Source organism: Triticum urartu, unplaced genomic scaffold (assembly GCF_003073215.2).
Source record: "Triticum urartu cultivar G1812 unplaced genomic scaffold, Tu2.1 TuUngrouped_contig_537, whole genome shotgun sequence".
Taxonomy (NCBI): domain Eukaryota; kingdom Viridiplantae; phylum Streptophyta; class Magnoliopsida; order Poales; family Poaceae; genus Triticum; species Triticum urartu.
Window position 1 is genome coordinate 33,478 of NW_024116040.1, and position 72,089 is coordinate 105,566.

The 72,089-nt window shown below is 46.6% G+C and overlaps 2 protein-coding genes and 1 long non-coding RNA gene across 4 annotated transcripts; 1 reads left to right on the top strand and 2 right to left on the bottom strand.

Moving 5' to 3' along the window:
* Nucleotides 1–8,839: 8,839 nt before the first annotated feature.
* LOC125529138 lies at nucleotides 8,840–9,376 on the bottom strand. The gene has a single exon (XM_048693548.1). It carries the CDS (start codon nucleotides 9,357–9,359, stop codon nucleotides 9,027–9,029), a length of 333 nt encoding a protein of 110 aa, XP_048549505.1. The 5' UTR covers nucleotides 9,360–9,376; the 3' UTR covers nucleotides 8,840–9,026.
* Nucleotides 9,377–38,984: 29,608 nt separating this feature from the next.
* LOC125529136 lies at nucleotides 38,985–42,694 on the top strand. 2 transcript variants are annotated; one of them, XR_007292565.1, is made up of 5 exons: nucleotides 38,985–39,297; nucleotides 39,373–39,533; nucleotides 40,647–40,744; nucleotides 41,556–41,663; nucleotides 42,506–42,694. It is a non-coding gene; the product is annotated as an uncharacterized LOC125529136 (long non-coding RNA). The 2 variants fall into 2 exon arrangements; XR_007292566.1 differs by having other exon boundaries at nucleotides 41,556–42,694.
* Nucleotides 42,695–54,111: 11,417 nt separating this feature from the next.
* On the bottom strand, nucleotides 54,112–54,830 carry LOC125529137. Its single transcript, XM_048693547.1, has one exon. It carries the CDS (start codon nucleotides 54,788–54,790, stop codon nucleotides 54,458–54,460), a length of 333 nt encoding a protein of 110 aa, XP_048549504.1. The 5' UTR covers nucleotides 54,791–54,830; the 3' UTR covers nucleotides 54,112–54,457.
* Nucleotides 54,831–72,089: the final 17,259 nt, after the last annotated feature.

Genomic DNA, 72,089 nt, shown 5'->3' on the forward strand with positions numbered 1-72,089 from the left:
TCCTAACCATGGACAAAGAGTTGTTATTTGATTAATGGGATCACATCATTAGTTGAATGATCTGATTGACATGACCCATTCCATTAGCTTAGCACCCGATCGTTTAGTATGTTGCTATTGCTTTCTTCATGACTTATACATGTTCCTATGACTATGAGATTATGCAACTCCCGTTTGCCGGAGGAACACTTTGTGTGCTACCAAACGTCACAACGTAACTGGGTGATTATAAAGGAGCTCTACAGGTGTCTCCAAAGGTACATGTTGGGTTGGCGTATTTCGAGATTAGGATTTGTCACTCCGATTGTCGGAGAGGTATCTCTGGGCCCTCTCGGTAATGCACATCACTTAAGCCTTGCAAGCATTGCAACTAATGATTTAGTTGCGGGATGATGTATTACGGAACGAGTAAAGAGACTTGCCGGTAACGAGATTGAACTAGGTATGGGATACCGACGATCGAATCTTGGGCAAGTAACATACCGATGACAAAGGGAACAACGTATGTTGTTATGCGGTCTGACCAATAAAGATCTTCGTAGAATATGTAGGAGCCAATATGGGCATCCAGGTCCCGCTATTGGTTATTGACAGGAGACGTGTCTCGGTCATGTCTACATTGTTCTCGAACCCGTAGGGTCCGCACGCTTAAGGTTATGATGACAGTTATATTATGAGTTTATGCATTTTGATGTACCGAAGGTTGTTCGGAGTCCCGGATGTGATCACGGACATGACGAGGAGTCTCGAAATGGTCGAGACATAAATATTGATATATTGGAAGCCTATGTTTGGATATCGGAAGTGTTCCGGGTGAAATCGGGATTTTACCGGAGTACCGGGAGGTTAGCGGAACCCCCCGGGAGCTATATGGGCCATGATGGGCCTTAGTGGAAAAGAGAAGAGGCAGCCCCTCATGGGCCGCGCGCCCCTCCCCTCCCTTGGTCCGAATAGGACAAGGAGAGGGGGCCGGCCCCTCTCTCTCTTTTCCCCCCTCCGTGAATCCTATTCCAACTAGGATTGGGGGGGAATCCTACTCCCAGAGGGAGTAGGACTCTCCTGGCGCGCCCTCCTTGGCCGGCCAGCCTCCCCCCTTTAGTCCTTTATATACAGAGGCAGGGGCACCCCAGAAACACACAAGTTGATCCACGTGATCTTTTCCTTAGCCGTGTGCGGCGCCCCCAGCCACCATAGTCCTCGATAATATTGTAGCAGAGTTTAGGCGAAGCCCTGCTGCAGTGGTACATCAAGATCGTCACCACGCCGTCGTGCTGACGGAACTCTTCCCCGACACTTTGCTGGATCGGAGTCCGGGGATCATCATCGAGCTGAACGTGTGCTAAAACTCGGAGGTGCCGTAGTTTCGGTGCTTGATCGGTCGGGTCGTGAAGACGTACGACTACATCAACCAAACGCTTCCGTTGTCGATCTACTAGGTATGTAGATCACACTCTCCTCTCTCGTTGCTATGCATCACCATGATCTTGTGTGTGCGTAGGAAATTTTTTGAAATTACTACGAAACCCAACAGTGGCATCTGAGCCTAGGTTTTTATGGTTTGATGTTATATGCACGAGTAGAACACAAGTGAGTTGTGGGCGATATAAGTCATACTGCTTACCAGCATGTCATACTTTGGTTCGGCGGTATTGTTGAATGAAGCGGCCCGGACCGACATTACGCGTACACTTACGCGAGACCGGTTCTCCCGACGTGCTCTGCACATAGGTGGCTTGCGGGTGACAGTTTCTCCAACTTTAGTTGAACCAAGTGTGGCTACGCCCGGTCCTTGCGAAGGTTAAAACAGCACCAACTTGACAAACTATCGTTGTGGTTTTGATGCGTAGGTAAGATTGGTTCTTGCTTAAGCCCGTAGCAGCCACGTAAAACTTGCAACAACAAAGTAGAGGACGTCTAACTTGTTTTTGCAGGGCATGTTGTGATGTCATATGGTCAAAACGTGATGAGATATAAGTTGTTGTATGAGATGATCATGTTTTGTTAAAGTTATCGGCAACTGGCAAAAGCCTTATGGTTGTCTCTTTATTGCATAAGATGCAAGTGCCTAATAATTGCTTTACTTTATCGCTATGCGATAGCAATAGTTGCAAGAGCAATAGTTGGCGAGACGACCGTGTGACGACACATTGATATAGATCAAGATGATGGAGATCATGCTGTCATGCCGGTAAAGATAGAGATCATGACAGTACTTTGGAGATGGAGATCAAACGCGCAAGATGATGATGGCCATATCATGTCACATATTTTGATTGCATATGATGTTTATCTTTTATACATCTTATTTTGCTTAGTTTGACGGTAGCATTTTAAGATGATCTCTCACTAATTATCAAGATGTGTTCTCCCTGAGTATGCACCGTTGCGAAAGTTCTTCGTGTTGAGACACCACGTGATGATCGGGTGTGATAGGCTCTACGTTCAAATACAACGGGTGCAAAACAGTTGCACACGCGGAATACTCAGGTTATACTTGACGAGCCAAGCATATACAGATATGGCCTCGGAACACGGAGACCGAAAGGTCGAGCGTGAATCATATAGTAGATATGATCAACATAGTGATGTTCACCAATGAAACTACTCCATCTCACGTGATGATCGGACATGGTTTAGTTGATTTGGATCACGTGATCACTTAGAGGATTAGAGGGATGTCTATCTAAGTGGGAGTTCTTAAGTAATATGATTAATTGAACTTAAATTTATCATGAACTTAGTCCTGGTAGTATTTGGCAAATTATGTTGTAGATCAATAGCTCGCGTTGTTGCTTCCCTGTGTTTATTTTGATATGTTCCTAGAGAAAATTGTGTTGAAAGATGTTAGTAGCAATGATGCGGATTGGATCCGTGATCTGAGGTTTATCCTCATTGTTGCACAGAAGAATTATGTCCTTGATGCACCGCTAGGTGACATACCTATTGCAGGAGCAGATGCAGACGTTATGAACGTTTGGCTAGCTCAATATGATGACTACTTGATAGTTTAGTGCACCATGCTTAATGGCTTTGAATCGGGACTTCAAAGACGTTTTGAACGTCATGGACCATATGAGATGTTCCAGGAGTTGAAGTTAATATTTCAAGCAAATACCCGAGTTGAGAGATATGAAGTTTCCAACAAGTTCTATAGCTAAAAGATGGAGGAGAATCGCTCAACTAGTGAGCACGTGCCCAGATTGTCTGGGTACTACAATCGCTTGAATCAAGTGGGAGTTAATCTTCCTGATAAGATAGTGATTGACAGAATTCTCTAGTCACCATCACCAAGTTAATAGAACTTCGTGATGAACTATAGTATGCAAGGGATGACGAAAACGACTCCCGAGCTTTTCATGATGATGAAATCAATGAAGGTAGAAATCAAGAAAGAGCATCAAGTGTTGATGGTAGACAAGACCACTAGTTTCAATAAAAGGGCAAAGGGAAGAAGGGGAACTTCAAGAAGAACGGCAAGCAAGTTGCTGCTCAAGTGAAGAAGCCCAAGTCTGGTCCTAAGCCTGAGACTAAGTGTTTCTACTGCAAAGGGACTGGTCACTGGAAGCGGAACTACCCCAAGTGATTGGCAGATAAGAAGGATGGCAAAGTGAACATAAGTATATTTGATATACATGTTATTGATGTGTACTTTACTAGTGTTTATAGAAACCCCTCAATATTTGATACTAGTTCAGTTGCTAAGATTAGTAACTCGAAACGGGAGTTGCAGAATAAACAAAGACTAGTTAAGGGTGAAGTGATGATGTGTGTTGGAAGTGGTTCCAAGATTGATATGATCATCACCGCAGACTCCCTATACTTTCGAGATTAGTGTTGAACCTAAATAAGTGTTATTTGGTGTTTGCGTTGAGCATGAATATGATTTGATCATGTTTATTGCAATACGGTTATTCATTTAAGTTAGAGAACAATTGTTGTTCTGTTTACATGAATAAAACCTTCTATGGTCATACACACCAACGAAAATGGTTTGTTGGATCTCGATTGTAGTCATACACATATTCATAATATTGAAACCAAAAGATGCAAAGTTAATAATGATAGTGCAACTTATTTGTAGCACTGCCGTTTAGGTCATATTGGTGTAAAGCGCATGAAGAAACTCCATGCTGATGGGATTTTGGAATCACTTGATTATGAATCACTTGATGCTTGCGAACCATGCCTCATGGGCAAGATGACTAATACTCCATTCTCCGGAGCGAGCAACTGACTTATTGGAAATAATACATACTGATGTATGCGGTCCGATGAGTGTTAAGGCTCACGGCAAGTATCGTTATTTTCTGAACTTCACAGATGATTTGAGTAGATATGGGTATATCTACTTGATGAAACATAAGTCTGAAACATTTGAAAAGTTCAAAGAATTTCAGAGTGAAGTGGAAAATCATCGTAACAAGAAAATAAAGTTTCTACGATCTGATCGCGGAGACAAATATTTGAGTTACGAGTTTGGTCTTCAATTAAAACAATGTGGAATAGTTTCACAAACTCATGCCACATGGAACACCACAGCATAATGGTGTGTCCGAACGTCATAACCGTACTTTGTTGGATATAGTGCAATCTATGATGTCTCTTACCGATCTACCACTATCGTTTTGGGGTTATGCATTAGAGATAGCTGCATTCACGTTAAAAGGGCACCATCTAAATCTGTTGAGACGGCACCATATGAACTGTGGTTTGGCAAGAAACCAAAGTTGTCGTTTCTTAAAGTTTGGGATTGTGATGCTTATATGAAAAAGTTTCATCCTGATAAGCTCAAACCCAAATCGGAGAAATATGTCTTCATAGGATACCCAAAGAAGACTATTGGGTACACCTTCTATCACAAATCCGAAGGCAAGACTTTTATTGCTAAATTCGGAGTTTTTCTAGAGAAGGAGTTTCTCTCGAAAGAAGTGAGTGGGAGGAAAGTAGAACTTGATGAGGTAACTGTACCTGCTCCCTTATTGGAAAGTAGTTCATCACAGAAATCTGTTCCTGTGACTACTACACCAATTAGTGAGGAAGCTAATGATGATGATCATGTAACTTCAGATCAAGTTACTACCGAATCTCGTAGGTAAACCAGAGTGAGATCCGCACCAGAGTGGTACAGTAATCCTTTTCTGGAAGTCATGTTACTAGACCATGACGAACTTGCGAACTATGAGGAAGCGATGATGAGCCCAGATTCCATGAAATGGTTTGAGGCCATAAAATCTGAGATATGATCCATGTATGAGAACAAAGTATGGACTTTGATGGATTTGCCCGATGATCGGCAAACCATAGAAAATAAATGGATCTTCAAGAGGAAGACGGACGCTGATAGTAGTGTTACTATCTACAAAGCTAGAATTGTCGCAAAAGGTTTTCGACAAGTTCAAGGTGTTGATTACGATGAGATTTTCTCACTCGTATATATGCTTAAGTCTGTCCGAATCATGTTAGCAATTGCCGCATTTTATGAAATCTGGCAAATGGATAAACAAAACTGCATTCCTTAATGGATTTCTTAAAAGAAGAGTTGTGTATGATGCAACCAGAAGGTTTTGTCAATCCTAAAGGTGTTAACAAAATATGCAAGCTCCAACGATCCAACTATGGACTGGTGCAAGCATCTCGGAGTTGGAATATACGCTTTGATAAGTTGATCAAAGCATATAGTTTTATACAGACTTACGGTGAAGCCTGTATTTACAAGAAAGTGAGTGGGAGCACTACAACATTTCTGATAATTATATGTGAACAACATATTGTTGATCGGAAATAATGTATAATTTTCTAGAAAGCATAAAGGAATGTTTGAAAGGAGTTTTTCAAAGAAAGACCTCGGTAAAGCTGCTTACATATTGAGCATCAAGATTTATAGAGATAGATCAAGACGCTTGATAAGTTTTTCAATGAGTACATACCTTGACAAGATTTTGAAGTAGTTCAAAATGGAACAGTCAAAGAAAGAGTTCTTGCCTGTGTCATAAGGTGTGAAATTGAGTAAGACTCAAAACCCGACCACGGCAGAAGATAGAAAGAGAATGAAAGTCATTCCCTATGCCTCAGCCATAGGTTCTATAAAGTATGCCATGTTGTGTACCAGATCTATTGTATACCCTACACTGATTGGCATGGGAGTACAATAGTGATCTAGGAGTAGATCACTGGATAGCGGTCAAAATTATCCTTACTGGAATAAGGATATGTTTCTCAATTATGGAGGTGACAAAAAGGTTCGTCGTAAAAAGTTACGTCGATGCAAGTTTTGACACAGATCTGGATGACTCTAAGTCTCGATCTAGATACATATTGAAAGTGGGAGCAATAAGCTAGAGTAGCTCCGTGCAGAGCATTGTTGACATAGAAATTCGCAAAATACTTACAGATCTGAATGTGACAGACCCGTTGACTAAAATTATCTCACAAGCAAAACATGATCACACCTTAGTACTCTTTGGGTGTTTATCACATAGCGATGTGAACTAGATTACTGAATCTAGTAAACCCTTTGGGTGTTGGTCACATATCGATGTGGACTATGGGTGTTAATCACATGGTGATGTGAACTATTGCTGTTAAATCACATGGCAATGTGAACTAGATTATTGACTCTAGTGCAAGTGGGAGACTGAAGGAAATATGCCCTAGAGGCAATAATAAAGTTATTATTTATTTCCTTATATCATGATAAATGTTTATTATTCATGCTAGAATTGTATTAATCGGAAACATAATACATGTGTGAATACATAGACAAACAGAGTGTCACTAGTATGCCTCTACTTGACTAGCTCGTTAATCAAAGATGGTTATGTTTCCTAACCATGGACAAAGAGTTGTTATTTGATTAACGGGGTCACATCATTATTTAATGATCTGATTGACATGACCCATTCCATTAGCTTAGCACCCGATCGTTTAGTATGTTGCTATTGCTTTCTTCATGACTTATACATGTTCCTATGACTATGAGATTATGCAACTCCCGTTTGCCGGAGGAACACTTTGTGTGCTACCAAACGTCACAACGTAACTGGGTGATTATAAAGGAGCTCTACAGGTGTCTCCAAAGGTACATGTTGGGTTGGCGTATTTCGAGATTAGGATTTGTCACTCCGATTGTCGGAGAGGTATCTCTGGGCCCTCTCGGTAATGCACATCACATAAGCCTTGCAAGCATTGCAACTAATGAGTTAGTTGCGGGATGATGTATTACGGAACGAGTAAAGAGACTTGCCGGTAACGAGATTGAACTAGGTATGGGATACCGACGATCGAATCTCGGGCAAGTAACATACCGATGACAAAGGGAACAACGTATGTTGTTATGCGGTCTGGCCGATAAAGATCTTCGTAGAATATGTAGGAGCCAATATGGGCATCCAGGTCCCGCTATTGGTTATTGACAGGAGACGTGTCTCGGTCATGTCTACATTGTTCTCGAACCCGTAGGGTCCGCATGCTTAAGGTTACGATGACAGTTATATTATGAGTTTATGCATTTTGATGTACCGAAGGTTGTTCGGAGTCCCGGATGTGATCACGGACATGACGAGGAGTCTCGAAATGGTCGAGACATAAAGATTGATATATTGGATGCCTATGTTTGGATATCGGAAGTGTTCCGGGTGAAATCGGGATTTTACCGGAGTACCGGGAGGTTACCGGAACCCCCCGGGAGCTATATGGGCCATGATGGGCCTTAGTGGAAAAGAGAAGAGGCAGCCCCTCATGGGCCGCGCGCCCCTCCCCTCCCTTGGTCCGAATAGGACAAGGAGAGGGGGCCGGCCCCTCTCTCTCTTTTCCCCCCTCCGCGAATCCTATTCCAACTAGGATTGGGGGGGGGGGAATCCTACTCCCAGAGGGAGTAGGACTCTCCTGGCGCGCCCTCCTTGGCCGGCCAGCCTCCCCCCCTTTAGTCCTTTATATACGGAGGCAGGGGCACCCCAGAAACACACAAGTTGATCCACGTGATCTTTTCCTTAGCCGTGTGCGGCGCCCCCAGCCACCATAGTCCTCGATAATATTGTAGCGGAGTTTAGGCGAAGCCCTGCTGCAGCGGTACATCAAGATCGTCACCACGCCGTCGTGCTGACGGAACTCTTCCCCGACACTTTGCTGGATCAGAGTCCGGGGATCGTCATCGAGCTGAACATGTGCTAAAACTCGGAGGTGCCGTAGTTTCGGTGCTTGATCGGTCGGGTCATGAAGACGTACGACTACATCAACCAAACGCTTCCGTTGTCGATCTACTAGGTATGTAGATCACACTCTCCTCTCTCGTTGCTATGCATCACCATGATCTTGCGTGTGCGTAGGAATTTTTTTGAAATTACTACGAAACCCAACAGATAGATCCGCCGGATACACACCTCCACACGCCCATCAATGATGCTAGACTCATCACCGGAACGAGGGCTAGGCGAGGAGACCTTTATTCCATCTTCAGGGAGCCGCCGCTATCTCGCCTTTCTAAGCAGGACACAAACCCTAACAAAACTCAAAAAAACGACTATCAACGGAGCCCTCCCGCCGGCCGTTGCCAGGACCCACCGTATCCCATGGCCCTAGGGCCACTGGAGATGAGACGGACCTACGGTGGTGCCGGCGAGAAGCACGGACCCTAGCTTTTTTTGGAAGAGGAGGAGGCAGCGGCTACGTAGCTTTATCTAAAGCAGGACGAGAGCCTAATTCGAAAGTAACACAAATAGTTCACATGTGTTACTACAAATTAGATGTAAGCCAACCTTGACTGTCGATCAGTAGTCGGATGGTACAATCACTGGCCCACTGCCAGCCTACCACTTTACGGTCGTACCAACAAACCTACTGCCAAGTTATATTTCAAGATATATGGCGCTTCCGGTAGCAACGACATCGTATTGAAATGCTCGCAAAACGGAAATGGAAATGAAAATGAAACATGGATCAATGGAACGCGCGAGTGCACCCATGGACTGACGCTGTGCAGTGCAGGAGGTTGCAGGTTACATTGACGCTCGTACGTAGTGCCGTTCCACTCAGTGGCGGCACTGGTAATGTGGGCTGCAGCCCCGGCCGCCGCCACTGGACGGCCCTCCGGCGGCGCACGGAGTAACAAGGCAGACAGGCCTGTTGGGATCCAGGGACCTCGGGGCGACATTATTGCCGCCGAGGAGGCGGCTGTGCACGTCCAGGTTCACCACCGTCATCACCCCGAGCTCGGGCGCCACGCCGTCCTCCAGCTTCATGGAGGAAGACGACGAGGGCATCAGCGCCTCGCCTTTGCTGTAGCCCGCCGCGGCCCTCGTGTTCGAGCCAGCGAGCAGTACAAGCGCGAGGATTACAAGCGAGATGCACACCTTTCTGCCCATGGTAATCCAGCTAGCTACTCCTTATGTGCTGGGCTAAGGCAACCACAAAAGGAGTGCACAATCTTTATAGACGGAGGTTAATTTGGTGTTGGGCAGCTCTCATGGCCTAATCTAGCTATCTAGCTATAACTTATAATTCTTGTTTGATGTTGCTTCCAGTTACCCTTAAGCTGGTTGCTGCCATAGGAGGTTTTGGTCTCATCTTCCAGTAGGTACCTATTGCAAAAATTTAATGCACTTCGTGTACTTTTTGAATATTCTCCGGTCAAGTGTAGGGTTTCAAAGGGAAACCGACTCCTTTCACACCCAACTCCATTTTTTTACATCATTTGAACTTCAAACTTATTCTAAGATTAACACACATAACTGAAAGTCACATGTTCAAAATTTACAGCATTTGAGTTGGTTTTCTATTTTCGAAGCATTAACTGATATTTTGGCCACTAAAAGAGAAAACCCTCTTCAATTCAACATAGCATGCAAATGAGCTCGGAAATCGATGTTAATTTGCATCATGTCTTTATAGAACCCTATACGGTGTGGTAAAAATTTGAGAACGTTACGACAAAAACTTGATGCACTTCATTGACAAATCAAACACTCTCCAGCTAAGTGTCACTAGTAGAAAAACAACTTTAAGTGAGCCCAATTAGTACTGGTTTGATAACGGCCCGGTACTAATGTGACCATTAGTCCCGGTTCCAATGGCTAGGGGGCGTGCATCATTAGTCCCGGTCGTGGCATGCCTCTAATCCCGGTTCGCATCACAAAACGGTACTAAAGGGGTGGTGGCAGGCTAGTGTTAGGCTGGGACCCCACGAACCCTTTAGTCCCGGTTCGTGTCACAAACCGGGACTAGAGGTAGACCTTTAGTCCCGGTTTGTATAACCAACCAGGACTAAAGAGATCACTATATATAGTGCTTCGTCCAGCCCGAGCCGAAGCTCTCTATTTTCTTCCCCTCTTGCTCGAGCTCACCTTCATTTTTGCCAAAATTTATCAAGATTTGAAGGCACCCCATCCATCCAAGTGTTCACAAGGGTTAGCAACTTTGTCCTTTCATCTCTCATTGCTAGATTAGCTCTTGCAATGCTCTATAAGTATAGTGATTTGTGGGTTTTAGTTTGGGAGCTTCTATACACATTTTGGTTAAAATTATGGGTATAGTGATTTCGCCCGCCATTGGTGCATGACAAAATAATGGCGGGTACTTGTTGGATGCCCGCCACTACTGCTTTTATCCAATGGGTCAATTTGTAAAACTTTACAAGTGGCGGGTGGTTATTTTTGCCCGCCACTTCTATCACTAGTAGAAAAGGGGGCAACGGTCCAGGCCGGGTCAGCCCATTAGTCCCGGTTCAGTCCAGAACCGGGACCAATGGGGGCATTGGACCCGGTTCGTGAGCCCAGGGGGGCGGCCGGGCCACGTGGGCCATTGGTCCCGGTTCGTCTGGACCTTTTGGTCCCGGTTGGTGGGACGAAGCGGGACCAATGGGCCTCGCTCCTGGCCCACCACCATTGGTCCCAGTTGGTGGCATGAACCGGGACCAAAGGCTCCCCTTTAGTCCCGGTTCATGCCACCAACCGGGACCAATGAGGTGCCTATATATACCCCCTCGCGTAAGAGCAGAGCACACTGCTCTATTTTTTCTGGCCGAGGGGGAGAGGACTTGGTGGTGCTCTAGCTCACCTCCTATGCACACAAGGTGTTCAATGGAATGCCCGAGCCACACTACTTACAGTTTCTCCTCTCCAAGCTCGACCTCCAAGCTCCATTTTCCTCAATATTTGTCTAGGTTTAGCGGTCCATCACGCCCCGTCCCCGTCTTCACCGCCGTCGATCACCCGCGCCGAGCTCATCGCCGGCACCACCGTGGTGAGCCTCTTGTTCTTATCTTCTTTCTGAAAGGAAAAAATAATCTTACTTGTATGTTTACATAGATACTTGTATTATTTTCTTACTTTTATTATTGCATCTTATATAGTGCGATGGTTTTGGTATCCGCCCCCGTCAGCCCTCGTCCTGTCTATGATTCGGATGTGGTATATATATTATCTTTATAACTATTGGATCACAAGATCAAGATCAAGATGTCGTCGATAATCACAAGATCAAGATGGATGCAATGCGCTTGAATATTGGAAAGATTAGAAAATATGCCATTCATACCGAGGCTTGGTATCATTATGCCGTTGGATCAATTGTTACCTTGGTTGCGATTATGATCGCATTTGTTTTCGCATTGAAATGTTTTACATAGTTTCATTGTATGGTTTAATTAATTAGATGCTCTGGAGAGCTATATGTTGTTAGATGAGAACTATGTATGTACTTTGGTTTTAATGTGATGATGAACTTCTATTAATTTGGACACTTAATTATATATAACACACGCAGATGAACCGGCAATGGATGTACGGTGACAGACACACCTCCGAGTACATTAAGGGTGTGCATGAGTTTCTCGATGCGGCTGAGGCAAACAAGCAGAATGGTTTTATGTGTTGTCCATGCACTGAATGTGGGAATAAGAGGTCTTACTCTAACCGGAAAATCCTTCACTCCCACCTGCTTTACAAGGGTTTCATGCCACACTATAATGTTTGGACGAGGCACGAAGAAATAGGGGTTATGATGGAAGACGGCGAAGAAGAAGAGTACGATGACAACTATGTGCCCCCTGAATACGGTGATGCTGCAACGGGGGGGAGCTGGTGGAATCAAGAGGAACCAGACGATGTGGCCCAATGATGCTGCAACGGGTGAAGCTGCTGGAAGATCAAGAAGGAACCAGGACGATGTGCCTGATGATGATGATCGCCGGTCATTGGTCGATGCAAGGACGCAAGGCGAAAGTCAAAAGGAGAAGCTGAAGTTCGATCACATGTTAGAGGATCACAAAAAAGGGTTGTACCCCAATTGCGAAGAATGGCAACACAAAGCTTCGATACCTGTACTGAATTGCTGCAGTGAAAGGCAGAGAATGCTGTGCCTGACAAAGGATGAGAGCTACTGAAAATATTGAAGAAGAAGCTTCCAAAGGATAACGAATTGCCCGACAGTACATACGCAGTAAAGAGAGGTCGTATGCCCTCTAGGAATTGGAAGGTGGAGAAGATACATGCATGCCCTAATGACTGCATCCTCTACCGCGGTGCATACAAGGATCTGAACGCATGCCCGGTATGCGGTGCATTGCGGTATAAGATCAGACGAGATGACCCTGGTGATGTTGACGGCGAGCCCCCCAGGAAGAGGGTTCCTGTGAAGGTGATGTGGTATGCTCCTATAATACCACGGTTGAAACGTCTGTTCAGAAACGAAGAGCATGCCAAGTTGATGCGATGGCACAGTGAGGACCGTAAGAAAGACGGGAAGTTGAGAGCACCCGCTGACGGGTCGCAGTGGAGAAAAATCGAGAGAAAGTACTGGGATGAGTTTGCAAAGGACCCAAGGAACGTATGGTTTGCTTTAAGCGCGGATGGCATTAATCCTTTCGGGGAGCAGAGCAGCAATCACAGCACCTGGCCCGTGACTCTATGTATGTATAACCTTCCTCCTTGGATGTGCATGAAGCGGAAGTTCATTATGATGCCAGTTCTCATCCAAGGCCCTAAGCAACCCGGCAACGAACATTGATGTGTACCTAAGGCCATTAGTTGAAGAACTTTTACAGCCGTGGAATGGAAACGGTGTACGTACGTGGGATGAGCACAGACAGGAGGAATTTAACCTAAAGGCGTTGTTGTTCGTGACCATCAACGATTGGCCCGGCTCTCAGTAACCTTTCAGGACAGACAAACAAAGGATACCACGCATGCATGCACTGTTTAGATGACACTGAAAGTATATACCTGGACAAATGCAGGAAGACTGTGTACCTGGGCCATCGTCGATTTCTTCCGACCAACCATCAATGTCGAAAGATAGGCAAGCATTTCAAAGGCGAGGCAGATCACCGGAAGAAGCCCGCCATGCGTACCGGTGATCATGTACTTGCTATGGTCAATGATTTACACGTAATCTTTGGAAAGGGTCCCGGCGGACTAGCTGTTCCGAATGACGCTGAGGGACACGCACCCATGTGGAAGAAGAAATCTATATTTTGGGACCTACCCTACTGGAAAGACCTAGAGGTCCGCTCTTCAATCGACGTGATGCACATGACGAAGAACCTTTGCGTGAACCTACTAGGCTTCTTGGTCGTGTATGGGAAGATAAAAGATACACCTGAGGCACGGGAGGACCTGCAACGTTTGCACGAAAAAATGCCTCCGAAGCAGTATAAAGGTCCTGCCAGCTGCGCTCTTACGAAAGAAGAGAAAGAAATCTTCTTTGAATGCCTGCTCAGTATGAAGGTCACGACTGGCTTCTCGTCGAATATAAAGGGAATACTAAATATGCCAGAGAAAAAGTTTCAGAACCTAAAGTCTCATGACTGCCACGTGATTATGACGCAACTGCTTCCGGTTGCATTGAGGGGGCTTCTACCGGAAAACGTCCGATTAGCCATTGTGAAGCTATGTGCATTCCTCAATGCAATCTCTTAGAAGGTGATCGATCCAGAAATCGTAGCAAAGCTAAGGAGTGATGTGGCGCAATGTCTTGTCAGTTTCGAGCTGGTGTTCCCACCATCCTTCTTCAATATCATGACGCACATCCTAGTTCATCTAGTTGACGAGATTGTCATCCCGGGGCCCGTATTTCTACACAATATGTTCCCCTTTGAGAGGTTCATGGGAGTCCTAAAGAAATATGTCCGTAACCGCGCTAGGCCAGAAGGAAGCATCTCCATGGGCCATCAAACAGATGATGTTATCGGGTTTTGTGTTGACTTCATTCCTGGCCTTAAGAAGATAGGTCTCCCTAAATCGCGGTATGAGGGGAGACTGACTGGAAAAGGCACTCTTGGAAGTGACTCAATAATATGTAGGGACGAATATTTTTGGTCTCAAGCACACTACACAGTTCTACAAAACTCTACCTTGGTGACCCCGTATGTCGATGAACACAAGAACAGTCTGCGCTCCAAACACCCGGAGCAGTGCGACGATTGGATTACATGTGAACACATCAGGACTTTCAGCAGTTGGTTGGAAACACGTCTCAGAGGTGACAATACTGTTTGTGATGAGCCGTACTTGTTGTCCAGGGGACCATCTTTGACTGTATTGACTTATAAAGGATACGAGATAAATGGGAATACATTTTACACGATCGCCCAAGATCAAAAGAGCACCAACCAAAACAGCGGTGTCCGCTTTGATGCAGCAACCGAGAGCGGAAAGGACACATATTATGGTTACATAATGGACATATAGGAACTTGACTACGGACATGATTTTAAGGTCCCTTTGTTTAAGTGCAAATGGGTCAATCTGTCAGGCGGCGGGGTACAGGTAGACCCATAGTACGGAATGACAACAGTGGATCTGAAAAATCTTGGGTACACTGACGAACCGTTCGTCCTAGCCAATGATGTGGCATAGGTTATCTATGTGAAGGACATGTCTACCAAACCGAGAAAAAGAAAAGATAAGGAAGCAAATACATCATACGATGAGTCAAAGCGCCACATAGTTCTTTCAGGAAAAAGGGATATCCTGAGAGTGGAGGGCAAGACAGACATGTCTGAAGATTATGAAAAATTTCATAAAATTCCTCCCTTCAATGTCAAGGCTGACCCAAGCATCCTGATAAACGATTAAGATTATCCATAGTTACGGCGCAATAAGCAAATGACACAAGCGAAGAAAAAGTGAAGACTTTCTCCCGCAACTATTATGATGATACCATGCCAACTTTGTAACACACGAGTATGCTATGCCAACTTTTCAGAGTTCATTTAAAAACTATGAATTTAGGTCGAATTTTCTCTATAGGTGCATTTATGTTCATTTTTTTAGTAAATTTAATCACAAACTTGTGATTCACACAAATTTCAAAGAATTCAAATTTTAACTATTCAAATTTGAAAACTAATGGCACTAACAGAAAGTTTATAATTTTTTTAAAACTAATGGCACTAATAGAAAGTTTATAATTTTACTGACCTAAAAGCAAAAAGAATTAAAAAATAAAGCAAAAAACAAAAGAAAATAAATAATACAGAAAAAAACAAAAAACTGAAAAAAATAGCAACAATAAGTATTTTGTTGTAAGTAGAAACAAAATAAAATAAATAAAGCAACAAAGAAAAAAAACGAAAAAAGTGTTTTCAAATTTGAAAACTAATGGCACTAACAGAAAGTTTATAATTTTTCTAAAACTAAAAGCAAAAAGAATTAAAAAACAAAGCAAAAAACAAAAGAAAATAAATAATGCAGAAAGTTTATAATTTTTGTGACCTAAAAGAAAAAAATCACTAAAAAACTATAAGTATTTTGTTCTAAGTAGAAATGAAAAAATAAATAGCAAAAAAGAAAAAAATGCCTATAATATTTGTTATGACTAACTAAAATTACCAAATTGAGTATAATGATAAAACACAGTAATATTAAATAGCAAGAAAAAAATGACTCAAAAATAAATTTTTATAGTAAAGTTATTCATAAACTAGTGATTCACACAAATTTTAAAAAAATCAAATTTAAACTATTCAAATTTTAAAACTAATGGCACTAACAGAAAGTTTATAATTTTTGTGACCTAAAAGAAAAAAAATCACTAAAAAACTATAAGTATTTAGTTCTAAGTAGAAATGAAAAACAAATAGTAAAAAAATGCCACCTACTGGGCCACCACGGCCTGAATATGACTAGAAGCCCATTCATGGGTCAGGATTCAGGCCCGCAGAAGGCCCAGCAGGCCCACAGGCATAGCGGTGTGAGATTAGGCCCAAAGGCCTGCAGTTCTGAGGAGTTCGATGGAGAGGGCGGGGCAGCGCTTATAAACAGGTGCGGTCGCTCCTCAGCTAGCGAGGTGGGACTAAACATCCCACCGCACCGCGGCTTTGGCAGGCGCGGGTCTTTGGTCCCGGTTGATGGCACCAGCCGGGACTAAAGCGGGCATTGGTCACGGTTCGTGGCACAAACCGTGACCAATGCCCCCCTTTAGTCCCGGTTGGTGCCACCACCCGGGACCAAAGGCCGCCGACCGGGACTAAAGGTGGCATTGGTCCCGGTTGGTGCCATGAACCAGGACCAATGCTTCCTCTATATAACTAGCACTTGTGAAAATTTCCATTCAGTTCGTCTTCCCCGCCCGACGCCGCCAGGCTGCCCCTCTGCGCCTCGCCATTGCCGTCATCGCCCTGCCTCCGACACCGTCCCGCGCCGCCCAGACGCCGTCGCCACCCCACGCCGCCCCGACTCCGTCACCGCGCGCCACCCCGCGCCGTCGCGGTCACCTCCCCGTGCCGCCTCGACGCCGTCGCCGCCCCGCGTCGCGCCCCTACGCCGTCGCCGCCCCGCGTCGCCACCCCGACGCCGTCGCCGCCCCGCCTCTGCCTCGCCGTCGCCGCCCCGCGCCGTCGTCGCCTCTCGCTTTGGTCAGGGCCGGCACCACCCCCCTCTCCCCCCCTGTTTTTTTGCAAATTCATATATGTTTTTCCTGATTATATGTATATGTATAGTATATGTATGTGTGTATATGTATGCAAAAGATAGATTAACAGAAAAAATAGTATTTTTTTCTGTTCATAGATTTTTTTGGTGATATTGATTATTGTAAATATGCAAATGTTTGCATATTCATATGAACAATGAATTAGGCAAAACCTTCGACACGTGGGGGGGGGGGTCGATATACCCCCTCCCGATAACTTCAACACGAGGGGGGGTCGATATACCCCCTCCCCGATAATATTATTTTCCCATGTACGTATGTCGTGTCGATATAAACTCCCGATAACTTCAACACGAGGGGGGGTCGATATATATACCCCTCCCCGATAATATTATTTTCCCGCATGTATGTATGTCGTGTCGATATAAACTCCTGATAACTTCAACACGTGGGGTGGGGTCGATATACCCCCTCCCGATAACTTCAACACGTGGGGGGGTCGATATACCCTCTCCCGATAACTTCAACACGAGGGGGGGCGAACATGAGAGGAAGAAGAGGATAAAAAAAGAAGAGGAAGAAGAAAAAAAAAAGAGGAGAAGAAAGAATAGAGGAGTAAGAGAATAGAGGAGTTCTTACTCCTCTATTCTTTCTTCTCCTCTTTTTTTCTTCTTCCTCTTCTCTTTTTATCCTTGAAGCGTTGTCGAGGCCACCCCAAACCCTAGAGAAGCAACGTCGAGGCCACCCCAAACCCTAGAGAAGCAGCGTCGAGGCCACTAATTAATATTAGTTCTATGTTTGCCACTAATATATCCATCTGTCATGTTTGAATAATAATTGCCATGTTGTAAATATTTGAAGAAACTATGGGGACCGCCTGAGACAAAGTACAAAAAGAGTTGTTGGGGGACATAATCGCACGAGGAAGTGATGCCGTCTGCTCGTTGTTTATCAACGACACCGATGGTCTGGAAGCAGCTGGCTATGATTATGATGGCTCCGGTGACCTAATGCCGGTGCAAGAAGGAGAACGTGAGGACGGCTCCGGTGACATAATGCCGGTGCAAGAAGGAGACCGTGATGACGTCTCCGTTGACCGAACCGAGTCTGGCCAGGTATATATATTAGTTAAGCTTCTGCTAACTAGCTAATTGATGCATTCATTGTTTTGGTATGTACACATATTAATTAAGTCTTTGTTCTTTTTTCTAGCCCTCCGGATCGAGCACAACTTCGGTAAAGAGACGAGGACCGAAGAGAAAGATGAGCTCGGATGAAAAGTTTGAGATCATAGCAATCGCGCCCGACGGCCAACCGATTGAACCCCTCCGGACAAAGAGCGCATGTGTTGCTCAGTGCGGGGTTTTGGTTAGGGACAAGATCCCGATCAGCATCCAGCAATGGTTAAAGCCGGCTACAGAAGACACCAAGGTGTCTTATGTCAATGATATGCAGAAAAATGATCTTTGGACTGAGCTGAAGTCAAATTTCACCCTACCACCAGAGGATGATCCAGAGAATCCAGTTAAAGAGCAATTAATCAAGTCTTTTGCTCTTAAGAGGATGGCAGAACTATTCAGGAGGTGGAAGAAAGAGCTGAGTAAGATTGTCGAAAATAAAGAGACACCAGAATTCAAGGGCAGATATGAGAAGATCAGAGATCACTGGCCCGCATTTTTGGCCCACAAGACATCGGAAAAGAGTAAGAAGATGTCGGCGACAAACAAGCAAAATGCTGCGAAGAAGAAGCATCACCATCGCACGGGGTCAGGTGGCTACCTCGCAGCCCGGCCTAAGTGGGCCAAGATTGAGAATGATCTGGTTGATAAAGGGATCGAACCAGAGACAATTAACTGGCCAGACCGTTGCCAGACTTGGTTCTTCGGGGCTGGCGGAACCTTGGACCCTGTATCAGGGAAGTGCATTTGGACGGACGAGCAAATGGAAATACCAGTCAAGAGGCTTAAGCACTATATCGAAGCAGCGCAGCAAGGGACGTTCGTTCCAGACAGAGAGAACGACGAGCTCACAATGGCCCTCGGGAATCCTGAGCACCCTGGACGGACACGAGGCACGCCAGGCTCCATTCCATGGAAGGTTGGGTTTCCGGACGCAGGCGGTTACAAATGCCACGAGAGGAGGAAGAAAGTGGAGCAGACCCAACTGCAGGCGCTGCACGCTAGGGTACAAGCGATAGAGGAACGAGAAGCAAATCGCAGCAAACGAACTGCCGAAGCTTCCCTCGAAGCTACCCCGCCATCTCAGCGGAGAAGCAGCGTGGCTTCCACCGAGCTGCTTCAGCCGGAGCATGTCTTGACGGCTCCTGCCAGCTATCCCGTGGATGCTATCATGGAGTCTCAAAATTGCCACCTTATGACGCAATGGATTAATACGAAGGTCAAGGCGGTTGTTGGCTCTGTTTTTTCTACTGAACCCGACGCAACTTTTCACTGTCGACCGATTCCAGAAGGATATGCTAGGGTGATGGTGGATGAAATAACGGAGGGATTTGAGGACCTCCAGCTTGACCACCCTACCGGTGAAGGGGAGACTCGTCCGGGTTCTGCTCTGAAGACTCCATGCCTATGGCGGAAGGAGCTCATCAACCTTCCGAACTGGACGCCTCCGCCTCCTCCTCCTCCGGCGAGTCAGGGCACTCCGCCTCCTCCATTGCCTCCTCCTCCGGTGAGTGACGATCAGGGCACTCGGCCAGCTCCTTCTCGGGCGCGTGGCGGCACTCCGCCTCCTTCTCCGCCTGCGTCGGCGTGCCTGAGCAGCCAGCCTCCTCCTTCTCCGCCTCGTCAGCAAGGGCGGAAGAGACCTGCCACCGCTCCGGCTGCTCCGGCGCGTCGTAGTCCTTCTCCTCCGCCTCATAAGCAAGTAAAGAAGACAACCGCTCTGTCTGCTTTGCCGGCGTCTAGTAGTACAGCCAGAGGCGGGAGGACATACAGATTCGGTCCTTCTCTGAAGACTCCAGAGAAGTTACCATACGAGAGGACCCCAGAGGAGAACACCGAGGTCGCGCGAGAAGAAGTGAGGAACTTCTTTGAAGGGGTGAAAGCAAAGAAACATCCACCTCCGGAGGAGAAGGTAGATCCGGTGAAAGCGAAGCGCACTCTGGCTGACCTAACAAAACCACCCAAGTCTCCGCCGAAAGGAAACTATGAGCGCATTATTGGAAAGGAATTTGCCGAAGCGGAGCGGTCGGGAAGTACTGTCAGTGATCAAAGGCTGAAAGAACGACGAGCTGGGAAACAAATTGCCCAGCTCAGTGAACAAGCGAAGCAATCGTGCCCCCCGCTCAAGGTGCCTAGCGACATCGTCGCTAATGATCCGAGGATGGTGCCCGGTTATAGCAATCTTGGAGATTACCTGCCCGACGATGTACATTATGATTTCATGTAGGTGCAGATACAAAGATACGAGTACGGGAAGCCTCTCGTCAAAGATGAAAGATCTCTATCAACGATGATGCGAAGATTGCATGATTGGTACTTGAAAATCTGCAGAGAGTCTGGGGGGAGGAGTACTGTGTATGTGAGAGTTAAAAAGGAGCATGACCTCGTTGGAATTGATCTGTTGCATGTTCCATTTGAGGAGTTCTTTCAGTTTTTCAATGAATTGGCCCTCGATAAAGCAACGGTCGCTTGCTACTGTCTGTAAGCAATACTATTTCCATCATTAAGTCTCTCAATATAGCTCAGCTCTTTCATTGCATGTATTTATAATTATCCTCACTATATTATGCAGATTGAAGATCGTCGAATTGAAGAAAAGACAAATCAATGATATTGGGTTCATTAACACAAATATCATAGATGCAACTCAGGTTAAATTTCATGCTGCAGATACCGAGGCCAACTTGCTACGATCGTTGGTAATAAATGAAAACAAAGATATAATACTCTTTCCTTACAACTTCAAGTAAGTGTTACTGTCTTGTGCGTATTCGGTTTCCCTTATATATTAGTCAAGGTTATAGTAATGTAATTGATGAGTTATGCATGCGTGTGCAGTTTCCACTATATTCTCCTAGAGATTAAGCTTGAGCAGGGACTAGTAACCGTCTTAGACTCAAGACGAAAAGATCCCCAGGACTATGCGGACATGACTCAAATGCTCGAGAAGTAAGTTAAATCGATCATTATCCACCATATCAGCAACTTTGTTCATTTCCTGATATATCAAGTAATTGTTTTCTTTGTCTGGCAGGGTTTGGAAAAAATTCACCAAAAAAGCTCCGGGACTCCCGAAGAAGCTGCAGTTTAGACACCCGAAAGTAAGTACTATAGTAGCATGTTCTGCGCATCTCCTATCGATTCAAGCGCTAGTTTCATCAATACCATTTGGCATTCTTGCTTATCAGTTTGATTGACCTCTATTTCTTGTAAAGTGGTTGTGGCAGGAACAAGGGAAGGGAATGATTTCTGTGGATACTACGTTTGCGAGTCCATTCGCCACACGACCTGTGAGCAGGGCTACTCTGACGAACAATATGAAGTGCGTAAATAACAACATTCACAATTTTATTTTATTACCATCATTTGTGTTGAGTTTCATTCATTCATATATATATGTATTAACCCCCTTCGTCAAATTAGATGTTTCGGAAGCGGGATGAACTCCTAGCACCAGCTCCCATGCGAGCAATTCAAGAGGAATTGGCGGCATTCTTTCTTGACCACGTGATCGCTGAAGACGGAGAATACTATGTGGACCATGAGTCCGTATGTTAGGAGATTATATTTGTAAGAGATAATTATTGTATATATGTAGCCGGTAGTGTCGGATAGATATACGAGAACTTGTTGTTCGACCAATCTCTCAGAGAAGGAGAGGTGGTTGATATCACTTCTCTCTATATGCATATATGTTCATGACGATCTTCTGTTTCCTTCGTTTGCTTACTAGCTAGCTAGCGTGTCTAGTCCTCTCTATACGTATGTATAGTACGTAGCGTCGACTAAGCATGGACATAAGAGAGGACATTTCTCTCTATTAATTATAGCTAGCTAACACAATATATGAAACACCTAAATTAACCCCCCAAAACCCCCAACCCCCCCCCCCTTAAAAAAGAAAAAACCCAGCCACAGAAATGCTGACGCGTGGATGCCTATTGGTCCCGGTTGGTGCCACCAACCGGGACCAAAGGCCTCCTGCCTGGGCTCCGCGCACAGGCCACGTGGAGGCCCATCTGTCCCGGTTCTGGATTGAATCGGGACTAAAGGGACAGGGCATTAGTACCGACCCTTTAGTCCCGGTTCAAGAACCGGGACAAAAGGCCCTTACGAACCGGGACAACGGGCCCTTTTTCTACTAGTGGTAAGAACAAGATGTTTAGAGTCTTCAAGATACTTCTGAAGCATGGAAACATGGAAAACATTGTGCACTCCATGCATTGATTGTGGCAAATCTATGCGGTAGGCAAGCTTCCTGACTCGAGCAACCACAGAAAACGGCCCGACATACCGAGGACTAAGCTTGCCTTTGGTGCCAAATCTCACAATTCATTTGGTTGGCAACACTTTAAGAAGCACTTTGTCACCCACTTGAAATTCTAGAGCTCGCCGTCTGACATCAGCATAGCTCTTTTGTCTACTTTGCGCTGTAAGCATGTTTTGACGAATCTCCGTGACACGATCAACAGTTTGTTGAACCCAATCCGGTCCAAGAACTGCCCGCTCACCCACTGAATCCCAACAGAGAGGTGACCTACACCTTCGGCCATAAAGGACTTCAAAGGGTGCAGCCTTGATACTTGCATGATAGCTGTTGTTATAGGCGAATTCCACAAGAGGCAAGTGGTCTTCCCATGTACCTTGCCATGACAGGGCACATGTGCGAAGCAAGTCTTCGAGAGTTTGAATGGTATGCTCAGACTGACCATCAGCCTGAGGGTGAAAAGCTGTGCTGAACCGGATCTCAGTACCCAAGGCATTTTGTAAGCTCTCCCAGAATTTGGAGGTGAACTTTGCATCATGATCAGAGATGATCGTTTTAGGCACACCATGGAGACGAATGATCTTACGTGTATATATTGGAGCTAATTGACTAGCTGAGTTTGTGGTACGAATTGGAATGAAGTGTGCCGACTTGATGAGACAATCCACCACAACCCAAATGGCATCCTTACCTCTTGGGGTGCGTGCCAAGCCAATGACAAAGTCCATGGTGATATCTTCCCATGGCCATTGCGGGACCTCCAAAGGTTGAAGCTTCCCACCAGGGCTTTTGTGTTCGGCTTTGACTCGTTGGCAAACGCCACATGAAGCCACATACTTAGACACGTCTACTTTCATCCGCTTCCACCAGAAGTTTTGCTTTAGATCATGGTACATCTTGGTCTCACCAGGATGAACTGTGTAAGGGGTGCGATGAGCTTCTTTGAGGATATCATCTTTCACCTGAGACCTCTGCGGATTGCAAAGGCGACCTTGAAATCGCACAACTCCAGTTCCATCAATGGTGAATGGACCTACCCTTCCTTCACGGACGCGCTTAGCAGCTTGCATTAGAAAACGATCTTGTTCTTGTGCTCGTATAATGTGCTCCACAATGTCAGGCTCAATGGATAATTGGATTTTCGTTTGTGCTGCGCCCGCATAACAAAAACAAATATCCATTCTCTCCAGCTCGGATGAGAGGGTCGCCATAGTAGGAGCAACTACCATGCGGCTTAGGGCATCGGCCACCACATTAGCTCGGTCGGGTTTGTAGTGGATGGTGAGATCATAATCCTTTATCAGTTCCAACCACCTTCTCTGTCTTAGATTCAACTCTTTCTGAGTAAAGATGCACTTCAAACTTTTGTGATCCGTATACATGTCACAACCCTCTCCATAGAGAAGATGCCTCCTGATTTTGGGAGCATGAACGATTGTTGCCAATTCTAGATCATGGGTTGGGTAATTCTGCTCATGTGGCTTCAACTGTCGCGATGCATAGGCAATAACCTTGTCGTCCTGCATGAGCACACATCCGAGTCCAAGTTGGGATGCATCTGAATATACCGCAAAACGCTTACCTGGTTCAGGTAGTGACAAGATCGGGGCAGTCACCAATCGCTCCTTGAGATGACAGAAACTCTTCTCACAATCCTCATCCCAAAGGAATTTGGAGTTGACTTGTGTCAGCTTGGTCATTGGCTTGGCAATGGTAGAATTATTTTTTACAAACCGCCGATAATACCCGGCGAAGCCCGGGAAACTCCTTACTTCTTTGACGTTGGTTGGCCTTGCCCAATTAACAACAGTGGAGATCTTGCTCGGGTCAACGGATATGCCATGTTGGTTGATTACATGGCCTAGAAAGCCAACTTCTGAAAGCCAGAACTCACACTTCTTCAACTTGGCATAGAATTTGTGTTGCCGCGAGGTTTCAAGCACTATTCTAAGATGTCGAGCATGATCTTCCTCTGTCTTGGAATAAATAAGAATGTCATCAATGAATACGACCAAAAAGTTGTCCAGATAAGGGTGAAGCATGCTATTCATTGTCTCCATGAAACAGGCTGGGGCATTTGTCAAACCAAAGGACATCACCTTAAACTCATAATGCCCATACCTAGTGGAGAAAGCTGTCTTCTTGATATCTTGCTCTCGAACTCGAATATGATTATAACCAGATTGCAGGTCGATCTTAGAGAAAACCTCCGCTCCCTTCAATTGATCAAAAAGGTCCTCAATACGAGGAAGTGGATACTTGTTCTTTATAGTCACCCGATTGAGGGCACGGTAATCAATACACATGCGCCAGCTGCCATCTTTCTTAGCAACGAAGAGTACGGGTGCACCCCATTCAGAAACACTCTTTTGAATAAGTCCTTTAGAGATAAGGTCATCTATTTGCTTCTTGAGCTCTTCTTGGAAGAGTCGAGCCGAACGATATGGTGCTATAGAAATAGGTTGAGTGCCAGGAATCAATTCAATGCAGAACTCAGTGTCTCGCTCTGGAGGCATGCCTGGGAGCTCATCCGGGAAGACATCAGGATAGTCACACACTACTACTATATTTTGGAGGCACAGTGGGGTACTTGGTTTTCCAAGAAGAGTCCACAATATCCCACTCTTCGGAGATGGCTGGCCTGGAAAGAGACTGGCCAACATTGACAAAGATGGTGGAGGTGCACTAGCTTGGTAGACACACTCCTTCCCTGAGGGGGAGTCAAGGGTGATAATTCTCCAAAAGCAAGAGATCACTGCTCTGTAAGCTTGTAGCCAATCCATGCCAAGAATTACATCAAAAGGCTGAAGTGGAAGGATGAACAGATTTACAGTGAAATCTTCATCCTCAATAGAAATATCACAGCCAGGACACACAGTTCTACAAGAAAGGAGTCCCCCTGGAGAACTAACCCTCACTAGTTGGGAAATTTCTTGCCTAGACATGTTTGCCCGATTCGCAAAGTCTACCGATACATATGAGAAACTGGAACCAGAATCAAATAGTACTAGAGCTTCAATTGAGTTGACAGGTAGAGTACCTATGACGACATCCGGACGTCCAGAAGTAGATGATGAAGGCAAGGTATAAAAGATCTGACAAGTTGGTGCAGGTGGAGCGCCAATCTGGGGCACGATTGGAGGAGCATGGGGTATTGGGTAGTTAGGTGGCGCTGTGTGAGTTGGTGGCCAATAGTACCCTTGAGGAGGAGGACCCCAAGTTGCATATTGATACGGAGGAGCTTGAATATTCTTCATTGCTTGGACAGACACATGTGAGGACATGGGCATTGATGAGGACTTCGGTTGGGAAGACACAGTCTGCCACTTGATAATGCTAGCAGGGTATAACTTACAAACCCGTTCCATGTGACCAGTTTTGTGATAGCCGTTGCACACACCGGTCCAATTGCACTCATTAGCTCTATGGCCTTCGCCACACTTGAAGCACATCATCCCTTGACCAGGTATTGGACTATGGTGCACACGTGGGCCAGTAGAGGATGAGGCCTTCTGCGACCTCTTCTTGAAGAGCTGGGGGGTAGACGGGACATTCTTAAACTTCTTCATGGGGCGATGGTTAGACTTGCGGTTGTCACCATAGTCCCGCTTTTGGTTGGCACCTGCAGTAGAGAAATTACCGGGGCCACCAGGTGAGGAATATATCATTGGAGGAGGTGAGCCATTCTGCAGCTCGAACTCTATCTTTTTGGCTTTCTCAACCAAGGAAGCAAAGCTACAGGACCTAGTAGCGCTGAGCACAACATGATACTGCTGCTCTAGCCCATCCTTGAACCTCCTTGCCTTCTCTTTATCATTATTAACCACTATTAGCACAACGCGGATGATATCATTGAACTCGGTTTCATAATCCTGAATTGTTTTGTTTCCTTGCCTTAACTTGCTTAGTGCATTCTCCATCCTCTCTACATAGGAAGCCGGATAGTACTTCTCAATGAATTGAGTTCGAAAGAACTCACAAGTAGGTGTGGCATGCTCTGGTGGTAAAGAGGAACGAACATTCTCCCACCAGATGTCTGCATTTCCCTTTAGCTGAATAGTAGCAAACATCACCTTCTGGACTGGTTGCACTTGCATGACCTCAAGGCGTTGTTCCATGATGCGCAACCAATCAGCTGCCACTACAGGAGTCCCAGTCCCATTAGAAGTGTCAGAGTGTACCATAGACCATGTGAGAAGAGGATTGACTTGTCTTGAGCCAAATGGCTCATTCATCATGCCCTGAGCATTGGCAGGTGCAGGAGTTGTGGCTTGGGCTTGAGCTTGCTGACGAAGTGTGTGGAGTTCTTGCATCAACTCACGCCACTCAACTTGAGGTAGCGGAGCAACATCATCAGCTGCCACTGATCCCTCACCACTCTCCTCAGCTATAGGTTGGACACTCCTGCGTCCACGGCCTCGGGGTTTAGCACCATCAACTGTTTTTCCCTGAGTGGGTGGAACTTGCTTTCTACCTGCTTTACCCCTAGGCATCTAAGGAACACAAGAAGATTACCCAGACAACCAAAGAAATAAAAAGGTAGAATATGGACGGGTAAAAATACAAGCTCATACTAGACACTGGATCCATTGAAATATAAACCCAGGAGACCCAGAAACGAGTACTACTCGAACACCAGACTGCTTAATATGCATTAGAAACACAACAAGCAATCTATGCACATAGAACAAGGCTTGCAAGTATGTAACTAAAAAGATCGTTCCTATTGTGCACCAGTGTGTCATGTTTTTTAACCATCTAATCAAGGTTTTTATTTAAAAAGAACCTAACAACATACTAGTAAGAGAATTGGGGTATTTCACCCAATCTCAACAGAATTGACGCCCTCGTCAATTTTGTTATACACTAACAAGCAAACAATTATATCTAGCAAGCAAGCATTTGAAAGGTCATAGGATCTTTCTTTGGTATACATGCTTACACATGTATAGCAAAGATAGAGCTTAACTGAAACCAACTATAAGACCCCTCCTTGTAGGAAGGAATGCTACCACCAAGAACGTAAACAAACCAAACATGCTCGTGAGAAAATCCGGCAACACCTCCTTTGTACCGTCGGACATCCACGACGGGCAAATGAATAAACAGAGCATATATTCATAATATCACAAGAAGAAGCATCCAACAAGCTCCTACAACCCATGTAGAGCAAAGTGGTGAAGCCACCAACCGTTATGAACTATAACACCCCTCCTTGTAGGAAGGAATGTAACCACCAAAAACGTAAACAAACCAAACATGCTCGTGAGAAAATCCGGCAACACCTCCTTTGTACCGCCGGACATCCACGACAGGCAAATGAATAAACAAAGCACATATTCATAATATCACAAGCAGAAGCATCCAACAACCTCCTACAACCCATGTAGAGCAAAGTGGTGAAGCCACCAACCGTTATGCTACACATAGCAAAGAAAACATACGTTCCAACACACCATGGTGCAAGGTGGGGACTAGTCAACTCCAACCCACCTTGACAGGTAAATACAGTGATATGGAAACAAACCAAGGCAAAGTTTATACAACACAAGTAGATCCTAGCTACCAAGAATCATGAACTAAGTATGAGAGTTACCATGATCAGCTAGGTGGATGGAAGGGGTGTGGAATGTGTGAGTGAACACCCATGGGAGCTACGTCCTTCCTAATACTTGCAAAGCCTCACGGTGATGTACCTGAAACAAAGTCCACGAGGGGCACTACTGGAATAACTTTATATGCCTACGGCCATATCTATGCCGACGGCTGCCGTAGGCATAGATGGCGCTATGCCGATGGCCTGGCGAATACCGTCGGCATAGAAAATCTGTCGGCATAGCTTTATCTATGCCTACGGCAGCCGTAGGCATAGTAAGGCCGTCGGCATACATCGATCTATGCCGACGGCAGCCGTAGGCATAGTTAGGTCGTCGGCATAGAGGTGGCTGTCGGTGTCAAAACCGGCGGATCTCGGGTAGGGGGTCCCGAACTGTGCGTCTAGGCGGATGGTAATAGGAGACGAGTGTAACACCCTCGATGCGACTATAGCTCCCACGTGTCGAGGCACGACTTAGAGACATAATCACATTGAAGGCATATGTCGCAAGTAAGGTAATCTTTACACATCCCATGTAATATAATAATAAAGGGGAGATAACATAGTTGGCTTACACTCGCCACGTCAAACAAGGTACATAAATAACATTACATCATCCAATCACTCATGGCCCGACTACGGCTCCAAAATAAAAGATAACCCAACATGCGACACGGTCCCGATCACCCCCAACTGGGCACCACTACTGATCATCAGGAAAAGAAACATAGTAACGTTGAGAGTCCTCGTCGAACTCCCACTTGAGCTCGAGCGCGTCACCTGGAGCGGAATCATCAGGCCCTGCATCTGGTGTAATAGTAATCTGTGAGCCACAGGGACTCAGCAATCTCGCACCCTCGCGATCAAGACTATTTAAGCTTATAGGTAAGGCAAGGTAAATATAAGTGGAGCAGCCGCAAGCGAGTAGCAAATATGGTGGCTATCCTGTTCGCAAAAGAGAGCGAGAAGAGGAGGCAAAGCGCGAGCGAGAAACTAGAGAGCAACCTGCGCAAGCATTACTCCAACACCGTGTCCACTTCCCGGACTCCGCCGAGAAGAGGCCATCACGGTAACACACTCAGTTGATTCATTTTAATTAAATTAAGGTTCAAGTTATCTACAACCGGACATTAACAAATTCCCATCTGCCCATAACCACGGGCACGGCTTTCGAAAGTTCAAATCCCTGCAGGGGAGTCCCAACTTAGCCCATGACAAGCTCTCACGGTCAACGAAGGAATAGACCTCCTCCCAAGACGTTCCGATCAGATTCGGTATCTCGGTTCTTCAAGACAACTCCGACAATGGTAAAACAAGTCCAGCAACACCACCCGATGTGCCGACAAATCCCGATAGGAGCTGCACATATCTCGTTCTCAGGGCACACCGGATAAGCTAAGCGTACGGGAGCCAACGTAACCCAAGTTGCCAAGGGACGGCCCCGCACGGTGCTCTAGGTTGGACCAACACTCAGAGGAGCACTGGCCCGGGGGGTTTAAAATAAGATGACCATTGAGTCCGCGAAACCCAAGGGAAAAGGCTAGGTGGCAAATGGTAAGATCAAGGTTGGGCATTGCTGGAGGAGTTTTATTCAAGGCGGACTGTCAAGGGGTTCCCATTATAACCCAACCGCGTAAGGAACGCAAAAATCCGGGAACATAACACCGATATGACGGAAACTAGGGCGGCAAGAGTGGAGCAAAACACTAGGCGAGAGGCCGAGCCTTCCACCCTTTACCAAGTATATAGATGCATTAAGATAACAAGATAATATAATGATATCCCAACAAGTAAATAAATGTCCCAACAAGGAACGGCCTCCAATCTTCACCTGCAACTAGCAACGCTATAAGAGGGGCTGAGCAAAGCGGTAACATAGCCAATCAATGGTTTGCTAGGACAAGGTGGGTTAGAGGTTTGACATGGCAATTTGGGAGGCTTGAAAGCAAGGGGTAGGCATCGTAGCATTGGCATAGCAAAAGAATCACGATCCAGATCCAAATTCAAAATTCAAAAATAGCAATGGCGCACGGTGGGGGTTAGACGGTGCGCCACTACTATTTTCCCGCCTTCAAAATTCAAAAATACTAATGGCGCACCGTGGCCTATACTAATGGCGCACCAGTGGCCTATACTAATGGCGCACTGTGGCCTATACTAACGGCGCACCAGTGGTGCGCCATTAGTATACCAGATACTAATGGCGCATCAGTGGTGCGCCATTAGTAAAAATTACTAATGGCGTGCTAGTAATGGCGCACCAGTGATGCGCCATTAGTAGGCAAAACTGGTGCGCCATTAGTAGGCCTTTTCCTAGTAGTGGTGCCAACCTTCTAACAGGCTTTGAGGTAAGTAAAAGATATGTAAAAATATTACCGCATAGACAGTAGCCCCTGATGCTCTGTTTGGCGTTCGGAAAGAAAAGCCGAATAGAGGATCTAATACCGTTCGCAGGAGTCTAACAAAAGTAAGTCAATATGCGTTTGCAGGCTTCGCTGCTAGCATCCACCGCACTGACTGCGGAGGTGGGCACGCTGAAGCAGAACCTCGAGCGGTCCGAGCAAGAGCTCGGCCTAGCCAAGCAGCAGCTCGAGGAGAAGGAAGGTAAGAAATACCTTATTTAAATATGTGAAAGTTGCAATTGCAAAAAGTGATAGGATTAACATGGCTATTGTAGGGGCCACAACTAAGGTGGCGACCCTTAAGCAAGCGCTGGCCGAGGCCGAGAAGAGGGCGGCCACGGAGCGCACCGAGCGGGAGAAGCATGAGACGCAGGTTGGCGAGGTGCGGCAAGAGCTCCAGGCTCTCATGAAAAAACATGAGAGTTTGGAGCTTGACTCGAAGACGAGAGAGTCTGAGCTCGCGGCGGCCATTGAAGATGCCAAGTCTGCCAAGGCCGAAGCCCAGAAGGCCCTCCAGGAGGTTGAGGCAATAAAAAAGATAGCGGCGGGTAAGGCATTCTTTATGCAAAGCAAGCACGTAAAAGTGAATTACTTATTACTTACCCGAATCCGGAGCTCTCCAGGAGCATTCACAGACTTGCCCCGTAGCGTGTCAGATGCTGCCGCCTTCTACCGAGCCGAGGAGGGAAGTTCGACGGAGAAGGTGTTCTAGTCTCAGTATGCTGAGGCCGAACACTCGGTGCCCTTAAGCGACCAGCTGAAGTAGCTGGTCGAGCTCCATAAGGTGGCCGAACAGGCCATGAAGGGCCTCATAGTCCGGTTGTGGCCTGGAGAGGCCATGCCTGGGAGCTACTTTGGGCTGGTGAGGCGGCTGGTGGAGGCCTGTCCAAGGCTCGAAGTCATCAAGCACTTCGTATGCATCGAGGGTGCCCGTAGGGCGCTTGCCCGTGCGAAGGTGCACTGGGGCAAGCTGGATGCTGAGAAGCTTGTGAAGGACGGGCCATCGCCGGGCAAGGAGCATCGCAAGCCCGAGATGTATTATGAGGGTGTTCTGAAGGGTGCCCGCCTTATGGCGGATGAATGTTCCAGGGATGTAATTTTTGAGTAAACTCGCTCGTTTTGTCCTGTGCGTTGAAAACTTGTTCATGTGCGCTAAGCAATGCTTTTTGAATTTAAAATATTACCTTCTGTGCGGCCGTTTATCAAATTTGAGAGATGGCGAGTCGTCGGCTTTTGCCCCCATGCCACGAGTGCTGGGATGTTCGGGATAAACATGAATGTTCCTTCGAGGGAGGCGCTCAACACAATGAACAAGGCAATCGGACTATAATGCTTGAACACTCTCACTTAGCCATAGATTTCTATAATTTTAAATTTCGGCGAAGCCCCTAGTGTTCGGAAGACCGAGTTCGGGGCGCTATCCACGCCTAGGCCGGACAAAGCCGACTCCTCGCTCTAAGTGGCATAAGTCTTTAGGGACTCGAAAACCTCTCGAACAGCGACCAGCTCTCTCCTCATCATGACGGTCAGTTTTAGCTTTCTCTACTGAGGTGCTTAGCCCAGCTCAACTGGGGCACAATCGCAGTAGTTCTCCTAGTGCTACCTTAGCCGATATAACGGAACGTAAGGTACCAAAACATAGGAGCCGGGCAAACCCAACTATTGACCCAAGACATGATTCGGAGCCGATGCTACAATGCTATAAGTTTGGGGTGCCACACTTGTGAAAGTGTTCGGAATTCTCACACCGTATTGTGGGGTACTTAAGCCCCTGGCGTATTGGCCGTACCAAATTGTACGGGTGCAACATGACATTAATGAACATATATTCGTAAAAAGAGTAATGCAATAATAGACGGAAGCTATGCATTGTTTATTTAAAAAGGCTGCGATCAAAGCAGAACGATACAAATAGTGCAATAAGCAAAAGATGGGACTATTTAACATGTCCTTTCCAGGGGCGAGCTGCGGAATGGTATGTGAAACAGGTATACTGCTTGTTATAGAGACCACCTTAGAGTTCTGTAGTGCGGCGTAGCTTTCTGCTTCCCTGGTTGTATCGTTTGTGCGGTAATTGTACTGCCGGACAAGCCTTCCGAAGAATGGAGTCCTGAAAATGAGAGAAAATTAAGAAATCGGCAGCCCCTAGTGTGGTTTAAGCCGCGTTTCGGGCGTGCCGTGATGGTGCCCCTCCCCCTGTGCCCATGGTATTTCCAGAGCGTAGTTACGTACGCGCAACACTGGTTTCGCAAGTTCGCGAGGGCTGGGGTTGGGGCCGCATTGCTACGCTTGCTCGGAACGTGCCAGGCGGTCTTGTTGTAGGTTACTCCGGGCGCGTTTGACGGTGTCCAGACGTTTAATGGCCGGTCTGGAGAATTGCCTTGAGAGGCTGCTTTGTACTTCTGCTGCGATAGCCGCCGTATGCTCCTCCGTTCGAAGAGAGTGTTCGGTGTTTCCATTTGACCATGATGACTCCTCGAGGGCCTGGCATCTTGAGCTTGAGGTATGCGTAGTGCGGCACCGCATTGAACTTGGCAAATGCGGTTCGCCCGAGCAGTGCGTGATAGCCACTGCGGAATGGGACTATGTCGAAGATTAACTCCTCGCTTCGGAAATTATCCGGAGATCCGAAGACCACTTCAAGTGTAACTGAGCCTGTACAGTTGGCCTCTACACCTGGTATGACGCCTTTAAAGGTCGTTTTAGTGGGTTTAATCCTCGAGGGATCGATGCCCATTTTCCGCACTGTATCCTAGTAAAGCAGGTTCAGGCTGCTGCCGCCGTCCATAAGGACTCTAGTGAGGTGAAATCCGTCAATAATTGGGTCTAGAACCAATGCGGCGAACCCGCCATGACGGGTGCTAGTGGGGTGGTCCCTTCGATCAAAAGTGATCGGGCAGGAAGACCATGGGTTGAACTTTGGGGCGACTGGCTCCATTGCGTATACGTCCCTTAGCGCACGCTTCCGCTCCCTCTTGGGGACGTGGATTGCGTATATCATGTTCACCGTCCGCACTTGTGGGGGAAAACCTTTCTGTCCATTATTGTTCGGCGGCCGGGGCTCCTCCTCGTCATCGCTATGCAGCCCCTTGTCTCTGCTTTCGGCATTTAACTTGCCTGCCTGCTTGAACACCCAACAATCCCTGTTGGTGTGATTGGCTGGTTTTTCGGGGGTGCCATGTATATGGCATGAGCAGTCGAGTATTTGATCCAAACTGGACGGGCCCGGAGTATTTCTTTTGAATGGCTTTTTCCGCTGACCGGGTTTAGAGCCTCTGAATCCGGCATTAACTGTCGTATCCTCAGCATTGTCGCTGTTAATGCGGCGCTTTTGCTTGTTGCGACACGACCTGCCACTGCTGTCCCTGGTATCCGAATTACCAGGGCTCTTGGTCATGTTATTGCTGCGAGCTAGCCAGCTGTCTTCTCCTGCGCAAAAGCGGGTCATAAGTGTCGCGAGGGCTGCCATGGATTTCGGCTTTTCCTGTCCTACGTGCCGTGCAAGCCACTCGTCGCGGATGTTATGCTTGAAGGCTGCTAGGGCCTCTGCGTCCGGACAGTCGACGGTTTGATTTTTCTTGGTTAGGAACCGTGTCCAGAATTGTCTGGCCGATTCCTCTGGCTGCTGAATTATGTGGCTTAGGACATCGGCGTCTGGTGGTCGCACATAAGTGCCCTGGAAATTGTCGAGGAATGCGGCTTCCAGGTCCTCCCAACAACCAATTAATTCTGCTGGCAAGCTGTTAAGCCAATGCTGAGCTAGTCCTTTAAGCTTGAGTGGGAGGTATTTGATGGCGTGTAGGTCATCACCGCGGGCCATGTGGATATGAAGGAGATAGTCCTCGATCCATACCGCAGGATCTGTTGTGCCATCGGATGATTCTATGTTCACGGGTTTGAAACCCTCGGGGATTTGATGATCCATTACTTCATCTGTGAAGCATAGTGGGTGTGTGGCGCCTCTGTATTGGGCTATATCACGACGCAGCTCAAGCGAGCTTTGTCTACTGTGTTCGGCCCGGCCGGATTTACTGTATCCAAAGGGGCGGTTACCGTCTCGTGCCGTGGGGCGCCCACGCGATCCGTAGATCGATCTTGTTTGCCTTGCCTTGTCCTCCAATATATCTCGCAGGTCTGGCGTGTTTCCTGTGCCTTGGTATTTTTTGAGCGGCGCCGGGGTGCGGCTTGAGTGGAGGGCCGAGAGGCCTCTCTGTCGCGGCCACAGGGTGGCCGGTCAGCCGCATCATCCGCTGGTGATGTAGGTTTAGGTGCTTCCTCCTCTAATTGGGGTAGCAACCTGCGCTTTGGGTAGCTTTTGGAGGGGCGTTCGAGTTCATACTCTTCGGCCGCGAGGACTTCAGTCCATCTGTCGGCTAGCAAATCTTGATCAGCTCTAAGCTGTTGCTGTTTTTTCTTGAGGCTGTTCGCCGTGGCCATAAGCCTGCGTTTGAAACGCTCTTGTTTGACGGGATCCTCCGGCACGACAAATTCGTCGTCGTCGAGGCTTGCCTCGTCTTCGGAGGGAGGCATATAATTATCGTCCTCGACCTCTCTGTCTGCCGCTCTCTCATGAGGGCTGGCTTTTCCATCCTCCTGTGCTGAATCTTGCTGGAGGTGGTTGTCTTCGGAACTATCCGGGGTGTTATTATCTCCCGTGTCGGAACCACCGTTTTTGCTTTGGCGGGATTTAGAGCGGTGCCGCTGACGCCGGCGCTTAGGCTGCTTCTTGGAGGGGTCATCCTCCACTGTTCCATCGCCATTGCCTTCTTTTGGGGTGTCCACCATGTATATATCATACGACGAGGTGGCTTTCCAGTGCCCTATAGGCGCTGGTTCTTGATCGTCTCCTCCATCGGTGTCCATGCCGTCGATGTCTTCGGAGTCGAAGTCGAGCATGTCGGTTAAATCATCGACAGTGGCCACGAAGTGGGTGGTGGGTGGGCTTTGAATTTCTTCATCATCCGCATCCCAACCTTGCTGACCATAGTCCGTCCAGGGCTCTCCTGATAAAGAGAGAGACTTCAGTGAATTCAGAATATCGCCGAAGGGCGAGTGCTGAAAGATGTCCGCGGCAGTGAACTCCATGATTGGCGCCCAATCGGGTTCGATCGGTAGGGGTGCGGAGGGCTCGGAGTCTGGAGAGGAGTCCGGTTCCTTGGAGTCACGGGTTTCGCAGAGAATAGGGCTGGTGTTCGGTTCGATCGCCGTAGAGATTGCAGCCCCCGAGGCGGTGTCCAACCACCCATCCTCGGTTGGCGCAGTTGGCTCCGAATTAAGGGTCGGAGCTGATGCGGGTGCGGCCTCCAGTGCACTGTTCGGCGACAGAGCTAGATCGTGCCCATCGTGAAAGTGCGGCGCACTCGGCTGTGGCTCGAATCCGTCGAAGATCAAGTCTCCGCGGATGTCGGCCGTGTAGTTCAAACTTCCAAATCTGACCTGATGGCCAGGGGCGTAGTTTTCGATCTGCTCCAGATGACCAAGCGAATTGGCCCGCAGTGCAAAGCCGCCAAATATGAAGATCTGTCCGGGGAGAAAGGTCTAACCCTGGATCACATTGCTGTTGATGATTGAAGAAGCCATCAGGCCTAAAAGTGACGACACAGAGGAACTCTCAATGAAAGCACCAATGTCGGTGTCAAAACCGGCGGATCTCGGGTAGGGGGTCCCGAACTGTGCGTCTAGGCGGATGGTAACAGGAGACGAGGGACACGATGTTTTTACCCAGGTTCGGGCCCTCTTGATGGAGGTAAAACCCTACGTCCTGCTCGATTAATATTGATGATATGGGTAGTACAAGAGTAAATCTACCACGAGATCAGAGAGGCTAAACCCTAGAAGCTAGCCTATGGTATGATTGTTGTTCATCCTACGGACTAAAACCCTCCGGTTTATATAGACACCGGAGAGGGCTAGGGTTACACAGAGTCAGTTACAAGGGTAGGAGATCTACATATCCGTATCACCAAGCTTGCCTTCCACGCCAAGGAAAGTCCCTTCCGGACACAGGATGAAGTCTTCAATCTTGTATCTTCATAGTCCAGGAGTCTGGCCGAAGGTATAGTCCGGCTATCCGGACACCCCCTAATCCAGGACTCCCTCAGTGGCCCTGGTGGCTTGGGGACAGGCGGCGGGCTGACGCCGTCAAATCTATGCCGACGGCCCTGATGGCGGCCGTCGACATAAATATCATCGGGTTTTTTACTAGGAGTTGCCACGTGGCAGAGCTATGTCGACGGCAAAGCCGTAGGCATAGTTATCCATCAATGCCTACGGCAAGGCCTTAAGGTGTGGTGGCACGTATAAAGAGGCAATACGCGGCTCCAGTGTGAGGTCCTCCCCCCTCACCGACGGCAATGAAATCGAAGTAATCTCTCTGCGGTTCTGGCGTTGCATGAAATAGTTCTGAACACTCGGAGTGTGACCAATTCATGAGATTTTTACACAGTGCAGACACATGTGATATAATAGGTGTGGCAATTTCTTATATTTTTTAAAGATGCAAGAGTATGTGAAAACCCCCCTACTACGGATTGTTCTTCGCGTGTCTACGAGTGTGGCCAGGGGCCTTCGGGGGCTAGCCATGCCACCAAATCTTCCGTTGGCTCCTCTTACATGTCTGGAAGTGTGCTGTCAGGTGCAAACACCCGTCATGCGGTTCCGGAGTGTGACCCCCTTCACGGAAGGCGCTGCCGCCAGCACTTGGACGGGGGAAACAACCGCGCCAGGTCGACACGAGGGGGATCCGATGGTGGGTTGGGCCTAGACCTTGTTCTGAAATGTTCCTATGGGCTGACCTATCACAATCAGGTGGAAAAGTCCGTTGGTCAAAGGCCGTCCGATGTAAGTCAAAGGCCTAGATCTCCGGGTCAACGGTGCTAGGGTAAGGCCGGTCGGGGGCCTTCGGGGGTAGCAATGCCACCGAAACTTGCATTGTGTCTTAACATATATATACAAGTGTGATGGAGGGTTGAAATAGCCAACAGAGCAACAGGCAGCACACTTCCTTCACAAAACCGAACACGTTCTTTCTCGATAACCAGATACTACCTTGGAGATGGTGTAGTTTACAAGCGGCCTCTTGTCAGGCTTCTATGAAATATGCTCAAACTTTTACAAGGGCCATATGACTACACCGTGCCAGGTCCCGATGATTTCCGGCATCGCATGATTTCCCGTGGATTTTAACGGCTAGATCGGGCATGCTGCCGAGGTACATTCACCCTATGGTGGTGGGCCTGCCCCTCTTTTGGTTGCACTAGGCCTGCACATACCGCAAAGATATCATATGTGATTTAACAAAATACTTCTGGACATCATTTCAGGTGGTCGCTGTGCAGATCTGTAATTTCCCGCCTTGAAACCCTACGGATGCAGTAAATGTCTCAAATATTGCAGGCGGGCCCAAAAATGCCATGTACTTGCACATGTAATGCAATGGCCCCCTTTGAGAGCACGAGAAGTTTCGAGGTCAACGGAGCAACGGGCAACTCACTTCCTTCACAAAACCGGACATGTTCTCTCTCGATAGCCAGATACTATCTCGGAGATAGTGCAGTTTACATGCAACCTCCGGTCAAGCTTCTACGAAACACGCTAAAACTTTCACCGCACCCTACAAGGGCCATATGATGACACCATGCCAGGTCCTGAGGATTTCTGGCACCGTATGATTTTTGGTCGATTTTAACGGCTGGATCCGGCATGCCGCCGAGGTACATTCGCCTCTCGGTGGTGGGGCATGCCCCCTCTTGGGTTGCACTAGGCCTACACATACTGCAAAGACACCATATATGATTTGAAAAACCACTTCTGGACATCATTTCAGGTGGCCGCCGTGCAAATCTGCCATTCCCGAATTGAAACCCTATGGTTGCATTAAATGTCTCAAATATTGCAGGCGGCCCCGAAAAATGCCATGTACTGACACATGTCATGCAATTGCCCCCTTTGAGAGCACGAGAAGTTTTGAGGTCACCGGAGCAACGGGCAACACACTTCCTTCACAAACTGGACACGTTCTCTCTCGATAGCCAGATAGTACCTCGGAGATGGTGCAGTTTACAAGCGACTTCCGGTCAGGCTTCTACGAAACACGCTAAAACTTTCAGCACACCCTACAAGGGCCATATGACGACACCGTGCCAGGTCCCAAGGATTTCCGGCATCGTATGATTTTTGGTCGATTTTAACCGCTGGATCCGGCATGCCGTCGAGGTACATTCGCCCCCGATGGTGGTGACTACCCCTCCTTTGGTGCCGTTGTTCGATGCTGAGGGACGTCGCACGTGTCTTCGTCGACGGTGACGGGGAAAGCCGAAGAGATGTTCCGTGCGACTGTCCGTAGGTCCCTGTCCGGACTCATTGTCGTCATACCGGACGCACCATTCCCCGATCCATTCCCTCCCCACCTCACCTCACCATCTCCTCCTCGCCGCCCTCCTCTCCCGTCACGGATTGTCGACGGTCGTTCCAAGAGGTTAGAAAAAAATAGAAGAAAAACAAAAGGGAGAACACAATTGTATGAGCTTGGTTTCTATTGGTGGAAACGTTTGTGCCACGGATCGATGACGTGGCGCATATCCATCCATCTATCCATCTAGCTGTCCACCCCGCAACCATCCATCCATCCATCTAGAGAAAAGGAGAAAAAAAAGAAAAAGAAAAAAGAGCCCACCCAACCCCTACCTCGCTCTCTCCGCACAAACCTCTCTGTCTCTCGCGACTCCTCTCTCCCCCACGAACCCCTCTCCTTCGCCGCCGCCACCACCCACGCCGGCCGGTTCCGGCGAGCTCCGGCGGCACGCAGCACGCCCCCGAGCTCCCCTAGGTCCGCTCCACCTTCCCCTCCGTCCAGAATCGGCGCTCCCGTCCTCCACCGACCCCGTGGCTAGCTAGGGTTTCGACTGCCACCCCTAACATCGCCGGGATCAGCCAAATCCGGCGAGGGCGAGGCCAGAGCTCGACGGATCCGTTACGGGCGTGGCGCAGGTACGTCCTTCCCCTCTTTCCTCGCCCGGATCCACCCTCCCCACCTCACCTTCTCCTTTCCTTCCCTTGCTGCAGGTCACCTTGGTGCGGTCTGGACGGCGACTACGGCAGGAAGGATCGTCCTTCCTACTCAAGGAGGCGGAGGACGAGGGGCGCACCTAGCTGGTGGCCCTGTCCTGTTCGAGGAGGCGGGGGCTGCCGAGCTCAAGCACGGCCACGACGACCCACCTCGGCAGGTAACACCTCCATCTCCTCCGCCTCCTTCCTCTGCTCACTACTTCTGCTGCTAAGTAGAGGAATATGTGATGCACTACACCACACGAAGCTGGCTATATCCTTCACCGGTAGCTAGTTTGATCTATCATGACAGACAAGCTACATACATAGCAGTAGTTGCTCTTTTATCATTCCCCCACCGGCCAGAGCACAACGTACTCACACACAGAGAGGAAATCTCTAGTTAGCTTTTTTTAGTTTGTCCTCTAATTTGTTATTGGCCATAGGCTCGTGACAATCTCTTTTTTTCTTTGTTGATGCTTACGATCAATTCCATAATTTACCAGTGTATAAGTATATAGCCCCTAGCCATGTCTACTTCCAGTCCTACTCGGACACACATATTCACATGTATTCGGCACGTACGCGTGGAATCACGTTCAAGGGAACTTTAGCACTACTTTACAATGTACATGAAGAATCGGTTTACTCCAATTGACAAGTAAAGTACAGTGGCCTAGTTGGATCCTGTGACAAATCCTGTGACAAATTCACATCCTAGGCTTGATTCCTGGCCGAGCCAGCTTTTACTTCAATTGACTGCATGATCAAAGTATAGATATAGATAGTATATTCGTACTGGTATGATGAACAAGAGCTTCCAGTTAATTACATAATATTGGTGATGTAGTTTTACTTGCTGTGTATGCTTGCTTAGTTGTCCATCGGGCCGCTCTCTTGTATCGTTTGAGTGCGCCAATTAGTTCGGCCAGCCTCTATGATTTATTATGTAGCTTCTGGAGTGCTTCTATCTATATTTGTGAAAAATTCGACCCAACAAAACAAAATGTTAATCAGTCCGCTCTCTCAAAGTTGAGTATAGGCTGCTGCATATGAATGATTTTTTTCTTAGTTTGGGTGCTAGGTACTGATAGAGTTGGTGTATCCATAGATAGCATACACTTGCACATTTTGTTGAGTTCTTCTGTTGCGAATGAGAACAACCATCATGGACCTCCTCTGTTTTCAAGCAGCTTGCTTCTCCATGTATGATTTATGCAGCATATACATCTTGCTCCTCTTTTATCAGTAGCAATGGAAGTTGATGAAATTTAAGTGTCGTGTTGTTCTAGAGATGCAGGGAGGGAGGGAAGTCCATGGATTGGACTGCAAGGATTGGATGCAAACCAATGCACATGAGGAGAGATGCAAGCCAGGCCATGACCTAAAGGTCCCTGCCGTGAACCCCTTCCCCTTCCCGTGTATAATCATGCTCAACAAATACTTGATATGATTTTGGTTAATCTTCAATTCAGCCCAGCTAGCTGTTGTAGTACTTGCTTGTCTCCTTCCAAATGTTGCCCTAGTCCGTTGAGTGTCTTATTGCTCCAGGTAGTACTGTTATTTTTATGCTCTGCGATTTGGTTTGCATGGTTCCAGGCTCCCAGTCTACCGCTTTTGTTGCTGTGATGTCGAGCTCTGTTTTCTTTATTATGACAAGTTGCAAAATTAGTAGTGGGAAATAAACTTTTGTTAACTTGTTGGCTGAACGAATGGAACTACTGTTATATTTGATTTGTTGCTCAACTAGTGCTGCAATGATGGAACCGATGATTGTGCATGATGCATCCATCCATTCTATCGGAGTGGCTGTGTTTTTTTCTTCTTGTGCTAAGATTGCTAGCATCACATATCCTATGCTTTTGTTTCTCCAGTAGAGCCATGTGAGATTGATGTGTCTGCCACCGTCCTTGAATGGTTGTTCAATAATAATGGTCCTAGCTAATTACTAGTATGCGCTGCTGCTAAAACAACTTGCTCCTCGTTTGATTTCAAGGATGTTGTTGCTGCTAAAGTAGCAACAACAACGACAACAACCATCCTTTGGTTCCCCAAAATTCAGATTGCACGTGCATCTCTACATACACACACATATGAATATGCACCTCGGTTTGGTTCAGTTTGCATATTTACATTTGCTTTAAATTTGACTGAAACTATCTTGGTGACACTTGCGTCAATAGCGTGTTCTTCCCTTGTAGATGTCCTTGGAGAAGATGGCCGTTGGAGTGTAGGGGAGAAACAACCTTGTCCTGCTCGAGGAGGAGGAGGAGGAGGACCACCCGAGCTCGAGGACGACATGGCAACAGGTAGCACTGGCCTCTCTCCCAAGGTGAAGGTCTGATCCGCCTGTTTAGATGGTCTGCTCTCGTCTTATGCATGCGAGGGGAGAAGAAAGCCATTGGACCGAATTATATTTGCATGTGAGGGGAGTGATCCTTTTGGTTGATGCAGAGTATAGATTCACAAAATTCACCACATGAGCGTACTACCTATATCCAAATTCTGGATACCACTTGCATCTTTTGTATGTACACATGAAAAAGCACAACGGTTTGCTTCAGTTTTTATGTGTCCAATTGTTTTTTACTTTTGTCTGAAACTATCTATCTTGGTGGCCCTTGCATCTCCTGTACATACATACATATGAATCAACACCACACATTTCTTCAGTTTGTATGTGTCAATTTTTTTGGTTGAACTTTGACTGAAACCAACTGGATGGCACCTCAATCTGTACATACACATGAATCAGCATCACCCTTGGTTCAGTTTTGTATGTGTCCATTTGTTTTTACTTTGACTAAAGCCAACTTGATGACACTTGCATCTTCTGTATATACATATATACATATGAATCAGCACCACTCCTTTTCTCTTTGAAGCTTGCCTTGAACAACAACTGATGCTTGATAGATACAACCGAAACTGGAGCATCTCTGTACTGTATGTATTAGTAGTATTGTTCGGTTCAAGCACCAACATGACAAGTTATCTTGAGCAAAAGCAATAATTTTCTGCCTTTTTAGATTGATGCCCCTGTTCTAGGCGATTTTCTTTTGGTAAATTCAATGTATAGATTACATATTCATCCTCATGTGTAGGATCTTCGGTTTGTTGTACTGACTGTATGCCACCTCCATCGTTGCAGCCTTGTCTCCCCCACCACCGTCCCTCGGCCTCCTATAATGTAGTTGTGGATTCTTAGAACGGAATTGTTATGTACATAAAAAATATACTATGGTCTGTGTTTGCAAATCCATGGCTGTTGAATCATGTCTGTATAAGCATTTGTAAATAGCTAGCCTTGTTGGCTAATCTTTTTTTTTGGTTCTGGTCAGCAAGTATGCCGACGGCAATGCTGTAGGCATAGATGGCTGTCGTGACACCAGAGGCGCGCCACGTGGCAGGGCTATGCCTACGGCAAAGCCGTCGGCATAAATCTATGCCGATATGCCGACGGCAAAGCCGTCGGCATAGCCGTGCCATGTGTCGTCCCCCGGTTCCTCTTGGCGGCAGGGCTATGCCTATGGCAAAGCCGTCGGCATAGAGGCATAGCCCTACCACGGAATGCCACATGCCAGAGGTATGCCGACGGCTCAGCCGTCGGCATAGATTTCCACCAAGCCGTCGACATACCTCTGCCACGTGGCTTCTCGTGAATCGTCGGCGCTTTTGACGGCGACGTCCGTTGCCGTCAGGCGAAAAACACTGCCGACGGCTAAACTGTGCGGACGGCTGACGCCCGGCCGGCTATACTACGCCGACGGTCTGGCAAGACTACGCCGACGAGCCTATGCCGACGGCAGCCGTAGGCATAGATCTATGCCGACGGCAGCCGTAGGCATAGATCTATGCCGACGGCAGCCGTAGGCATAGATCTATGCCAACGGTAGAGGACCTATGCCGACGGCCCTGGGCCGTAGGCATAGGCCGCGAGTCCGGTAGTGGGGTGAGTCCAAGGACTCGGCGAGTACACAACAAAGCATGTAATAAAATGGCAAGTAATACCATGAATATGAACCATGCTTGATCAAGTAAATACTATACTCGAATCTTCCATGCTTGGAATGGCATGAGAAAACATGAAGAAATGATGCAGCCAAATAAGACCGAGGACTAGACTCTGAGCTTTTGCTGGCAAGCTGAGGAGGGGCGACGTATCACCTCACTCCTTTTCAACCCTCACCAAGTGAGAGGACCATAACATGAGGACGGACCCGAAGGACCATACACTCGCGAAGCGAGGATCACTCCTTGAACTTGGAAGATTCACTCATGATGGATTTGTTATCAAGAACCAAGAAAAAACAATCCCTATCACATACCAGTGGTATGGTGTATTGAAATGTACACTAGGGAGTTGTATGTTCACCATTGCATGAATGTAAAGGAATAACGTGAACATGAACATAATATTAAGGGAGCAATCTAGGTCTTGTTGCCCGGTGTACTCGCCTCAACCGTTGCGAGGGAGGTGGTGCGAGGCTATATCCGGTGGATTGGTGCTGCAACCTGCTGTAGAGACATACATACAAGTTTTAAAGATTGCATCAAAGCAAGCTATGTAAAGCACACACAAAAACGCGCCTAATCGCATTCCTGGGAAGCAACCCTTTGCTGTCCCTTCACGAAAAAAAAATCATAGTTCAAGCTAGGAAGCTCTAAAACATGCAAACGAGATGGATATGGATTCATGGGGAACTCATCTACAAATAACTCCAACTATTCAACCTCAGATTATGAGGTTATGGGGGTCAAAACCAGCAAAAACATCTCTGCTGTTTTCAGATTCAGGAATAATGAGTAGCCGCCTTTGAAAATCCATAGCAAGACCAATACTCATGGGGAGTAAGTAAATAAAATTGATATATGAACTAAAAGGTATCAGGTAGCTATAAAATTGTATAGCATCAATTTATCAGCCCTCGAAGGTCCTGAAAAGCTATGGGCAAAAACCATAGAAATGCTGTTTTGCAGAAACAGAGCAGCAACTTGTTTTTATCGCCCCGGCTAAACGGCTGAACCAAATTGAGTGAATGACCACTCAAAACGATCGTGGGAACAATACCTACAAAACATTCCAGATGACCCCCACCTAATTGTGCCATATAGGAACTCGAAATTGCTGGTTTCCAGATCTGAACGCCCAGAAACAGCAACAAGAACAACTTTTCCCCCCAATTCCTTCACATAGGTTTCTAGTCCTAACCCTATACTCCAAGAATCATCACTAATAGAGGGTGAGAGATCATAAATGATGGGAAACCTCACCTCTATGGTCAAATCACAAAGATTTGGTGAAGGGAAAAGTTGGGGAAGCTTTCTTGTTCTCCCTCTTCTTGTCTCCTTCCCTTCTTCCTCAAAGCCCTAAATCAAAGGGCAGCCATGAAGGTGGTGAAGGGCGTGGTGCAGTAAGGAGGCACCTGGGGAGGAGTGGGGAAGGAAGGGAGGAGAGAGTAGGTTGGCTGGAGAAGAGAGGAGAAAGGGATTCTTCCCTTTGGCTTGGGGAAGAGAAGAAAGATGTGGAGCACGCCTCCTTTTGTCGATAAAGGGCGCTTTTATTATCTCAAAATGTAGCATCAAAGTGATACAAAGAATTAGGAGTATCACCCGGCCTCTGCATAACTAGGATGCACACAGTCAAACACCAGTAGTCTGATTAACAGAAAGATAAAAGACCGACAATTCGGCAACAGTAGAGTCCATAGACCGACACTATGCCTATGTCGAAAGAGATGGTGGACCGAGCCGGAGATTATGCTGTCATCCATGTTGGGTAAACACCTCCATAGCCACCTGCTCCAACAGCGTACACACCGACTTGAATAGCGGTTGGTACTCCGCTCGTTGTAGCGTACACCACATACGAAGCGAGTGCGTACAACGAAAAATAACCTGCAAAGGAGAAACAATTTTGTCATTAAAAAAACATCATTTCTACATAGCCAAAGCGACCATAGTAAGGCATATACTCCCACCCTTATTAGCGTTTTGTATGCATTTGAAATACCGTCCAGCCAATGACCAAAAATATTGGCAACACTTGTGGGCGGATACAAATTTGACGCTATTTGGATGGCTGACCATGTAGAACACGCAAACTTACAGTGAAAAAAGAGGTGTTTAATTGTCTCGTCATGAGTACAAAACAACACTTCTTACTTCCCGACCAGTTGCGTCGTGCGAGATTTTCTTTTGTTAGCACAACTCCCCTACGGAGATACCACATGAATATTTTGACTTTAAGTGGTACCTTCGCTTTTCAAATTTTTTTGTTATTACTCACCGGTACCTCAGAATGCGTGAGTGCACGATACATAGAGTCTACTGTGAAAGACCTTGATGTAGTAAGGTTCCAGCGAAACACATCACGACCTTGTGTCAGCATAATCGAATCCAGACGGGACAATAGATTATTCCATGACATAAGTTAGGTGCCAATCAAATCCCGCCTGAACGAAATATTTGGCGGGGATGAGCTGAGCACTTGCGCAATAGTATTATTCTTATCGCGTGCAATGTTGTATAAGGCTGGGTATTGTTCTCGGAGACTAGCATTGCCTAGCCAGATGTCTTCCCAAAAACGAATCTCTGACCCGTCCTTTATCGCGAAAGACCCAAAGCGAAAGAGATGTTTCTTTTCCGCCATTAGGCCAGCCCAAAAGTGTGACTCTCCAGGTTTCCAATATACCTGAGACACTGCCTTTTGGCCTATATACTTATTGCGCAGCATGGTTTGCCAAACACCATCCTCAGTAAGAAGTTTGAACAACCATTTACTAAGTAGGGCCTCATTCTTAACCTGTAGGTCATGAATACCGAGGCCGCCCTGGTCTTTCGGCCTACAAACCACACTCCATTTGGCCAGTCTATATTTTTTCTTTTCACCATCTCCTTGCCAAAAGAACCTGGACCTAAAATAGTCCAATCTTTGAAAGGCCCCCTTTGGGAGCTGGAAGAACGAAAGCATATAGAGGACCATATTTGTGAGGACAGAGTTTATTAAAACCAACCGTCCTCCAACCGAGAGCAACTTGCCTTTCCAGCTGCTCAAGCGTTTCTCTAGTCGCTCCTCTACATGCTTCCACTCCGCAATGGTGAGACGCCGATAATGAATTGGTATTCCCAAATATTTAATTGGGAGTTGTCCATGTGCACAACCAAAAAGGTCAGCATAATCGGCCGCTGCATCAACGACTTCTCCAAAGTAGAACAATTCACCTTTATGGAAGTTAATCTTAAGACCCGACATTTGCTCAAACGCTGACATCAAAAGTCTCAGGTTTCTAGCCTTGTCTAGGTCATGTTCCATAAAGAGAATTGGTCATCGGCATATTGCAGAATAGAGAGACCACCATCCACTAGATGTGGCACTACTCCTGCAATCTGTCCGTCCTGCTTGGCGCGCTCAATCAGAATAGCCAACATGTCAGCCACAATGTTAAATAACATTGAGGATATGGCATCACCCTGTCGTAGTCCTTTTTTTGTCTGAAAGTAATGGCCGACATCATCATTGACTTTGATGGCCACACTACCGCCGGATACAAAATTTTGGATCCACTTGCACCATTTATCGGAGAAGCCTTTCATCCTTAGGGCCCGTTGGAGGAAAGACCATTTGACCTTGTCATAGGCTTTTTCGAAGTCTATTTTGAATACTACTCCACTCATGTTTTTTCGGTGCATCTCATGGACGGTCTCATGCAGGATTACTACACCATCGAGTATGTTCCTTCCTTGCATGAAAGCTGTTTGAGATGGCCGGACAACATGGTCAGCTACCGAGTTTAATCTATTCGTCGCCACTTTGGTGAAAATCTTGAAGCTGACATTAAGGAGGCATATGGGTCTGAACTGTGAGCACGCCTCCTATGGACAAGGAGAGCTCACATTGTGAGGGAGAGGTAAGAGATAAGGTTCAGTTTTTTTTTTCTATTTCTTGAATTAGAGAATATTTTGAAATTCCCTATAATATAAGCCATGGCATTGACATAAATCATAGGAGACGAACCCGGAGTCCGACTCGAGGAAATAGGTAGTGCATTTCGACTATCTCGGCGAGCCCGACACAACTAAAGAGTCGGATTTATGAATTGATGGACCAGTTAAACATGGATAAAGAGAGTCCGAAAGCACGATTTATGAAAATAGATTATTGGAAACCGGGGGTGTTACACGTACCCGTGCAATTTTTTTCACATTTTTTTAGAATTTATTTATAAATGTGTTTTTCAAAGTGGGTTCATATGTACCCGGGTTCATCCATGCACTTCTCCAACAGAGATATGCTTCCTCGCATGTATTGCTACTGTCCCTTCTTCCAGAGATTGCTGCTATTTCTTGTTGCAGATGTTGTCGTTGTTTCTTCTACTACAGATGTACTGCATCTGTAAACTAATATAATACGTTTTAGATCACAGAGGGAGCACAAAAGAGACCACCTTTGCGTAGCTTCAAAGCAAGCACATTTGCATACTATTTACCACTCTGTTTATTTGTATGTACTGTATATCCATAATGATCATACCATATATCGTTACTGATATATTTCTGCCTTCATCACCTCCTACGTGACATGAGAGGATTCATGACAACATCACTTGCAACAGTTTATCTTCATTTACATTGCGTATTGCCATCCTAGCTTATTTTGTAGTATCATTTTTTTGTAGGGTGAACATGAAGATAGGCTTAGGATGATTGCTAGAGGTAACTACGAATTTCATTTGGACCACCTTGAACGTGTGCAGAAGAACCTGGATTATGTGAGGTATGGAGCTGGTCTGATGGCGGTAAAGAAACATCTTTTTCGTTTCGGATCCTTCGCGATAAAGGACGGCTCGGAGATACGCTTCTGGGAGGACAAGTGGCTAGGAAATACCACTCTCCGAGAATAGTACCCAGCCTTGTACCGCATTGTACGCGATAAGAACGGTACTCTTGCGCATGTGATGACCACTTCTCCACCAGATATATCATTTCGAAGGGATTTGGTTGGAACCCGTCTTGTGTCATGGCAACATCTTCTATCCCGTTTGGATTCGATTAACTTGACACAAGGCCGGGATGTCTTTCGCTGGAATCTTACTACATCTGGGTCCTTCATAGTTGACTCTATGTATCGTGCACTATCGCACACAGATATTCCAGTGGCCAATAATAAACAAATCTGGAAATCGAAGATGCCACTAAAAGTTAAGATTTTCATGTGGTATCTTCGGAGAGGAGTTGTGCTAACTAAAAACAACCTCCCTCGACGCAACTGGAAAGGAAGCAAGAAATGTAGTTTTTGTACTCATGACGAGACAATCAAACATCTCTTCTTTCAATGCAAGTTTACGCGTTCTACATGGTCAGTTATCCAAATAGCGTCAAATTTGTATCCACCAACAAGTGTTACCAATATATATGGTCACTGGCTTGATGGAATACCAAATACTTTTAGTACGCTAATACGGGTGGGAGCGTCTGCCTTACTATGGTCGCTTTGGCTATGTAGAAATGATTGTGTTTTTAATGACAAAATCTCTTCTCCTATGCAGGTTATTTACCGTTGTATGCACTGGCTTCGTATGTGGTCTACTCTGCACCGAACGGAGTACCAATCGCTTTTCAAGGCGGTGTGTATGCTGTTGGAGCGGGTGGCCAGAGAGGTTTTTACCCAACATGGGTGGCAGCATAATCTCCGAATCGATCCACCTTCTCTGTCGGCCCCATATGGCTTTACTGTTGCCACTTTGTCGTTTTTATATTTTTTTTGTTAGACTGTTTGTTTGATGTATGTGTGCATCTTAGCTATGCAGAGGCCGGGTGTCGCTCTTTATGTTTTGTATCCGCTCGATGCTACATTTTGAGTTAATAAAAGCGCCCTCTATCGAAAAAAGAAAAAGAAATGTGAGGTATGGAGCATCACACGATTTTAGCTGCGACTTTTTTGTGCATGGTTTCAGCCCAGCTGATCCTTCTTCTGCTTTCTCCGCCTTTTTAAGGGGGTTTACCGAGAGGTGTGAAAGGGCAATGAAGTACATGATTTGGTCTTACATGGTTGTTATGCCTGCTTATTCTGCGTTTATTATTTGGAAAGCTTCAAGGAAACCAGAGTTATCGTCCAATAGTGACTCTACATCAACTTAGCCGAATGGGATTTTTCCATTTTTGCCATCAGCGAAGTCCCTGTTGTACTTTCTAACCGTACTGTTTCACTTCGCTAATTATTTTTGCGCCACTGGTCTGATGGGCGCATTCATGTTTCCAAAATGCTCCCAAGTTGTAACAGATAAGTTGTGTGAGGATGTTGGTTGGATGGTTCCTTGCACCTCAGTCTTCTGTTGTTTGTACATACTGTATTGGTTGGATTGGCCGATGTTGAGATAGTTGTTGGTTGAGACCGTTGTTCAGGTAAATGGTGGACTTAATAATTAATCGTTTGTTGATTAAGCGTAATCTCTATATCCCCAACTGGCATGCCCTTATGTGATCTTTCTTTTTTTAGAACGAAGGCTCCAGAGAAGCCCATCTTTGAATTAACAAAGCCATCAATCGACCAGGATAACAATGCAAGATTACAACCATACACCACACAAAGAAAAAGAACAGAAAAACGGCGAAAGGTACAGAGGCGCCGGGGACAGCTCACAATGCTCACATACAACAAGCTAGAGATAAGACAAAGAGCAAATGCTTGAAGATGCCAGCGACCTCTTGCACGCACAGAGCCAAGGAGGAGGCGACAGCCGGCTCAGGAGAGGGAAACGACGACAAAACAAGGCATGTCGTTGCCAATAACTCCAGGACTTGGAGAAGACGTAGCCTACCAGATCCATCATCAAAGAAGGCCCCTGCCTCCTCGCCCGGCTCGAGGGCGCCGCACCGTTGAATGATGGACATGTTCACCCTAGAACCTGGATGGCTGGTATCGGAGGAAGCCACAGGAGCGGAACCAGGCAATCCCCGCTTGCCGTCGTCGACTCACCTAGAGTAACCAAACGCCAAAGGCCAGAGCTCTGGCACGAAAGAGGGTGAGCAGCCAGGATGAACACACCCTCCGCCCACACCGCAACAAAGCCCACATCACATCCTTGTTCCCAAAAACAGCGCCTTCAAGAAGGTTACGGCGCCAGAAGCGTCGCCGCCGTCCAACAGAGTTGAGGTGTTAACCCGGGAGACAAGGGGGACGGGGGTGGGGAACAGGACCTGACCGACGCCTCCAGGAAGGTGAGCGGCGCCCGTGGGCGTCGCCGCCGTCGCAGCCGGCAAGGCTGGCAGGGTTTCCCCCGGTCCTGCATCCCGGCACCCGCTCCCACCCGACGAAAACCGGAGCCGCACGACGGAGCAGGCCGGATCTGGGGGATGAGCTCGCTGGAGAGGTGTAGGAGTGGAGATGGCCAGATCTGACGCCGCCGAGGCCGACGCCGCCACAGCGCCCTGGCCCGCGTCCTCCGGTGGATTCGCCGTCTGCACGGCCGAGATCCGCCGGCCCGCGCCCGCGCCACTAGATGCCGAAAGCTGGGGCGCCTCACCAGCCGGGGCCGCCGCCCCGAAACCTAGGGCCCCCCGCGAGCGAGGCGGGGCAGCGAGGGCCCCGCCGCCACCTTCATCAGCAGCGCGCGGGCTTGCCCGGCGGCTGCTTCAGGCGGCGGCGAGGGGAGATCTAGGAGGGGAGGGAGACGGCGCGGCTAGGGTTTCGCCCCTCGGGCCGCCCGAGCGGGGCGACGCGAGGGAGAGAGAGCTTTATGTGATCTTTCACTCCAAACCGTGTCATTAAAGTCCTTGTTCAGATCAGTGTTTCCATTAGGGTGTGTTCGGTTTGAGAAGAATCAAATGAGCGTGATATCTGACAACGTCGTGACAAGCATTTCTTGTCTTTCTTATGTTCTACTCGAAAGATAAGTCGGAACATTTTACCTGTAGAATTACCCATTTAAGATGCTCCAGGAAACTTTGTTCACGTTCATCACAACTCAGTCATTTGGTTGCCAGTGTAAAAACATCTCGTTGCAAAAATTATGAATAGTATGTATCCAAATTAGACAAACAAGAACCTCTATAATTAATGATGAAAAATTATTCACAATTTCTGCGGACATGTTTCACTAAAGTTTTCACCAATTTCAAACACCATGGAAATTTTTCCTATAACCAAGACGACAGTCTACAAAAGTGTAGATGAATAGATAATCTCACCCCGTGTGCATGGCATGCTCGGCTCCGAGATGTCGTACATGACCTATCCCCTGCCCTCTTGTACCACTTTTGTACATGTGTAAATGCGCACTGAACATATCAATACAATTCAACGGTTGAGCTCGGTAAAACAATTCCACGTATTATGTCCCTGAATAAGAATTGACACTTACTCATGAAGTGTCAGTCTGAGTCAGGGTTGAATCAAGTGGACCGAGCTTCAGCAACCTTGGCGACACAGTTCTATTTCACATACGCCCACCACTGAACCTAGTCTTTTTTCTTTGTCCTTGTCTTCAAAGATTGTGCAAATCAAAACCAAGTATGTGGCAATCATTCCCAAAAGGAGTCCCGCTTCGATACACTACAAGGTCTGTAGGTGCAACCTATCGAACCCCGCACCAACCACACGTGAGTGCTGATCAATTGCCAGACGAGCTAACAAACTTCTTTGTAAATTAGGAAAGCGTGTATAATAAGCACCAGCAGCCAGAACCACATCTGAAAAATTGTTTTAAATTTTGAAATGCGATTTTTCCCAGTTTTATTTCTTTATTAGTTTTTCTTTTTCTTTTTATTTCCTGATTCTTCTTTATAAACAAAAATTTCACAAATCGATAGCATTTTATCAGACTGTTTACATTTCCAAAAAAAATTCGGTAAATTTAAAATTGTTCAGAGTTTTTTTTAATTTCCCCATTTTATAAAAATAGTTGGATTTTATAAAGTTATAAATGTATTAAAATTGACTCCAGTTTTTGAAACAAGATACCATTTTCAAAAAATGCGCATTTTCACAAAAATTTCGCAGGTTCAAAAATCGTTGGATTTACAGTTCGTGAGAAAGTTTAAATCAAGAATATTTTTTGGCATTCTGAACAATCCTTGAACAATACCAATATTCAATGCAAAGTAAACCAAATTTGAAAAAATTAGAACACTTTATGAATTTATGAACCATAATTTCAAAACCCAAACAATTATCAAAAACTCATTTTTTTGGAAAGCCAAACAATTTTTAAATTGCAAAAAAATTACTAACAAAATTTGAAATAGCTGAATGATACTTGAAAGACATGATTTGTTTTTTGAAAAATACCCATTTTTAAAATTCGATAATTTTCTGAGTTTATGAGTAAAATTTTAAATCACAAACACTTCTATGAATTTTGAACATTTTTACAAACACAAATAATTTTCAAAATCGATGAACTTTTCTCAAATCTTTGAGCGCTTGGTCCGGTCCAACAAGCGCCCAGCGGGAGCGATGCCGTCACTTAGTTGGGCCAAGGCCTAAGCATTTTTTTTGTTTTTTATTTCTTCGTTTGTTTTGTTAATTCAGTTTTTCCTTCTTTAATTTTCTTATTTTTTTAAAGCTGTTCAAAAATTTGAAATATCATCTGAAATACCAAAAAAAATATTTTTAAGTAAATGTTCTAAATTATGATTTAAAATTCTTTTTTCCTCAAAATATTTATTAAATGATTTTTCTTAAATAGTATTTATTAATTTCAGGTTTTATCCTTTTATAAGTATTAGTTATCTTAGAACATACAATAACATTTGTAAGTATCTGTCTAAATTACAATTTCAAATTCTTTTTTCTTTAAGTCGGGCATGGATGCGTACCATGCGTATACCCACCTGCTAGCAAAAGTTGAAATCATTTTAAGAATGTCCCAAAAAACACCACGTTCAATGTAGGTTCTCCAGGTAGGCCAAAAAGCTTTGTTTGGAGCACGTTGTTTCTCGACGTCCGTTAAATGACCCCAATTTCTTTCGTTGGCTTGTATGAAAAAATCAAGTTGTTTTCGTTTTCATCATTTTTTTACATTTTCTAGAGTGTTCGCAATAAAAAAGGGCCATAAATGACCGGACGTGTCGCAACTTGGATTCGGTGTCGAAAATCGTCAAACCTGGTATGAATGCCTACCATGGGCATTTCCACCTGCTTGCAAAAGTTGGGGTCATTTCAAAAATGTCTAAAAATAGACCATGTTCAACCAGTGCTGCAAGCCAGTGTTGCCACAACCGTCGACAAGTTGCAAGCGGGTGCTGCGAGGCGGCCGGGGTTGCTATGACGGGTGGCATTGCTATGAGCTGATGCTGCCGGCGCGGCCATACTGCGACCCAGTGCTGCGGCGACACCGCCATGCTGTGAGCGGGAGTGCTGCATGTCGGTGTTGCGATGGCGCCGCCGTGCAGGCCGCCGGAGTTGCTAGGTGCTATGGTTGTGGTGGGGTTATGCGATGAGAAGACAGAGGGAAGGAAGATAATGTCGTGTTGACTTCCATTGACGGCTACAGACGCCCAGACTATACGGTTCATCAGGTGGATGTTGTTTTGCTTTTGTGCATCTGGATGGCGCCTAGCAGCCTCCTTACTTTTCTATCTCTTCTTCACATAGGCAAAAATTTCATGTAAGCCGGATATAAGCCTGCTATTGAACTTGCTCTTAGAAGGGTTGCAGCTAGGATGCAAGAGGCACTCCGTATATCCTGCAAAACCAACAAACTAGTTTGTTCCTCAATACCGTGCCAATACCATAATGACTCAATTGCAGTGTCCTTGTGCAAAACCAACAAACTAGTTTGTTCCTCAATACCGTTCCACAGAATGGATGTAGGATATACAACACTGACAGGATAATCTCTTAATCAGTCCGGATGGCGCAATCATTGGCACCTCACGATATTGTATAACAAGACTACATGCCAAGTTATACTTCAAGACGTATCATCCTAGAACAATAATAATATATGAAAATAAAAATACATAGCGATAGCATCGCCATGATTTTTTTTTTAGAAAAGGAGGACGACCCTACAACATTGAAATGCATGCGAAAGTGGAAATGAAAAAAAAAACATGAAAGACCAATACTCATGTACGGACGCCGGCGGTGCCGTTGCATTCAGCTTCCTCCATTGCATCCATACCTTTTCAGGCAACCCCGGCCGGTGTACGAGTCTCCGCGCGCCGGGCAGTTTTGGATGCAGCTTGGCCTGTTGCCGTCCAGGGCGCTCTGGCCGACGTTGATGGCGAGGATGCGGCGGTGGACCTCCAGGTCCACCGTGAGCTCCGGCGCCACGCCGTCCTCCAGCTTCATCGCTGACATCCGCTGCCGCATCGCCACCGCCGCGTCCATGCTGGCGGGGCCGCCGGCGAAGGTTGCAGCCTTCGCGCCCGGACCAGCGACCAGAAGAAGCGCGAGGATGGCAAAAGAGATGCACACCTTTCTGCCCATGCTAGCTTAGCTAATCCGTGTGTGCTATGCTGGCTATGATCAGCACTGGTCTAATTATAGTACATCGTGGTTTGGTACTGGGCACCTCTCATGGCCCCCATATAGATTGGACGTATGTGTCTGCTGACCGGCCTCTTGATTCCAATGCATTGTAGTTTCGTTTAGATATAATGTAAGAGGGACGCCTGATGTTGCTCCTCGCCAAACATACTAGTCACATGCGGCTTGGAAGGGTCTGAGGCCACGACGCATCTGACAAACTCATGTCATGTCCTAAACTTGAAATTTAGGTCCCTCGCTAACTTTTCTTAGAAACACCCAAAGTATAGGGGTATCTACTTGACAGCTGCCTGTTTCTTTTATTTGGGCAACTCCAACACGAACCACCAAATCATCCCAAATGCCCAAACCAGACTGTTTGGTTTTTTTTTGTCATTCAACCAAAGTTATCTTGACAGGTTCGGACGTCCAAAATCCCATAAGCCGGAACCAACCGAAAGTGAAGTTTGCAAGTGTCCGGACCTCCGTCACGTCGGACTCTGACAACGTGGAAACACCTAAGACCCCTCTCCTGCCGTTTCTACTCACTCTCCATGATGCATTCATGCCGACGTGACTGGATGAGGCAGCTTCCTACCTACATTCATGTTGGCTGACCGGTCATCTACTTGTCCAGCATTCATATTGGTGCGGCGACCGAGAAGCCTCCTCCAGCCGCCCGCATTCAACCCAACGCTTGACCTGCCCGGCTATTTAAAGCTGGTTGGCAATGCCCCAAAACCCTACCATTCCGAGCAGCTTCTCCCTCCATCTCAGCCCACGTTCCATCTCAGCCACTAGCCGACCACCACATCATTATCTGTCTTTGTCCATCGTCTGCCGTTGCAATGACCAGGAAATCTCATGGTTGGCGGAGGTTGTTGACACCGCAGTGCCACGTCAAGATCCACGTCGAGAGGCATGGCGTCATGCTTGTATTTCGGCAGGCCAACCTCACGCATTTCGTTGGGCCAACCTCCAAGCTCTCCGGAAGAGAGCTCAGACGAGTAGGGGATGGTGGAGGAGGAGGAGCACCACTCCATGGATATGGTGGAGATGGAGATCGAGGAATAGGTGCCATCATCCGGTTTCACCTTGCTGTAGGTGGAGCAACACTACATCCGGGTGTTGGCCATGGTGGGGCATGTAGGAGGAGGAGGCGCCATCGGTGCCCACGTTCCTCTGTTGTAGGAGGAGAAGAGGTACAATCTAGTGCTCCTTGTGGAGCACCGACCGAAAGAGAACTGTGACGTCCCCAATTTGACCGTACACTAATCATGCACGCAAATGTGTACGACCAAGATCAAAGACTCACGGGAAGATATCACATCACAACTCTAGACATAAATTAAAATAATATAAGCTTTATATTACAAACTAGGGGCCTCGAGGGCTCGAATACAAGAGCTCGATCATAGACGAGTCAGCGGAAGCAACAATATCTGAGTACAGACATAAGTTAAACAAGTTTGCCTTAAGAAGGCTAGCACAAACAGGGATACAAATCGAAAGAGGCGCATGCCTCCTGCCTGGGATCCTCCTAAACTACTCCAGGTCGTCGCCAGCGGTCTGCACGTAGTAGGAGGCATCTCCGGTGTAGTAGGAGTCGTCATCGACGATGGCGTCTGGCTCCTGGACTCCAACGTCTGGTCGCAACAACCGGGTATAGAAAGGGGGAAAAGAGGGAAGCAAAGCAACCGTGAGTACTCATCCAAAGTACTCGCAAGCAAGGAGCTACACTACATATGTATGCATTGGTATCAAATGGAAAAGGGGTATCATATGTGGACTGAACTGCAGAATGCCGGAATAAGAGGGGGATAGCTAGTCCTATCGAAGACTACGCTTCTGGCCACCTCCATCTCGCAGCATGTAGAAGAGAGTAGAAGGTAAGTTCACCAAGTAGCATCGTGTAGCTTAATCCTACCCGGCAATCCCCTCCTCGTTGCCCTATGAGAGAGCGATCACCGGGTTGTATCTGGCACTTGGAAAGGTGTGTTTTATTAAGTATCCGGTTCTAGTTGTCATAAGGTCAAGGTACAACTCCGGGTCGTCCTTTTACCGAGGGATACGGCTATTCGAATAGATAAACTTCCCTGTAGGGGTGCACCACATTTCCCAACACGCTCGATCCCCTTTGGCCGGACACACTTTCCTGGGTCATGCCCGGCCTCGAAAGATCAACACGTCGCAGCCCCATCTAGGCACAACAGAGAGGTCAGCACGCCGGTCGAAATCGTATGGCTCAGGGGTCTGGGCCCATGGCCCATTGCACACCTGCACGTTGCGTACGCGGCCGGCGAGCAGACCTAGCCTCCCTTATACAAGAGCAGGCATTCCAGTCCAACCTGATGCGCGTCGCTCAGCCGCTGACATCACGAAGGCTTCGGCTAATACCACGACGTCGAGTGCCCATAATTGTTCCCGTGTAGTTGGTTAGTGTGTATAGGCCAGTGGCCAGACTCAGATCAAATACCAAGATCTCATTAAGTGTGTTATTTTGAAGTAATTGCGAACGCAGACCAGGCCCAGGCCCGCCTCTCTCCTAGGTGGTCTCAACCTGCCATGTCGCTCCGCCACAAAGATCCACCCAGAGGGCCGTCGGGACAAAGGTCCTTTCAGCCCCCAATCCGTGAATCACTCGCGGGTACTCTATGAGCCGACCCGTCTTTAGTCATCACATGTATCATGTATAAGATATATAATATATACCCGTGATCACCTCCCTAGTGATCACGACCCGATAGTATAGCATGGCAGACGGACAAAAATGTAGGGTCACTGATGATAAACTAGCATCCTATACTAAGCATTTTAGGATTGCAGGTAAGGTATCAACAACTGTAGCAACAATGACAGGCTATGCATTAGGATAGGATTTACGGAAAGCAGTAACATGTTACACTACTCTAATGCAAGCAGCAGAGATAAGAATAGGCGATATCTGGTGATCAGGGGGGGCTTGCCTGGTTGCTCTGGCAAGAAGGAGAAGTCGTCGTCGATGTGGTCGATCACGGGGGGGGGGGGGGGGGGGGGGGGGGGGGGGGGGGGGTATCGGCAACGGTCTCGAGGTCTACTGGAAAGAAGTAACGGAGGGGGGAACACAATAAATAACAGAGCAATCAAAGCATAACATGGCAATACGCGGTGTTAGGGGTGACCTAACATAGTACTAGGTGCTACTGGCGAAGGGGGAAAACATCTCGGAAAGTATTCCCGGTGTTTGGCTTTTTTGGGCAAATGAACCGGAGGTGGATTGTTGCATGTTCGATATGCTAGGGACGTGTGGCGAACGAACGAACTGCGTATTCGAATTCGTCTCGTTGTTCTGAGCAACTTTTATGTACAAAGTATTTTCATCCGAGTTACGAGTTATTTTATATTAATATTCAAAGTTTTAAATCATTTTCTAGATTTATCAAATTATTTTAATTTGAAATAAATGTGAATTGCTAGGTGCACCCAGCTCTGGGTACACATAAGTGTACCAGAGGGGCTGACATATGGGTCCAAGAGGCCCCAGTTGACCAGTCAAACTTTGACTAGTCAACAGGGGGTGGCCCCCCCTTGTCATACACTGTTTTACTAACCTAACAGATTAAATAGACTAATTAGGTTATTAGATTAACTAACACATGATAATTAAGTTAATTGGCTCTTTAATTAATTAATTAATTAATTTTCTATTATATATTTTTTAGCGTTCTCAGGGGGGTGGCCCCACACGTCATTGGCAGGGGGTGCACATTCAGCCCGTTGACCTTGGTCAACACGGCCAACAGGACCCACGGGCCCACCTACAGCGACCCAAGGAGGGGCCCAGGGCCGGCCACGTCAGCGGTGGCATCGGAGTTGGCTCCGGTGACCCGATCTGCGGCGGGGATGGCCGGGGGCTCGTCGGAACTTGGCTGCGGTGGACGAAAACGAGCGTGTGGGGGCACGTTCGAACTGCCGTGGAGTGCTGCATCGAGTGGGGGTTGGTGGCTCGTCAGGAACGGCCAAAAAAGGCACCGACGGCGAGTAGGGGCATACGCGGAGCACGGCTTCGGCGCAGATGGTGGTAGGAGGCATGGGAGGACAAATGAAGGCAGCCACGGGTCCCTGGTGAACCCAGGAACACGCCTGTGTGCTCGAACGCGAGCTAGTCTCGCGGAGGCGTCTAGTTCTCGAACGCGGTGACGGGGCTACCTATGGGGGCAAGGTTCAAGGGGGAGAGAGGAGAATGCGGGGGCTCACAAAGAACACAAAGAAGGCCCGAGGAGGCCGGCGATGGTCGGAGGGCGGCGAATCAACGACGGCCGTGGCGTGCGGCACCGGGGAAGAAGAGGTCGGGAGCGATGGCGTTGAGGCTCCCCTGTCCTGATCCAGGGGTGCCGGCGACATAGTCGAAGGCGAGGGCCCCCCGGACACGATTGAACGCCTCGGGGTGGCCGGTGGCCGCGGCAATTGGCGGGCGACGGCGACGGACGCGCTCGGGCGAACAAGGTCGGAGAGGGAGAGGGGTGAGGAGAGGGCAATGGGCGACGCCGGTGAGGTAATGTTGCGGGGGAGCACGGAGGCGCGACGGGGCAGCGACCGGCGACGTCAGGGGCGATTCCCTCGATCTGGTTCGGGAGGAACAGAGGGAGGAGAGGGAGAGAGATCGGGAGACGAGTGGGGAACGTGGGGGGGGGGGGGGGGGGGGGGGGGGGGGGGGGGGGGGGGGGGGGGGGGGGGGGGGGGGGGGGGGGGGGGGGGGGGGGGGGGGGGGACAGGGGTTAGGGTTTCGTGGTAGTGGAGGGATATGGGCGCGGCTGGTGGGCCGGCCTGGCAGTCAAGTGGCCAGCGTGGCCCAGTGGAGGGGGGCCTTTTCTGGTTTATTTCTTTTTTTGTTCTATTTTTCTTTATTTTTCTTTTACTATTTTTGTCTTATCTCCCAAATTGTTTTAGTTTTTGTAAAATATTTAATTAGCACCTAAAATAGTAACATTAATTATACCACTGCCACAATAACTTTGGCACCCACCTAAAATAGTTTAGTATTTTATAAAATATAATAGGGGTATAATTAATTGTTTTTGCTGCTATTTTAATCACTTTAGGGTATTTTATTATTTTAAAAAGATGTTGTTTCTCCACCAATATTATCCATGATTTATTTGTCACATTAAGAACATTTTAGTTTTGACCTTTAAAAACTTTAACTGTTTGATTTAATTTTGAATCGGTTTTGAACTAACGCGAGATTAGCAACAGTAACCGAGGTGACATGGCATCGTTAGCAGAGGGTTACTGTAGCTTAATTATCCGGATGTCACAATTCTCCTCCACTACAAGAAATCTTGTCCCGAGATTTAAGAGGTGTATAAGAGGGGGGAAGTTCTGGTTACGAAATCCTAACGAGTCTTCACGGTCTTGGTTGCCCTTCTCGAAGAAGGTGATCCCTTTCGTTGATGCCTTCATTGCGCTGCATCAGGGCATCATGATGCAGTCATCGTCCTCCCTTCAAGGTCTTTGCCATACTTATGAAAGGATGAGAGAGGGAAATTCTGTAAGGATAGGTTTTAACAAGATTGAGCATCGGACGATTAACTCAGGGGAAGAAGCATAAAGTGTCTCTCGAGTTGATTACAAGAAACACCTCGAGAGCATTATAGGGGGGGGGTACGAAAGTTTCAAACGGGTAAGCAATCGTTCGATACCTGAAGTAGAGTGTGAAGGGGGTTCAGAGCAACGGAATAAGTATCGTCTTTGATACCAGAATAGATCATCTCTAGGACCGTGGCTCGTGAATTGCATACGAAGCCAAGCGTGAGGATTAACTTTGGAAACAGGGTGTACAGGAGAGTCAGGTTTCGATCCTATGGAACTGTGGGTTATGGGCCCACCATGTGGGTTTAAAGTAGAAAGAGTGATGATATCTTGCATGGTTATGATAGCAAGGCATGTTAGAGGATAACCTGTCAGTTATGTCGGCAACAACATCGATACCAAGGGCGAGGGACGAAGAGAACCATTTTCCTGCTCGTTGAACGAGGCGGGCCAATAGGCAAAGTTCTCGTCCATCGGTGGTTATCGAAATGTCATCAACAATAGTAACAGGGTCTTACTGACAGAGTGGTACAACGAGGTGTTTACCTAAGCAGGGAATTCTCACTGCTCAGTTAAGTCATATTACAAGAAGGGTTAAGAAAAACAATGGGAAGGAAAATGTGATTTTTAATTTAACCAGGTTAAACAGAACAATGGAAAGGAAAATGTGTTTAAACACATATTTCAGGGGTATATCCTTCCCAAGGACAGGCAGAGCAAGATATCCATGATAGGATATAAAGTAGAAAACCCTTTAGGTAAGGGGAGAGAAATTTCATGACATTACCCATACAACGATGTTTGGATAATTGAGCAAGAAACATTTAGCATTGGGCTTCAAATGTTCTTGTTGTAAATCGAAGTACCACATACATGCTTTGAGATAGCATTGACATGGTCATCAGGTAAGATCAGGCTATGGATACACCAAGGATCCATCGGAAACAACTTATAGAATAAGTTTTACAATTCCCTCATGGCAGAATGGTTAACCTTGCTAAAAGGGAAGTTATAACAATAGGGCCTCCGGCCAGGTGTGCTAGGCATGACATCATCTTACTGGGTCATATAAAAGACCACTGTTATAACTCTTGGGAATATGTTCCAACCATCAGATCTGACCGAGATTCAGATCTGATTGGTGTCGGGATACCTCAGGCTCAGGATGCCTGAGAAGAAAAGGTGCAAAACAAATTGATGAGACAACATTGTAAGATTCTCGGTAAATGTACTATGGAAGCGAGTTCCGAAACAAGAGCTCATCATTAAACCAATGAAGGGATAAGGAGGTAGCTGATGAACTCGGCGACAATTCATCTAGACTTCCAACAAGATGGATTTCCATAATTATGCGAACAAGGAGATAACATTTGTCAGATCAAATCATATAATGATGTATGCTCGAGGAAAACATACACAATTAAACATTGGTAATTCTAGGCTTAGGTAGCAAGATCAACGTTAGAAGGGTGATTTGATATCCAATACACAAAGAATGTAACTATCATTCATTAACTTAGAAGCAATAGGGTTGCTAGAAGTTTTGAATTTTTCACATCACAGTCCATTTGTCGGTATTCCGCTTAGAAATAGCACGGGGACTAAGGAATAAAGGGAGATGGCAAGAAGTATCACTTGTATCAAGAATTTTTAAGAGGTGGTGAAATTCTCACGACTTTCTTGACATAAAAGATGGTAATACTCCAAGGTAAAGAAGAACAAATGCTGGATAGCAAGGATCTCAAGGTATAACACAAAACACAAATAAATTTGTGTTTAACGGAAGGCAATAAAGTGGTCAATGATAACACAAACCATCGAGGGGCGAGGATGGTATTTCTCATCAAGAATTTGATATATATCTTGGAAGAGCTCAGGATGTTGATGATGAACACGACACATTTGTCGATAGATTTCATGAAGATGTAATTGGTCGGCGATGACATCAAGTCGAATGATGATGAAGCAAAAGGTTATGGGAACCAAGGGTACAACACAAACTCGAAATCAAGTTTGTTGTTCAAGGAGAAATGATATGACAAGGAAAATCAACGTAAGATTAGGTCATCGATCGTCGAAAATTGTGCTCCGAGAAGAAGGACCAGGTAGCACAGTTAAAATTTAGCACGATAATTGTATAGCCAATCGGGCTAGGAATGACTTGAAGGATTATTAAACTCATAAGAAATGAAAATTACTTAGAGTTATTGAATCAGAGTACATACTCAATTCATTATCGGTGTCCTTGGGTGTCTAACAGCTCAGAACCCGGGGAAAATTGGAACCGGTGAGAATTAATACTTGAAGAAGAACTCATAAGAAGTAATATGGTTTTTTGATATTGTCGAGATACCACGGGGTAATACTCGAAGGTAGATCATAATAGAGGTTGCAGAGGTGTATTGATCTGCAAAAGACAGGTGCTTTAACTTGTCCCCGAATATGGAATCAAGGAGAAAATATGGTCGGAACCACGATTGCAAAGGGTCAATTCACAAATACCAAATGATATTATATCAAGGGAATAGTTATTATTACAAGAAGCTTCCATGATAGGATATACATCATGTCCATGGGCATGAACGCAATGTTCAAGGTCGACTCCCACTTCTTCAATGTATAACCTTCCATTCACCTCTCGCTTTTTCAAAAATGACATTAGTTGTTGAAAGTTTTACCTGGTGCAATACCAGATAAGTATGACCCATGAAACCTTTCAGGTTCACACAGATTAAGGAAGGCATAGGTTCAACCCATCAGGTCATCGTAGAAACATATACCACAAACTTCGGGAGCAAATAACTCAAGCTCAGGAGCAGAGCATGGTTGACAAAAGCAAGGAGTACAATTTACCAAAGGCGTTATGTATCCGATGGAAGGCTCACAAGTTTAATGAATATGAAGGACAGTGTCGGACAAAATCCAACAAAGGATCTGGTGGTCCATAATGGATCTGATGTGAGTATCGGTACTCAACCAGAAGAAGAAAGAACACAAGGAGATCAGATTATAGAAACAACTGACTAACTCAAAGCTCAAATGCAAACGAATTAGGAATTCCAAGACAAGGGATTAGAAGCAATGCTGTGATTAGGGATGGATAAGTTGAATAGCCTTAGGGGTACAATCGATGGCAATTCGATTGGTTGAGATCCAGCTCATGTTTAAAATGACGTCTGAGCCAGAAGGATGACTTCTAGGATCTGGTTGAGGATTGCGAGCATTCGTAATTCATTGAATGGATGGGCTCAAGATGATAGTGACAAAGGATGTTAATAAGATTACTATACTTATGGGATTAACCATAATGCAAGCAAGCAAGAATTTCAAGAGCAATAAGCTGCTGAGGATTTTTGGAAGATCAAATAATATTTCGAAGACTTTGGTGAAACACATGAACAACTCGGGAGAAACAAATCCTCGGTGCATGTGAGGATTAATTTGTATGTGTATTCAGGTGACAAGGAACTGCAAGGCAGTAGGCTCAACGGATTCTCAGGACAATAGAGAGTAATTCAGGGCATCTTGTAATAAACAACAATGTAGGTAGTTACTTGTAACACCCACGATGCGGCTATATCTCCCACGTGTCGGAGCACGACTTAGAGGCTTAACCGCATTGAAGGCAATGTCGCAAGAGGGGTAATCTTTACACATCCCATGTACTGAATAAGGAAATAGGTACATAGTTGGCTTACAATCGCCACATCACACAATGCATAAATATATCATTACAATCATCCAGATACAATCAAGGTCCGACAACGGAACCAAAATAAAGACAACCCCAAATGCATAATGTCCCCGATCGACCCAACTGGGCTCCACTACTGATCGTCTGGAAAGGAAACGTAGTATCGTCCTAAGTCCTCAGCGAACTCCCACTTGAGCGCAGTCGTATCTCCTGGAGCGGTATCATTGGTCCCTGCATCTGGTTTTGGAAGGAATCTGTGAGTCACAGGGACTCAGCAATCTCACACCCTCGCGATCAAGACTATTTAAGCTTATAGGTAGGGAAAAGGTATGAGGTGGAGCTGCAGCAAGCACTAGCATATATGGTGGCTAACATACGCAAATGAGAGCGAGAAGAGAAGGCAAAGGCATGATCGATAAACTATGATCAAGAAGTGATCCTAGAACAACCTACGTTCAAGCATAACACGAGACCGTGTTCTCTTCCCGGACTCTGACGAAAAGAGACCATCATGGCCACACACTCTGTTGATTCATTTTAATTAAGTTAAGTTTCAGGTTTTCTACAACCGAACATTAACAAATTCCCATCTTCCCATAACCGCGGGCACGGCTTTCGAAAGTTCAAATCCCTGCAGGGGTATCCCAACTTAGCCCATCACAAGCTCTCACGGTCAACGAAGGATATTCCTTCTCCCAAGACAACCGATCAGACTCGGAATCCCGGTTACATGACATCTCGACATTGATAAAACTAAACAAGCAAAACCACCTGAATGTGCCGACAAATCCCGATAGGAGCTGCACATATCTCGTTCTCAGGGCACACCGGATAAGCAATCCGTACAACTAAAACCAACCATCGAGTTTCCCCGAGGTGGCGCTGCAAGGGGCTCTAGTTTGCACCAACACTCAGAGGAGCACTGGCCTGGGGGTTTAAAATAAAGATGACCCTTGAGTCCACGGAACCCATGGGAAAAGAGGCTAGGTGGCGAATGGTAAAGCCAAGGTTGGGCTTTGCTGGAGGACTTTTATTCAAGGCGAACTGTCAAGGGGTTCCCATTATAACCCAACCGTGTAAGGAACGCAAAATCAAGGAACATAACACCGGTATGACGGAAACTAGGGCGGCAAGAGTGGAACAAAACACCAGGCATAAGGCCGAGCCTTCCACCCTTTACCAAGTATATAGATGCATTAAAGTAGACAAGATATAATAGTGATATCCCAACAATAAACATGTTCCAACAAGGAACAAACTACAATCTTCACCTGCAACTAACAACGCTATAAGAGGGGCTGAGCAAAGCGGTAACATAGCCAAACAACGGTTTGCTAGGACAAGGTGGGTTAGAGGTTTGACATGGCAATATGGGAGGCATGATAAAGCATGTGGTAGGTATCGTAGCATAGGCATAGCAATAGAGCGAGCATCTAGCAAGCAAAGATAGAAGTGATTTCGAGGGTATGGTCATCTTGCCTGCAAAGTTCTCCGAGTTGACGTTAGCTTGATCCTCGTAAGCATACTCAACGGGTTCCTCGATCACGTACTCGTCTCCCGGCTCTACCCAAACAAGAACACAAGCAAAGGGAGACACAATCAACCACGCAGTGCAATGCACAATCAACATGATACAAAACATGGCATGATATGCGGGATGTGATATGCGATGCATATGCATGTTTCGGAAAGGAAAGATTGAACCTGGCCTCAACTTGGAAAACCAAGAGTGCCGCTGGAAAGATGAGTTGATTTCGGTCGAAATCGATATAAAGATCACCGGAATCGGATGCACGGTTTGCAAATGGCAAGCAAAACAATAATGACACAAATCCGTGATTAACAGCACGAGGCCATCTAAATGCATCAAGAACAACAAGCTACTGCACTCTAACATAGCAACAAATCACATGGCAGTGATCCACTCAAGATGCTTGACAAAATATGAACACTGAACTACGGTTAATTCACTCAATAGCAGGTTCAAACAAGCATGGAAAAAGTGCAAAAGATAACAGGTTACAAACTTAGTGAAAATAACACCATGTCAGGAATTTAACATCAGGAAGCAATGTTTAGAGCACGATAGAAACATGCTACAGGAACATATCATGGAAAAGCAAGGCATGGCATGAAACTACACAAAGCATATAACAAAAGTCCCTTACTGACCATAAACCAAAAGGGATCAGAAAATACAATGGCAACCATGTGAACATAGCAACTTTCGTTAACAGATTCAGGCTTAGCAGAAAACTGGAACATGGCAAAACAGATTCACGTAGGCATGTTTATGAGCTCGATGCACTCACCACAAGGCATTGCATGACAAACTAAGCATGCACCCAGCAAGTAGACATGATAAATAAGCTAACCATGGCAAGAACAACCTCATAGCATGCATGGATCAACTACAACAACCTCGGCAAAATTGATTAACATGTAAACAATCTGCCAGGAACATTTTATAGCGAAAGTAGAGCAAGATTGAGTCATGCTAGGGTGCTCCATAATTGCAAACAAAGACATGGATGGATAGAGCACAACAATATCTCAAAATGATCCTTACTGAACATGCTCAAAATAGGCATGGATCACTCTGTAGCAACAAGAATACATGGCATAAAAATATTATCAGGGAAAAGACTTGGAAGATTTCCAAGTCCTTGAAATCAGCAACATCACGAGAGCTACATTGCATGCTTGTGCTAGTCACCACAGAGATCACAAAAATACATGGCATACACCCCTGTAAAGATGGCATGGCATACTTCAAAACACATGTAGGGCTCAAGTTCATAGGAGGCACATATTAAACATGGCAAAAATGACAAATGTCCAAACTTTGCTAAGAATGTGAAACTAAAATTGCATAGCACTCTTGAAACAGCATTTAGGGCATCAAGATGAACTCAAATGAACATGGTGCAATGGAATGAAATGAAGTGCTCGTCGAGACGAACAATTTGATATGCTACACGCCCAATACGGAGCCACGGATGCAAAGTTATGATGCGATGAAATATGCTAAAAGTTACTGAAACTGGGACAAAAGTCAACCCTAATTCATCCAGAACTGGACCGGGCACGCGCATCGAGGACGAACTCGAGCTCGCCGGATATGGCGCCGGAGCTCGGCCGGAGTGGAGGAAGGAGAGCGGGTTGGCCAAGGCGGAGTGGAGGAGGCCGAGGCGGCGCGCATCCGGCGCGGCGCGGGAAGGTGCGCGAGGGCGGCGGGGTCGCCGGCATGGAGCGAGGGTGGCGGGGCCCGGCGGCCGGCGTCGGCGGGCGGCGGCGCGGCGAGCGCCGGCGCGGGAGGCGGCGGGGCGCGGCGCCCAGGGCGCGGGCACGGCTGGCGGCGGAGACGGGCCGCGGGGGCCGGATCCGGGCTCTCCGGGCCCGCGGTGGAGGCGGCGATGTGGCGAATGGCGAGGCGACACGTGGCGTCCGACGGCGGGCGGACACGTCTGGCCGCGCGGAGGGGAGAGGGACTAGGGTTAGGGATCCGGATTTTTGGGAAGAGATGCCTTTTTATAGGTAGAGGGAGCTAGGAGGCTCCAAATTGAGCACGGTTTGCGGCCACGCGATCATGATCGAACGACCGACATGATGGAGGGGGTTTAGGTGGGTTTTGGGACACTTTGGAGAGGTGTTGGGCTGCAACACACACGAGGCCTTTTCGGTTCCTCGGTTAACCGTTGGAGTATCAAACGAAGTCCAAATGACACGAAAATTGACAGGCGGTCTACCGGTAGTAAACCAAGGCCTCTTGGCAAGTCTCGGTCCAATCCGAGAACATTTAACACCCGCACATGAAAAGAGGAAAAAGGGGACACCGGAGGACATAGGAGCGCCGGAGTGCAAAATAGACAACGGGGAAAATGCTCGGATGCATAAGACGAACACGTATGCAAATGCGATGCACATGATGACATGATATGAGATGCATCACAAAGACAAAAGCAACATGAATTCAAAAACCCAACAACGAGGAAATAACATAACTTAGTGGCAAAATGGCAAGAGTTGGAATACAAATATGGCAAGTTACATATGGGGCGTTACAACACTCCACCACTACGAAAGGATCTCGTCCCGAGATCAAGGACTGGAAAAACTCCGGGTATTCGGAACGGAGGTGGTCCTCGCGTTCCCAGGTGGCTTCACGGTCGGAATGATGCGAAAACTTCACTTTTAGGAATTTGATAGACTTGTTGCGATTCTTGCGCTCAGTTTCTTCAAGAAAAGCAATGGGATGCTCATGATAAGACAGGTCTTCTTGGAGATCAATCTCTTCGAAGTTGATGGTGCGGTCAGGAGTCTTGAAACACTTGCAGAGCTGAGACATGTGAAACACGTCGTGCACGTTTGCAAAGTTGGATGGAAGCTCAAGTTGATAGGCGAGATCGCCTCTTTTGCCAATGATCTTGAAAGGACCCACGTATCTAGGGGCAAGCTTCCCTTTGATACTGAAGCGACGAGTACCTTTCATTGGAGAGACGCGGAGGTAGACATGGTCTCCGATCTCGAAAGCCAAGTCACGATGCTTGCTATCATAGTAACTCTTCTGGCGCGATTGCGCGGCTTTGAGATTTTCACGAATGACTTTGCACATTTCTCCAGCCTCTGTGATCAAGTCATTGCCAAGAAGTTGGCGTTCACCAGTCTCTGACCAGTTAAGAGGAGTACGACACTTCCTGCCATAGAGAATCTCGAATGGGGCCTTGCCCGAACTCTCTTGGAATCTGTTGTTGTAGGAGAACTCGGCATATGGAAGACAATCTTCCCACTTCATGCCGAAAGAGATGACACATGCCCTGAGCATATCTTCAAGAATTTGATTGACTCGCTCAACTTGGCCACTGGTTTGAGGATGAAAAGCTGTGTTGAAGCGAATGTTGGTGCCCATGGCCTTCTGGAAAGAATCCCAGAACTTAGAGGTAAAGATGCGTCCACGATCTGAAGATATCAACTACGGAATGTCGTGCAGAGAGACAATCCTGGAGGTATATAGCTCTGCCAACTGAGCTACTGTGATAGATTCTTTGATAGGAAGAAAATCAGCCACTTTGGTGAGCTTGTCGATGACAACGAAGATAACATCATTGCCACGGTTGGACTTGGGAAATCCAGTCACAAAGTCCATCTCAATGTGGTCAAACTTCCATTCTGGAACGGAAAGAGGTTGGAGGAGACCAGCTGGTCGTTTGTGTTATGCTTTCACTCTTCTGCAGACATCACATTCATTCACAAACTGAGCAATCTCGCGCTTCATTCGAGTCCACCAATACGACTGCTTGAGGTCATGGTACATCTTTGTACTTCCAGGGTGAATAGAGAGAAGTGAATTGTGAGCCTCGTTCAAAATGACTTTACAAAGGTCACCTTTAGGCACAACAATGCGATCCTCGAAGAATAGAGTATCCTTGTCATCAAGACGATAGCACTTGTACTTGGGTTGACTCTTGGCAATCCCAATCTTCACCTTCTTCACCATAGCATCAAGAAGTTGAGCCTCACGAATCTGATCTTCCAAAGTAGGAGAGACTTGGAGGTTGGCAAGGAATCCTTGAGGAACAACTTGGAGATTAAGTTTGCGGAAAGCTTCACAAAGCTCTGGTTGGTAGGGCTTGATAATCAAACTGTTGCAGTAAGCCTTTCTGCTCAATGCGTCGGCAATTACATTGGCCTTGCCTGGTGTATATTCAATACTCGGATTATACTCTTGAATCATTTCAACCCAACGAGTCTGCCTGAGGTTGAGGTTTGGCTGAGTGAAGATGTACTTGAGACTCTTATGATCAGTGAAGATGTCCACTTTTCTTCCCAACAAGAGATGTCTCCAAGTTAAAATAGTATGCACAACTGCCGCCAACTCGAGGTCATGAGTGGGGTAGTTATTTTCGTTGGGCTTCAACTGGCGAGAGGTATAGGCCACAACATTCTTCTCTTGCATCAACACTGCACCGAGACCTTGAAGGGAAGCATCATAGAAGACCTCGAACGGTTTGGATTCATTAGGAGGGGTCAGAACTGGAGCACAGACTAACTTCTCTTTGAGGGTGTTGAAAGTAATGTCACATTCAGGCGACTAGACATACTTCACATGCTTCTAGAGGAGGTTTGAAAGAGGCTTCGCGATCTTAGAGAAGTTCTCAATGAACCTTCAACAATAGCTTGCGAGCCCAAGGAAGCTGCGGAGTTGCTTCACATTCTGAGGTGGTTCCCAATTCACAATTGCAGACACCTTCCCAGGATTAACAGCTATGCCCTTGGCGGAGATGATATGCCCAAGGTAGAGAACCTCATCGAGCCAAAACTCGCACTTTGAAAACTTCGCATAGAACTGATGTTCTCTGAGTTTATCCAGCACCAATCTCAAATGCTTGGCATGATCCTCCTTGTTCTTGGAAAAGACCAAACTGTCATCGAGATAGACAAAGACGAAGTCATTTGTGTAGGCGTTGAAGATGAAGTTCATCATGCGAGAGAATGTTGGAGGAGCATTTGCGAGGCCGAAAGACATGAAAGTGTATTCATATGAACCATAGCTTGTTCTAAATGCTGTCTTGGGGATATCTTCTTCACGAATGTGAATCTGATGATAGCCCATATGGAGGTCAAGCTTGGAGAATACTTGAGCACATTCGAGTTTTTCAGAAAGCGCATTGATGTTGGGAAGTGGGTACTTGTTCTTTATGGTCTTCTTGTTCAATGGACGGTAGTCGACACAAAGTCGGTCCATTCCATCCTTATTCTTGACGAAAAGAACACCACAACCCCATGGAGAAGAACTTGGTCGGATGAGACCCATACGCTCTTGAATATCGAGTTGCTTCTTCTGCTCCTTCAACTCTTCAGGTCCAAGCTTGTAAGGATGTTTGCAAACAGGTTCCGTGCCAGGCTCAAGATCGATGAGGAATTCAACTGGCCGGTGAGGAGGCATTCCTGGAAGCTCTTCTGGAAAGACGTCTTGATATTCACAAACGACTGGAATCTGAGAGATGGCATCCAACTCGCCCTTCTCATTGAGAGAAAACAGTCGAATGGTATCATCATGAGCGACAAAGACGATTACATCCTCAGACGAATGTGTCAATTGAATCTGCCTGGCAGCACAATCAAGGTGAGCCTTGTGCTTAGAAAGCCAGTCCATTCCGAGAATAAGATCAATATCTGAGTCACCAAGAACATTAGGAGAAGACAGAAACTTATAGTCGCCCAACATGATAGAGACATCCGGAACGAAAACTCTAGAAGTCATTTGTCAGGCCGGAGAAACAATAGCCAAAGGTCTCGGGAAAACTTGAGTAACCAAATCATGCATAGCCACAAAAGGTCTTGAAATGAAAGAATGCAATGCACCAGTATCAAAAAGGACTTTTGCAGGAATATCATTAACAGGAAGGTTACCCATGATCACATCTGATGAGTCCTCTGCCTGAGCTGCGTTCATCATGTTGACCTTGGCAAACTTGGGATTATGCTTGACCACTGCAGTGCTAGCAGATCTCACAGGAGGAGGAGGAAGACGCCTCTGATTGAAGCATTTGTTGGCCGTGACCCTTCTACTGACACTTGTTGCACGTGACCTCTGAAAGCGGACGGTGATGCGGAGCACTTGATCTTGGAGCATGAGACGAAGTCTTGTTCTGAAAGCCTGGGTTGGGGGGGGGGGAAGATCCATTGCCACCTTTGCTCTTCTGCTGATAAGGCTAAAGGAACGGAGGGGGAGGAGGCAACCAATACTTTTGCTGCTTAGTTGCCACTTGAGTTGAGGAAGAAGGGGTTGCATCACTGACTCGTTTCTTGGAAGCATCGCACTTGAGTTGAGCAGTCTCTTGTTTTAGTGCCATGTTGTAAAACTCATCGTACTTCTGCGGCTCGAAAAGCACGAGAGCTAGTTGGAGATCTTCTCTGAGGCCACCTCTAAACTGATAAATCACGCTCTTCTCGTCAGGGACGTCTTGCTTAGCGAAACGAGCGAGCTTCTGG

Coding starts and splice junctions, on each gene's coding strand:
- LOC125529138 (XM_048693548.1), bottom strand. CDS start 9,359: ATGGGCAGAAAGGTGTGCATCTCGCTTGTAATCCTCGCGCTTGTACTG.
- LOC125529137 (XM_048693547.1), bottom strand. CDS start 54,790: ATGGGCAGAAAGGTGTGCATCTCTTTTGCCATCCTCGCGCTTCTTCTG.